General features: G+C 29.0%; 4 protein-coding genes across 4 annotated transcripts; 3 read left to right on the top strand and 1 right to left on the bottom strand.

The window, feature by feature from the left end:
- Nucleotides 1–3,276: 3,276 nt before the first annotated feature.
- LOC136086164 (uncharacterized) lies at nucleotides 3,277–4,002 on the top strand. The gene has a single exon (XM_065808441.1). It carries the CDS (start codon nucleotides 3,277–3,279, stop codon nucleotides 4,000–4,002), a length of 726 nt encoding a protein of 241 aa, XP_065664513.1.
- A 33,139-nt stretch (nucleotides 4,003–37,141) lies between these two features.
- On the top strand, nucleotides 37,142–68,595 carry LOC136085812 (aconitate isomerase-like). Its single transcript, XM_065807348.1, has 2 exons — nucleotides 37,142–37,487; nucleotides 67,666–68,595. Exon 2 carries the CDS (start codon nucleotides 67,712–67,714, stop codon nucleotides 68,435–68,437), a length of 726 nt encoding a protein of 241 aa, XP_065663420.1. The 5' UTR covers nucleotides 37,142–37,487; nucleotides 67,666–67,711; the 3' UTR covers nucleotides 68,438–68,595.
- On the bottom strand, nucleotides 39,957–40,850 carry LOC136086163 (uncharacterized). The gene has a single exon (XM_065808440.1). It carries the CDS (start codon nucleotides 40,848–40,850, stop codon nucleotides 39,957–39,959), a length of 894 nt encoding a protein of 297 aa, XP_065664512.1.
- Nucleotides 45,804–46,505, top strand: LOC136086162 (uncharacterized). Its single transcript, XM_065808439.1, has one exon. It carries the CDS (start codon nucleotides 45,804–45,806, stop codon nucleotides 46,503–46,505), a length of 702 nt encoding a protein of 233 aa, XP_065664511.1.
- Nucleotides 68,596–72,089: the final 3,494 nt, after the last annotated feature.

Raw genomic sequence — 72,089 nt, 5'->3', positions numbered from 1 at the left:
TGCGCATTCGTGCAACTTTTTAGCTGAAATAAATGTTTTTTTTTCTTTTTTTTACAACTTCAATAAATTTACATATCGTTACGTTACAACTACATGACATAACATAATGCAACGTAAAAAATAAAGATAAAATAAATATATCATAATATTACCACGTATAACATATCATAATAAAAAGTTGTTTAACAAGTATAACTAAGTATTGCGTAAACTAATAGTGTTTCTTATCATAAAAACTATCAGTATTTAAAAAAAAAAAAGAATAAAATAAATCAAATACCTTTGTTTACTTCATTACACGAAATTAGACCTTATAACGGTGTCGAAACAAATTCATGAGCGTTCTATCTTGTTAATGCAAAACAGCTTGACCCTATATTGTCTCCTAGGTTATATGATTTTGTTCCCGGAGAAATATTAACCAACGCGCAAAGCTGTGGTATTGATTTAAACTTTATCGGAGTTGTCAATCCTTGTAAGCTTGTAGAAACGAATAGTCAGGCTATGGTCTACAATATTTATCTCAACAAAAAGTATTCCGATAAAGCAAGAAAAGATATTACTAACATAACTAATAGTTTTTGTAAAACGGGTTGAAACAGTAAACTATTCGCTATCTGCTCTTGATGAGAATCTAGCCAGAGCAACATAATAAAACTAGGACATATCACCAGGATATATCATTGTTAAACAGGGTGGGAAAGATTTAACTGAGGGTTAGATGTCCGTTGCTTGATTTGTGCTCGAAAGAATGAAATGACAGCTTCAAATGACCGTTATGGCTCTTGAGGGAGATGACATAGAGGTCAAAACTGACGCTGTCTACATTTGCGCTGAACATGAAGGTCGAGCGGCTAAAGCTATTAAATCTTTTGGTTTCAAATTGCTAAAGGACCTTAAGACTGGGATGTAGTAGACAGTTTTAAAAAGTACTGAAAAACTTTAAGAAAATTAAAACCATTAAATATTGAAAACACTCCGTTTGTATTATAACCCATTCCAATTCCAGAACACAAAAGACTATTACTTTTAAACAAAGAGGTTACCAAGGACACCAAAAAAAGCAATTGGGGCAAAGTAGATGCCCTATTGCTAACGCTATGTGGTGAATTTAGCAACGATATAACCAAAATAATATATGAATTTAATTCACACCACATTTTTCAAAGATCCTTGGCTAATAAAGCAGCTGTAACTGGAGCTGATAAAACTTATCTTGTTAAAAAATGGCTTGAACACACTGAACAAAAAATTCAGCTAATATTGTTTGCCCTTGAAACGCTCTTGTTGGTCAACTTTTTTAAGAAGGTTTTTGAGCTACCTCTCTTAATGAGCTTTGCGAACAACTCTCAATTGAGACTTAAGAAGAAAGAAGTTTTAAAAAAGCTTATAATCTTGAAAACGTGTTACTCGTTAGCTTTGAAGCGGGTTATCTATACCCTGTCCACCAATTTTAGATGGATCTATGAGTTTATGAACAAAATTTTCATAAAATTGCCCGCCTTAGCCTGGAGGGCGATCCTGTATTACTGTCATCTGTCTCGCAAAATTTATTTATTGAAAGAGAGTACGAGCAAGCCTTTGCAATTCTCTTTCCGTGACGCATCTGTCTTCGCGTAAGTAAACGTGTTAACGATCCAGCAAACCAAAAAAGAATGCTGCAACTTTGCAATGAGTTGCACTCAGAAAACAAACCAGGGGCATTTATACAACAAGGAGCTGGATTAAAAAATTGTCAATTTTGAAACTCTTGGTAAAATAGACCCACAGTATCCGCATATTGCTGCAATGATATCAACTATGGCTTGTGTTAACTACTGGGCCCATTCATATATTAATTGAAACCGCTATCGATAAGTATGCAATTGGACAGGATCTTATTGGAATTGCAAGTAACCAAGCTTAAATTGTTTCATTGGTTGACGAAAATATTCTTAGTTCAACCGCTCCAGACGAATGTTTAAGAAAAGTTACTTTTGCAGCTGCAAAACGATACCTCAAACAGCTATATTGAGAACTGCCGCAAGGACAAAGACTTGGCGAGAAAGTATTTATAAACGATTGGGAAAGCCATATAGCTGACCAATGGATGCAAAACATCTTATGTTGATGTACTGCACTCAATATATCAACAGAAGTCCACCGTATTCCATGCACTTGTGAAACTTGTATCAACGCCCATCAAGCAGCAGAGTGGGTTGCGTCAACCCTGCGTCGGTATTTCAAAACAATAAAAATTTTCTCAAACTATGCTTTTTTTTCACTGTACATGGTGCCTGAGTCAAGAGTTTAGTACATAGCAGGTAGATAAAACTGTGCAGTGATTAGTACGGCATACTGTTAGGCATGTGCTACCGTTCAGGGCCGTCCCAAAGAGATTTTAAAGGTGGGGGGTTACGTATGCTAAGGCCAAGTAAAACTTTTTTGCCGACTAAGATCTGAAAAAAAAAGGTTGTTGTTAGTTGACATTTGTCGATTGCTAACTATAGAGCCAATTTTGCCGACTTTAGTATCCAATATGCCGACTAGTAAATTTATTAGGAGGGCTAGACACCCACTACGCCTCCTCCCTCCATTGGAATGCCTCTTCTACAAAGAAGTAATATCTACCTGTCACACCGGATTGGTAAACTTCTTTTTCATATAACTTTTAAACATAGTTTCACACTAAGTTTATGCAATAAATCTAAAAAAGTTTGAATATTGTTTTGAAAAAGATGTTTTACTTTTTGAAAAACCAACTTTTTTCTTTCTATTTTTTAATATAAATTTGAACTCTAGACAAGTCATTCATGAACAATGCTTATATTTTAAACTAACGGGTGATGCGGAAGTTATCGGACAAATCCTAATTTCATTATTTGAGCATAATAATTAGTTTTTGGGGTTTATCTTTGATTTTATCACAAAAACTGATTATTATTTGAGCATAATAATCAGTTTTTGTGGTAAAATGAGGTATAAGCAGCTGAACGAGAATCTTTTCGAAAGAGACTAAAAATGTTTTTTGTAAATAAACCTAATATAAAAAAAAATAATCGTAAATCATTTTAAAAAGGAAGGATTTGCTCGAAGTACAATATATGATAACCTAGAAAGACTTGAAACTGTTCAATCGTTTTCTGATAGAAAGCACCCTGGTAGCCCGACATCCTGGACTAGAGAAAAGAAAGCCGCATTAACGAGACTTGTCAACAATCGAAAAGGGCTCAGTCAGAGAAAAATAGGTATTAAATTCGGTGTAAATCAATCGACAATTGGTCATCAGTTAAAAAAATGAATATTAAATTTAGAAAACGTGAAAAGACTCCAAAATACACTATAGAACAACAAATAAAGGCAAAGAAAAGAAGCAGGAAACTAGTTAACCAACTCTATAACACAAAATTGCTTCTAGTCATTGATGACGAAAAATACTTTTGTTTTGCAGGGGACAACATGCCAGGAAATTCTGGATACTTCACAAACAACAAAAAGACATGCCCAAAAAGTGTTCGTTTTATAGGAAAAGAGAAATTTCCAAAAAAATTATTAATGTGGATAGCCATATCTGACCGTGGTATGTCCGAGCCATTATTTCGCACTTCCAAGGCTGTAGCGATCAATTCATCAATCTATATTAATGAATGTTTAGAAAAACGACTTCTTCCATTTATTCACAAATATCATGGAGACTTTAACTATTTATTTAGGCCGGATTTTGCATGTTCTCATTATTCTAAAGATTCTCAAAATTGGATGGACCAATATGTCTATTACGTTGATAAAGAATTCAATCCCCCAAATGTGCCTCAAGCACGACCAATTGAAAATTTTTGGGGACATTTGGCACAGAAGGTTTACGAGGGAGATTGGCAAGCTTCAACAGAGCAAGTTTTGATTGATCGCATTAGACTAAAACTACAAGAAATTGATTTAAACTTTTTACAGTCGCATATGAAAGGCGTCAGAGCAAAATTGAGATCAATTACAGATGGTGGTGTTTTTTCATATAAAAAATAATGTATTTTTATTAAAAGATAAATGCTTTATTTAAAAAAAATATAATAGTAGTTTGCTTTTTTATTTATAAATAAGTTATTGACGTTTTGTCCGATAACTTCCGCATCACCCGTTAAACTTCTGATTTATATGGAGTAAATCAAAGTATACTCAATGTCTTCCAACTAAACATTTATCATCTTTTAATTTTTATGTTTAAAGTTAATAAAAAATAACCCTTACCATTTTAAATTCGTTGTTCATAATAAATAAGCGTAGATACTTAACCAGATACTCAAAGAGCACTTATATTCAGTTTAAAAGATTTTTTTGCCTCAAATGTGTCTTTTGATATCTATTTTATTTCAATATCAAAATTGTCTTCATGCTGTGAAAATTGTCTAAAAGCGACAAAAATAAAGATATTTCTCACTTTTTATAACAGAAACACTAAGTGAGGAGACTGAGGGTGGAAGACTTCACAATAATGATATTGAAGAGATATCGGGTATGTTAAGTGATGCCAAAGGAAGATGTTTTTTTGCGACAATTTAGTGCAAATCTTGCAAACTAAGATGTGAAAAAAATAAGACTATAGATTATTTAGGCAGTCTAGACAAACTGTCTACAGAAAAAGTTGTTAAATGGTTTATTCATGTTGCACGAAATAAAAGAAAGAGAAAGCGACTGCAACATGATAAAATTTGAGCTCAGATTTCTAGATGAGAGATTTTAAAATGCCAAAAAATGATAAAAGTAATTGATATTTAGAGAGAGAAATGTCCAAACTAAATTTTATTAAAATGAATAATCCATTTAAACACTTGTCAATTAGGCAACTTTATAGCTTTGAAGATGGTATGTTTGATAGAATTATTGGAAGGAAGATTTGCCATGAATATGGCTATGTTGACACATCAAAATCTCTGTATGAAGGCAGTGTATGATGGCAGAGTAAGAAAATTAAGTAAAAGACAAAAAGATATAACTTATAATATTTCCTACTGGTTAGTTGATGAAACTAAAACTGAAGCTGTTGATCATCCTTTGAAAAGGTTCCAGCTTGTTGCAGATGTAACTTCAAGAGTTGATATTTTCTTGATTAAATGTTTATGATAGTTACTTGATTTTGTTTTAAAAAACTTTATTTAGATAATGAAAATTTAAATACACCATGTTATTTGCTTACAATTTTTATGCGTCATTTGGTAGTGTTTATGTCTTGGTAAATTAGGCATGGGGGTTTGTACGTAAATTATAGGCATGTACGTTTGGTTCAGACTGCCCTAATTGTTTTGTTTGTGTCATGAAATTTGGACATGTCTTTTTCAACATTTTAAATTTTATAGAATGTTGACAAAACTTGCTAATATCTTGGTTATAATGGCATAACAAATAGCCATTAGTGAGTATGGTATAAGCCTTTAGGGCTATCTTACACATCTTTACTAGATTTATTAGATATAGCTTAAATTAGGTTAAATATTTATATTATATCAGTGAATGATCAATATACATAATTGCTTGCAAGATTAATGGCGTTGCTAACGATATAAATCACTCTAGTGCACTTTTTTTTTTTAGTTTGTAAGCATGGCTTGACTTCCATTAGTGGTAAGTAAGTTAGCAGCGTCGTCTCGTTCGGGACGGCCCTGTAAGTTAGTTAGCAAATGCAAGTGTTGACACTTTGTTTGATAGATGGCTCAAGCTTACTTTCACGTGATGTCTAATATTAAATATTATTGTTGCATAGTTTCATTATTAATGAAATTTATTATTTTATTCATTTACTAAAAGCCGAGACAAAACTATTTAATCCTCCAGCGGTCATGGTTGTTTAAGTTTATACAAGTCGTTCAACATTCTTTTTTACTTTAATTCTACCTCTAAAAGCACAATTAAATCCCTCTTTTTGAATGACTTTTTTAATCATTCTGTTTAAATTGAAAGAAGTAACATGCAAAAGCACAGTGTATTGGCCTATATATATATATATATATATATATATATATATATATATATATATATATATATATATATATATATATATATATATATATATATATATATATATATATATATAAATATATGGCCTATATATATATATATATATATATATATATATATATATATATATATATATATATATATATATATATATATATATATAATATATAAATTTCTAGCCCACTTTGATATTCTTTGTATTATTTATCTTCTTAGAGGTAAAACTTATGTTTTTATAAGAATACAGATAAAAACTTTACATACATAATTTAACAAAAAGAATATGTTTATTAACATGAATTTTTTGATACTTTGTTGATCCTCCCATATTTTTTAAAACTGCACGAAGACGATTCCGCATGTTTTCAATGCAATTTAAAGCCATTTTTTTTCAAATGTTCTTTAAGGTTCCAATGCCAAATAACTTTTTCAATATATTGAGCAAAATTTCTCTCTTTAATAGTTCCCATAGTTTTAATGATGAGGTTTAAATCTGGGAAGTTCGTTGGCCAATCCAAAAATGAAATTTTTAGAGATGGCAATATTTTTTTAAAGGATTTTGCCGTCTGGCATGGTGCTCCATCTTGCATAAATATTTTCTTCTGCTTATTTGGAAACCACTTCTTCAATTGAGGTAAAAAGCGGGTTTTAATAACTTTTTTGAATAGTTCCTGTTTCTATCTTTGGGATGGTATTTAATTGTCTGGATTTTACAATCTTTATGAAATTTTTCATTGGAAGCCCTTTTTATATATAGAGTCATAATTTAACAGTAGACTCATCGCTGAAGCATAAGTGGAGAAAGCAAAATAAAAATAATTACTAAATACCAACACTGGAATATTAGGAGGAACAAAATTTTTTTTTTTTTTTAATGACCTGCCGATTTCCAGTCATAAACAGTGAAATTACTATACTTCTTTGCCCAATCCAAGCGCTATTTTCTCTGAGAATTGGTTAACTTTGGTTTTTGTGCTAAGCTTCTACTTTTAATGCCTAATCCATGCAAACTTCGTCAAACAATAATGTTGCTACATTTAGTCCCACCTCATTCAACTTGCTAATAATTGCTGAGTATGTAGCAAATATATTTTCTTTCGCTATTTTCACTAGCTTTCTCTCATTCCTTGGTGTTATTTCCTTATTTCGACCACATTTGCCTTGCCTCTGAATACTTAATGGGAGGCCATTTTTCAATTTGTCTTCGATTCTGCCTACAGTGTGTCTTGATATTTCAACAAACTACTCAAAAATACAAACTCCAAAAGAAATCTTCACATTTTTGAATGTTAAGTTTACTTCTTTTGAACTTTTTCTGGTAGAACTAGTCCCTCTCAAAATGTTTTCCATTTTCTCGCTAGATCGACTTTGTATCTTAAGCAACCAAAAGTAATAATAAAGGTTCTTTTTTGAAAAATTATAATGTTCTTGAGTTGATAAAATACAGTTTGGCTCAAAATATCACTTTCTTTGTGCAAGTTAATATATCAAACTAATTCAATCGGAACTTCTTTCTCTTTTTCGTCAACAACATCATACAATATGAATATAAAGTCATCAGACTGTGTGGGAGCAACTGTTTCTGCAAATTTTTTTCTGACAGCGTTTAAATATTTTTGATATTTTTGCTTTAGGCAGCTCTTAGTATTTTCGTCAAGCGTACCTACTGGCGTTTTATTTATTTAAAATCGCACTGGGCTTACATCCAAATATTGAGATAACATTATACTGGATTCATTATTTAAGTTTAAAACACTTTCACGAACAACAATCTCTTCTGATATATAGTACTGATCAAAATCATCAAAATCTTGCTTTTGTTCTGGTAGATTTAGAGTGCATTTGTCGAAATTTCACATTTCATTTAAATGGGAGTGACACATAACAATGCCAATGGGAAGATTTATGCTGTTCACGGTAAATGTTGATCTTAACATTGTCATGGAAACTGATTGTGTAGTTGGTGCTTTTGCTTGTTTTAATTGATCATGATTAGGATGCCTACACCTTTAAGACGCTTTCCATCCGAGATCATTGGTGAACTATGGTGCGTAGATAATTTTTCACCTTTATTTAATTTTCTTATAAGCCTATTCGCAATTAGTTTTCACTCATTCTGTTCATGATTTGTCACATTTAAATTGTTAGTACTTAAAACGTTAGCATTTTTTAATTGTTAAAGTACTTTGACACATCTCTATCCTAGTACTTTGACACATCTCATCTCATCATCAGTGACACATCACTTTGACACATCTCATCAGTGACACATCAGTGACACATCACTTTGACACATCACATCAGTGACACATCACTTTGACACATCTCATCTCAACATCATAAAGTACTTTGACACATCTCATCTCTATTGCTCAACGGTGAATGACCTATCAATAAAATCACAGTACCACCTGTATGAATTGCAACCACCTTGCTCATTCAAAGTGCATCCTTATAATTCATTAAATTAAGTTCTAAAATAGAAAATAAATAAAGCAATCGTTAAAATGAAATTATTTCTAAATACTAACTATTATAATTAAAAATTAAAAAAATTTAAAAAAAAGATAGCATAAAAAGATAAAATATCAAAAAACAATTCTAAATTCTTTTTTATCAAAAATAATCAGGAAAAGAAAATGTAATAGCAAACTAAATTTACTTATTTGCGATTTATTTATTTTCTTTGTTATTCTTCTAGCTAACTCATTGTGTTTTGATGAACATGAGTTTCTTATAGAGTTACTCACAACACAACGTAGGTTCAAAGGACTGTTTTCAGCAATTTATTTTTTAATTAATTTCCTCTATAACAATACACAGAGAACAACGATTATCAAGTAAATTTAGGGTTCAATTTTATGATAATGCCAAGGATGTTGAATTGAAGGGTAATTAATTTATATAATAATTTCCTCAACATAATATAGAATAAAAATAGAAAATGATGTCATTTTTTTTACCTAAAATGTATGACATCAAAAATGATGTCATACATTTTAAGTATCTTTACAAAATTTTATGATTTTTTAATATTTTATTCATTTGATATTTTATTCAAATTGATTTTTCCAGAGGCTAAGTAAAAATCGCACGTATATGTTTTTGTACATGGCAGTTTACACTTTTATAAACATATTTTCAGTTAAGAGTTTTGTAAAATCATTTGGCTTAATTTTTTAAATCTAAAGTCTAAAGTTGGAATAGATTTTTCCAAAACGTGTTTTACGCGGCTGATTTTTTCAGATGACAATGCTACCACGCGCGATTTTATTTTTTTAAATGAAGATTAGTCCCACAGATATGTTCTGATGTAAAAAAATCCATGTTAATATGTTGGCTTTAATAGTAACCGTTTCCTAAAGTTCTTAATTTTAGAAAATTTTTGTACTTTTAGACTATGATTTCTAGACAACGAAAAATTTTTTTCCTTTAACTTTTTTTTTAATTTTTTTAGTAAAACTTGAGGCTGGCTGTTATAAATAAGTTGAAAATATTTATTAAAATAAATAATATTTCAATTATGGGTTCATAAATTTATATTATAATTATAAATAATATTCCAATTATAGCCTCATAAATTATGGCATAATGCAAAACTGACAGAAATTCCTCCAATTTTGAAAGTACCGCCATGGCCGAACGACAAATATATACACCAAAATATTATGGATTTGTCATTGCATCTATTATACCTAGTAGTACCAATTGAAGTGCGAAATTTTAATTCAGTAAAAAAATTTAAGAGAACATGTTTTTAATGCAAGAACAAATGTAATATATACATATTATATGCATGTTATGTTTTAGTTAAAATGCTAAAGTACACATTAATAAAGAGAGTCCTCGAAATAACCCCCTTTTGCCCGTATGCACGCTTCCAGTCTTGGACGCCATTCCTCGATTGATTTACGCACGGTATCCATGGATAAAGCATCCCATTCTCTGAGAAGTGATCGCTTGAGGGCATCAACGGAAGTGTGAGGTTTGCAGCACACCTTCGCCTCCAGTTTAGACCAGATTGCATAATCCAATGGATTAAAATCTGGTGATGCTGACGGCCAGGCATCCGTAGAGATAAAATCGGGCACATTGGCTGTCAACCACCTCTGTGTTGTCTTCGCTTTGTGCGAAGGGGCACTGTCTTGTTGGAATGACCATTGTTCCCCATTGAACAACGAGTCATTTAAAGGTTTTACCACCTGCTCTAAAATGTCCTCCTGATAATTTTTTGCTTTTGTTTTTACTTCCAACTCACAAAAATGCAATGGGGTTTTGCCCATGGCACTAAGCCCCGCCCAAACCATAACTTGTTCAGGATGGTGGCGTCTGGTGACATATCCAACATGGTGAGGTAATTCTTCACGACTTTTCGCGTAGACGCGATCATTTTGTCGATTAAATTTGGCCTCTATGGTGAAATATTTTTCGTCTGTGAATAAAATTCTGTTAAAAGCAGCGGGGCCATATCGAGCAAGAAGTTGAGCACATTTCTCACGTCTTCCTTTGATGTTGGCGGCTGTAAGATAGTGACATGTTTTAATTTTTAATGCCCGTACCTTAAGTCTTCTTTCAAGGCTCTGTTAATGGTCATACGACTCACATTCATTTGAAGGGCAAGTTTTTTTTGATTCCGTCTTGGATTGCGACGAATTTGAGCTTTAAGCGCTGCAAACATTTTGGGTGTACGTGCAGTGCGTTGCCTGCCACCACCATAACGTTTTTTGACAGAACCACTATCATTATATCGCTTAATAGTACGATAGACAAAATCCTTTGATATTCCTTTATGCTGCAGCATTTTGAAAATCTGATACGGTTTTCTCTTCCCGTCTAATAATGCTATAACTGCACACCCTTTTCCTTCCATACTATCCATTATGAAAAAATCTACAAATAAACACACAAATAAATTAATAAATTCCAGGAATCTATTCAAACAATACAAATAAATGCGGGAACTATATAAAAAGCACATGCCTGTTAACATGACAAGTTTAAACAAACTTCGCACTTCAATTGGTACTATAGGGTACAAAGCAAACGTGTGAAGAAGAACTAAATCGGTGGCATTCAGTAATCACAACTGTCTGATTTTTACAGGCAATGGCTCATAAATAATGTACGTAATCTTAATATATTATAATCTAATATTTATATTATAACATAATTTTTTTAATATATTATAATATAATTGATATGCACTTAATTATATTATAATATAATTTAAAATATTATGTTAAACATGATATACATTTATTTAAAAATTAGATACAGTACAATCTGTCTAATTCGAATCTCCTTAATTCGAAAACCTCTATAATTCGACTAAATGTAAAGTCAGCGCGAAATGCGCTTAAGAAACCTTTTTGTTTAGCTTTCTATAATTCAAATCTCTATAATTCGAAAACCTCTACAATTCGAATGGATTTTTCAGACCTGTCAGTAAGATTCTCTCTGTAAATCGAACTTTTTAAATTTTTGTCGTATAAAAAGCCCGTTAACCAACGAACTCTTTTTTCAAATTTCAAATGTTTTGATTTTTTGTTAAACAATTAGCGCGAATTATTTCCTTCTGTGTAAAAAAAATCATGGCATCAAAAAGGCTGCATAAAGAAAACAATTTAAAGCTGAAATACAAAGCTCTGCTGGAATTGGAGAAAGGAAAAACATATAAAGAGGTTTCGAAAATCTTTGATATTCCACCACACACTCTTTTAAGCCTAGAAAAAGAATAAAGATAAAATCTTTGACTCTTTTCGTCAAGGAATTTTGGCTAAATGAATGAAAGTTAATACGTATTATCAAGTCAACAAAGCTGTACTTAAATGGTTCAAACGAATGAGAGCTGATAATGTCCAAATCAGTGGTTTGATGGTAAAAGAAAAAGCTTTAACTTTTGCAAAAGAGTTAAGCTTCGAAAATTTTCAAGCTTTGGATGGATGGCTAGACAAATTTAAGAAAAAGTAAATTAATTTCTTATTTTATTCTCTCCAATTTTTATAATTAATGACTTAACAATATATGATTATTCTACAGCTTTTTCTTTAATGGCTTTAAAAAAATAAAGTAAATATTTTCCAGAATTAGATATTCTGGAAACTTGCAAAGACCTTAAAGTTAAATTCAAACGTACGAATCGCACCTTTAAGTTACGTCAAAGAAATTATAATTTTTTTTTTTTGTAGATATGGTAAATCTTTCAAACCCATTTATGGAGAGGCAAAGTCTGTTAACGATCAGATGATCGCTCCATGGCTGAAAACAAACTGCCTACAATTCTCTCTTTAAACCCACTTGAAAATATTTTTATTGCCGATGAGTTCGGTCTTTTCTACCAATGTTTGCCTAACAAAAGTTTACATTTAAAAAACAAAAAGCGCATAGTAGGCATGCGTAGTAAAGTTTGCCTGACTGGGATGGCTGCAGGTAATGTTAAAGGAGAAAGACTTTCAATGTTTGTAATTGAAAAATCGAAGTCTCCTAGATGTTTTCAAGGTGTGAAAATATTCCTTGTCGCTATTGGGAGTAGTAGAAAAAAGAGGGTCCTCGCTCATTTTTTACCATATTCTCATATCATATTTAGCTATAAACATATCTAATTTCTCATAAGTCATTTAAACCAGTCGTAGTATGAAATGTTGTTTCTAGCTCATAAAAAATCAAAAGATTTTTCTGTGGATCCAAAGGACCTTAAAAAAAGTTCATTTTCAAAAAAAGTGTCTGAACCAAAATATAAAGATAATGGTAGTATAACAACCATAATATATTAATATATTATGGTTACAAACTATAAACTCTGAACCAAAATTTTTTTTTTGTAATTTTGTAATTTTAAATCAATTTTTCAAGCTATAATTTCATAACTGAAATCTCATTGAGGTCCTACGCATAATAGTAAATTACTCCTTTTAAATCAAAACTTCCAGATTTCTCAACTTGCTCATCACCAGAGTTTATTGTTACTACTAATCTTCTACCATTAGTAACGCTAGGCATGGAGTCATTTTTACTAAAATTTCTGTAAAAAGAGACAGTAGTTATCGAATCAATTTTTGGTTTTGGTTGATACAATAGTCAAGATGATCTATTAGCAAATGAGGTAATAGGAGAGCTATTCTGCAAATAAAGATAAAAATTGACCAAACCAGATGAGCTGTAAATACATCTGCTATTATTTTCATATCTAGGAAATATTGTATAGTTACTATAGTTATAGGGTGTCTAAGGTTGAATAACTGAGTCATTGTTTTTAGGAGAATTGATTGCGTCATACATGCGTACTCTTGATTCCCACCAATTTCCAGATTTAACGATAACATGCATTCTAATATATTTTAAATAAACACCATTTCTATTACCTGCAGTGTTCAATAATATATATTCATTACCATAAGTTGTATTCAAATATCTAAATGTGGATGAGTATAGTTTAAGATCTGAAATAAATGGAGGTATTAATGAAATAATATTTGCTTGTTGTGTTGAACTTATTGTAATAAAAGGTTGCAACGATTATGTGAGTGGATTTTTAGTTTTATTGTTTAATTCAAATTTTAACTTAGTTTTAAATGGTAAATCAAGTGTAAAGTATCCTCCTAATTTAACATTAGAATGCATACTACAACCTTGTAAAGAGTTAGTATAAAATGGTCCACCAAGTGGAGCAAATAATAAATCAGAGCTAAACCTGTAGTATTTATTCCTTTACTTCCTATGCAAAGCGTATTATCTGCATATATCCTAATAAATACGTTACTTGATACACTTCCATTAGCATTTGTTCCTTTAAATTAAAACCATATTTTTCTGAGAATACCAGGACCACTATTTTGAATAAAAACTGCTGTTCCATCAGTACTTGTATTTGGTTCATCAGTACCTGTATTTGGTTCATCAGTACCTGTATTTGGCTCATCAGTACCTGTATTTGCTTCAAGAGTCTGAAATTTTACTCCCATGCATGTTAAGCTTTAATTTGGTACTATTTCTTAACGGCTAGGATTAGGTATTATTGTGTCAACATAGTACTTTGTAGTAGCATCATTTGGATTTGTAGGTTCAGCTACATTAATTAATTTGTTTGTATTCATGTCAATATCACTAGTTGCATTATTTTGCCCATCTCTTCTAATAAACATACTATCAGCTTGAGATGCTGTTAATCAATTTGAAACTACTCGACTTGTAGCTGAATAAATTGTTGTTCGTCCGAATTTATCAACAGGCATTTTATATATAAAGAAAAAAAAATTACCATAGATTATTAATAATATTCTGAAAATCATATCCTTCATCTAGTTTTTTTAAAACATAGAGACACAAATGTCCTCAGAATGAAGTATTTCCAAACTGAACTCTATTACTCTTATAATAAACAGAGTCTTTTAAATAATTAACAACTTCGGCAGGTGGGGGTTGTGCATAAGAGTCACCGTCTTTGTACCAGCAAATCCAATGAAAACCCTTTGTACTTGAATCTCCTGTATTTAATATTCCACATTCTTTTTTTTTGTGTATTTTTAGGTAATTGATCTCTTACAAATACACCTTTAAAATTTTTTATTTTTAGTTTTTTTGCGTTTTTAATTGTTATTTCTCATTTTTACTTATAAATTTTTTTTTTTTTCTCAAAAAAATAGTTTTACTTTTTTAGCTCCCCTACCCCCACCCCTTGGGCTCCCCTACTCCCTACCCTATGGGGTCTTTGAGCTAGTTGTCTTATTGTCTTATTTATCCTAAAAATTATTTACTTTTAGTTTGTAGTGTCCACATGCTAATGTGTGAATTCCGTCTTCTAAAATGACTCTTTTATCATCGTCTGCACTTAATGCTATTTTATTGACCTCTTCTCTGTAAATTTCATGTGAATGGGATCTTATAATATTCATTTTCATAATTTGATCTACTTTATTTAATAAACATTGTTTATAATCTTCATGTGTTATATGATTTTTTACAATTTTTTTTTTATTCCTTTACATTTTTTATTTTCTTTACCGTGTACTTTGTAGGAATACAATTTAGATCTTAATCCTACAAGTTCTTCAATTTGTGCTCCTCCAGACTCATCTTTAAACATTCCAATTACTTTTTTATTTCTTTCAACTTTGAATCCTACAAGTTCTATTGCTGGATGCTTTGGATCAAATTCACTTGTATCAAACTTGCTTTCAACATCTTCAAAAATATCAGCATAAAAATCTTTTGTTTTTGTTTTGTATGCTAAAGAATCAGTATCTGTAAATAATAGCTTTGCTCGATCAGAATATTTATTCTGATCTATTCGTCACTAATCTAACATCAACTCTATTCTCAATGTTCTCCATTGTTTTTCCAAATACTGAGTTGTTCATCAGTTTGAAAAAGTCTTTTTCAAAATCATATGTTGCCTTGGTTCATAGATTAGTATTTAGCTCAATGTATTTGCTTAACCAAGAGCTTTGTTCAAAACTTAGACCTCTATGAATTTTTGTAACCTTTAGACCTAATCTTTCATACAATTTAAAATTTTCATAATGGGTAACATAGTTTTTCTTATTTTCCAAGTTAGGGACTAGTTTTTCAACTTTATCAATATTTAATCTTTTTGGAGCAAGTGGGTAGTCATTATGATCATCATGCAGATGTTCAGGATAATTTAAATCAACTTCTAGTATACATGGAATTGATTTCCAGTTTTTCAAATCATCTTCATCTATCCATTTAAACCCATGTGTTGGAAGTGGCTTACTCATCGCCCATCCATAAAGATTATTAGCGTCTAGATATTGGATAAATGTTGATTCTTTGTGTTTGTCATATGCGTCATCCATTTACTTATTATTAGATGTTCCTAATCTATTCGATATCATACTGATTCCACCTTTTATTCCTTTCTTTATCATTAGTATCATATCGTAATCGTTCAACAGTTCTAATATTACTTTTTTTTTCTTCAATGCTGCATCCCAAGCTAATCCTGGTGATGTGTAATACGAAGCCGGATCTAATTTATAACAATTCATACAAACATCTCTCAAATTTTCAAAGACGTCAGCTAGTAAAAGCACATCTGAAACATTGTACAAGTCATGATAATCTCTAAATGTTTTACAATTAAACTCATTCCATACATTTTGTGCATGTGAGTAATCATCATCACTAATATCTTCATCGTTTAATTTAGAAAAGAACAACTCTTTTGTGGGTAATTGAGTTTCATTAAATTTATCAACAGAGTCTACCCAATCATAGGAACATACGCCTTTTTTTAGTAATAAATCTAATTGTTTCCCTGAATACAATTTTCTGATATTTTTACATTGCTCTTTTGATAAACTTTTTGATAAAGACTCATAACTAAAAAGCATAAATCTATAACTGTCTGAACGAATCTGACGCTTTATTTCAGCACTCTTTCTATCTTTAACAAACTCTCCAACTTTAATCTCTCTAGAAAAGCTAATATACTTTTCTTCGTTGTTTGGGATACAGCTCAATTTACCTCCTGATAATTTTTTGATAAATAAGTGAGAATCATAACAAGATAAATTATGAAATAGTACTGGGAAGAAATCTGGAACTTTATATTTTAAGTTACAACTATTATGAGCAGCACCTCTATATTTTCCAGTAATGTGACAGTGATCACGTACTGTCACTGTATACATTACTTTTTAATTGGTTCTCGAACATATGATACAATCCAATCTGCAAGAGAATTAATTATTTTATTTATTTCTTTTCTAATTTGTGTAATAGGCTGAAAAGGTATTGGAGCTAAAACTGTTGATGATATATCTGATATAGGCTCATCAAGTAGATACTCCGTATCCATCTGTTCGACTGATTGCATCTGTGTGTGCGATAACGCTCTTATGAGATCATCTTTTCTCATTCTATAATAATTTTTAATTTTTCGCTTTTTAGCGATTTGTTTTAATTCTTTTACCGTTTTATTTTCCATTTTTATATAGCAAGATATTTTTTTTTTATTTTCATTTTCTTTAAATGATTTTTCAAAATATTATTTCTATTCAATATTTCATATGTAAAGTTTCATATGAAATTTAAATGCAACCCCATCCTCGAATTCTACATTTCTATATTATTCTACAATTCTATATTATTTTGCAATCTCCTGCTCTTTTGTAATTGTCAATGTTCTATATATAAAAGGTGACGGAACTAATATTTCTGAAGATGTTATAACTGGAACTCTTTGAATTTTTAGATACTCCATATCCATTTTTTATATATCAAGATTTTTTTTAATTTTTCAGAATTTAATATTTCAATCTTATATCCCTTATCAATCTTCCCATCACGTATTTCAAGATATCTATATCCATGACCAGTTCCACGCATTGCACTATATAAAGATTTATATACTGTTTCTTCTCCTGTTTCTATGTTTGTTAATTCAATAGTGACTGGTTTTTTCTTAATTGTTCTTAATCTTTCATACTTTGGATCTATTTCTTTTTTCTCTTCTTTTACTGGATGTATTCTAGGTCTTCCAACTGGTCTTTTTTCATAAGTTGCTTCTGTTGCTTTTGACATGATTGATTCTTTATCAATCAACCCATTATCTACTGCAATCATTAGCAATGTAACATAACTTTTAGATGTTTGTGAAATGTTATTTTCTTTTAACAACTTCTGCAAGTTTTCCCTTGTAAAATACATTTTTATTTTATAAAGATAAAATTTTTTTTAAATCAATTCAAAAAAAAGTTAATTAACAACGTTCAACTTATTTCCATCTGATTGAAAGTGTAAAAACTTATCCGATATTACAACAGCAAACGCTTCAGTATCTGCTGGAACAGCTGCATTAAATGTTGCTTTAATTTTTACATCTACTACTAAGGATTTTAATTTTTCTGATTGTCTAAGTGGATATAAATCTTTATAGTCTGAAGGAGTTATGTTGCTTTGTGTTATCAAATCGTTCATTCCATAAAATGTTTCAATAAATACAGATCTCTATAAGCTCTTTAAAACTGATGATTTGGAAATGATAAGTTATAGTCAACAGCTGGATATCTTTCTTGATTAAGCATATTACACATATTTTTCAAGTCACAATGATCAAATATCGAAGAATTAACTTCTTGATTTCTATCCTTATTTGTTTGGAATCCAACAATAATATATTTTGGCTCTTCTGGAGATGTCTTTACGCTAAATCTCCAAGAAAACACTGTAGATTGTGGAACAGTTATTGTATCACACTGCCTTGCGCAAAAAGTTACTGGAAAGTGTCACTTTTGATTCAGTACTTTTATAAAGTTAACTCTCTCTGAATCTGATGGAATCACATATAGCATGAACAATGATATTTTTTCAAGATTAATTTTTCCTGCAGCTGCAAGAGCGTTTTTAAAAATTGCTTCGGTATCACCTTTTCTTACAAGAGTTAGTGTATGTTTAAATCCGTAAATAACTTTGTTGTAATCATCGCAGAATCCAAAAATGTGTCTTAAAGGTATACAAAATGAAAATGTTCCCTTTGTGTTTAGTTTCTGATTCATGTATGATTGTCGTACTGCAAACCCTGAGTTATCAGCAAGTACTGCTGTTGTTGAAGAATCTTTGTACCACAATTAATTTAATCCTTGTGCTAATTGAAAGCCATTTGGGTATTTAAGCATTCCTAACATTGTTGTTGCTTGACCTGGATAATAAACTGACTCTATTTCTTGGTTTGATAATTGATATGATATTTGACTAAATAAGTGCATAATACCATTATTTGTGAGTGACACTGCATCTGCATTAACATAAGCTGTCCCATCAAGTTGAAAAAGTCGTCCTTCAAACAAAAGATAAGCCTCAGATGGAAGTGTGAACAAATCTTGTTGCTCAATGTTAATTCTTATTTCTCCAGCGCTATTGAGATTTGTGCGAGCTACTGGTTCAAATTCATGGAATTCAAATCTTTCAATTCCATCATTCACAATTGGGATTTCTGTAAAATTTAATACATCAGAAGTTGCCATTTTTTTATATATAATTTTTTTTTTTTTTTAAATGGAAAATAAATATAAAAAAATTAAGCCAATCGAAGACCGCGGCCTTTTTTTACTAGATCTTCTATCCTTATAGCTGTTGATTTTATTGCAGACCCCATCATTATATTATTTATATTTGGTGTAACTTCATTAGCTTTTTTATTTAAATTTGAGATTATGTCATTAATTTTATTATTAATGACTGTATTTGGTTGTGAAACTTTAGTAGATGCTTTTCTAATTAATTGTTTTCCTTTTTTAACTTCAACATCTTTAGCAGCTTCTATTGCTGATGTTGAAAGTTCTTTCCCTGCTGATTTAGCAGCAGTTATTGCAGTTTTTCCTAAATCGCTAGCAGCTAACCTCTTCAACATAGCTGATGACACTTTTGTTACATTTGATGATGCTACTCGTTTAAATAAATTTATTAAACAGTCAAATATACCACTTCCTCCAACAACTTGCTTCTTAACATATCTCTTTTTTTTAACAAATAGCATTTTTATGCACGCATTTTTTTTTTAATTTTTTTTGCTAATCTGAATATGAATATGATAATATGAATATGATAATTATATTCATATTATCATATTCATATTATCATATTCATATTATCATATTCATATTATCATATTCATATTATCATATTCATACTATCATATTCATATTATCATATTCATATTATCATATTCATACTATCATATTCATATTATCTTATTCATTTTATCATATTCATATTATCATATTCATACTATCATATTCATATTATCATATTCATATTATCATATTCATACTATCATATTCATATTATCATATTCATATTATCATATTCATATTATCATATTCATACTATCATATTCATATTATCATATTCATATTATCATATTCATATTATCATATTCATATTATCATATTCATATTATCATATTCATATTATCATATTCATATTATCATATTCATATTATCATATTCATATTATCATATTCATACTATCATATTCATATTATCATATTCATATTATCATATTCATACTATCATATTCATATTATCATATTCATATTGTCATATTCATATTATCATATTCATATTATCATATTCATATTATCATATTCATATTATCATATTCATATTATCATATTCATATTATCATATTGCTAGATTATTTTGTATTGCTTTAAACTGATCACTATTCATTTTACCTTGTCTTAACAATTCATCACAAATTGCAAAAGCTTCATTTCTTGATCCAGTATTACCTGCTCTCCATGCAGTTATACATAATTCAAGCCTATCAAGGAGTGCAATAGGATCGCTTGGGAGAATTATTGGTCCTATTCCTGTTCCTATTCTTCTTCCTATTCCTGTTCTCTTTGATTCAAGCTTTCTAGTTCTCTTTAACTCTCTCCAAATGGGAGCTATTATTTCTTTGTATTTTTCACTGCGAGATGACTTTAGTTTTCCTGAATCAGTAGTAATTGCATCTGTTTGTATTATTATCTCGATAATTTTGAAGATCATCTATATTATATATTTCCTTATTAGGATTAAACTTTGTTAGGAATTCTTAAAGACCAGGAGTAATAATGTATTTTATTCCATTTATATCTATATCATCATTATTGATTAATATTGAAACTTTTCCTATAACAAATTTACCCTCTTTAGAATGTATTCCAAATGTAGTGTCTGTAGACTTTTTACTATAAGTATACATCCTAAGATAGTCTGTTGCAATTTTTCCCAACTTTAAAAATTCATCAGAAGGCATTATTTCTTTAGATCTTTAGATTAAGTTTTAATCTTTAGATCTTTAGATTAAGATTTCTTTAGATTAAGTAAGTATTTCAGGATATACATTTGAAAAAGTAAGAGCGAATTGATTAGCTTGATCTTGCAATTTAGATATATCCTCCTTTATTCCAGATTGACTATCAATTAATGGCTTGTACAATTTTGACAAGTCTATCTGCAAATTAGAATCTCCAATCTTTTCACTAAGATCATTCTGCTGTATTCTTTTTTTACTCTCTGATAATTCTTTTACAATTTGATCTCTTTTTTCAGTGTCTGTAATTTTTAAAAATGACATTTTGTTTTTATATAAAAAAGATTAAAAACGCAACATAAAAGTTTATGTTTTACGTTTTACGTTTCGGTTTACGTTTTACGTTACGTTTTATGTTTTACGTTACGTTTTACGTTTTACGTTTTAGGTTTTAGCAAACTCTTTAAATAATCAATATTAAACGTTCCACAATTCTTTTTAATCTCAAAGTCTTTATAAATGATATCATTTGTTTCTAAAAATCTTAATATTAGTGCCATTGATAAAATACTTTTTATTAGTTTTTTTTCTTTGAAATCACACTCTAATTGAAGTACATATTTATCTATAATTCTTAATTTCTCCTGTTTTTAACATTATTCCATTGTTAAAGTGATTCTTTAATGTCTCTTTCTACACAATAAAAATCACTATCTTCATTCCATAAGTTTATAAACTTTAATTCTCTAATCATCACTATAAGTCGATGGTATCTGAAAGTTTCCATAATCAGTGATAAATATAGAGTGACATCCTGAACCAACAATAAAACCTCCTTTTCCAAATCCAAGAAGTTCCAAATATTTTTTTTTATTCAAATCTCTTTCATGTTTACTACATTCTAAAAAGAACGGATATAAATGTCGCATATCTTATTATTTGTCAATAAAATGTTAAGTGACTATTTTTTTATTAAACCTACTTTGAATTACTTTAATAGCTTCTTCTCTCCCTTGGTCGATTAGTGACAACTTTGTTTGTTCAACAGTTTCATTTTTAACTTTTATTCTAATTTGCTATATCATTGTCTGAAATTTTTCAAGTTCACCAAGTATTAACTCAAATTCCTTGTCATCTATATGCCCATCTACTAAAGCTTTAGAAATATAATAGCTTATTGTATTTAGTTTTGAACCAGCAAGCACTTTAATCTTTTCATGCTTTTCTGCTTTTAAATTCATTTTTTTATTAATTTGTCCGCCTATTATTGATAACACACCTGCTCCTAATGCTGTACCTTCAGATGCAACAACTACTGGTGCGGCAATTATTGTTGATAAAAAACCAATTCCAATAGTTCCGAGTGCCATAGTGCTTGCTAGTAATGCATTATCAATTGCAGAAATTATTTTTTCAGCTCTATGATATTTTTTACTTAGCGTAATTCTCTTTTCTCTCTCACGCTCTATTTCTTTTTGAATCTCGTCAATTTTTTGTAGTCGATATGATTGATCTTGGTTTTTAATAGATTTTTCTTCAGGTGCATTAGGAAGAACAGGGTAAATATTGTTATTCTCAGTAGGTATAGCTGAATAAATGTTATTGCACATTTTATTATTGTATTCCATTTTTAATAAAAAAATAAAAAAGTTAACACAATAGATTAGCAGAACAAAAACAATCTCCTTTTTTATTAACACATCAGAATAAGATGTGTTTACAATTGTTACTATAATATCATCAACAGACTCTGCTATTATAAAATCTTGTAAACTTAACATTTTTAATCTAAGTTCATGTTTTAATGAAACTAACGCAACACCTTTATTAACTACTACACTAAACTTTAAAAGAATATATTGATGTGGTAGAGATTTTATCGTAATGTCGTGTTGTGCAAATACATCATATCTTCCATTTATTAATATTGCAGGATGCTGTAAATTTTTATGTGGTTTAAAAACTACAGGAAATGGTTCCGGTTTTTTACATTTGTTTATAAATTTATGCACTGGCATGCTATTTGACATTTTATTATATACAAATTTTATTATATATAATTTGAAAATCAAAGAATCATATTTAAAAATGGAATATTAGCAAATGGATAACTTGGTCCTAATAATAAACTTGATCCTGTTGATGTATAACCATTTCCACTTCAATCCTTCACCTACAGAACTTCCTTTACTCCATGGTCTCAAATATAAACCAGATCTTGCACATGTTAATTTAACTCCTTGTCCATTCTTTTTCATGTACACAATACCATTTCCAGAAATTTTATTAATCATAGTTGATCCAGCTGCTGAGCCTACTCCTGAAAGCAGTCCTGTTGCAAGTGGTGGTATAACTCTTGATGCTAAAGAACCAAGAAACGGTAAAAGTGCCTTAATAAATCCACCCTCTATTTTAAAATTGTGTACTAGTTGTGTTTTACTTAAAACAATTGATACACCAGTACCTTTTTCATATGCTTTTCTAATTCTATTCAATTGTGTTGTTGTTACAGCTAATACATTAAAATCTGAATGCTTACCATTTAAATCTGAATGCGATAATTAATTACTAGCTCCAATACCACATTCAATTGCATTTTTAATTTTTTCTGTTTGGTTTTGTGAAAAAATTACTTTAATATTAGTATATTTATTCATATTGTTTTTATAATGCATTATAAAAAAAAAAAATTTTCTTATATGAAATCTAATAGCTAATTTTTCTCCTCGTAAATTTATCAGATTTCCATCTTGATCAACTAATTTAGTCTCCATCTTTGAAATTGTTTTAAGTGTTATTGGTAAGTAAATTAAGTTTAATGGCTCTTGAATAATTTTATATCCAGAACCAACACTTGGGAAAAATGAATATATAACGTTTTCTGTTGTTCCATTTACATAGGATGATGCTATTATATCATTTGTTACACTTATGCTATTAATATTTAAAATGTTTACTATATTATCTGATTCATGAGATCCTGTTGAATATACTTGACTGTTAAAACCAAGAATAGATCTAATTGAATTTATAGGTCTAAAATCAACTTTATAACCAGCTTCAATATTTAAAGCTGTTTTCAATGTGTTATTATCTGCTAAAAATATAATACTAATTTCAACTCAATTAATAGTTTTACTATTTTCAGTAATTTTTCCCACAATATACTTATTTATATCATCAATCTCATAACTACCTTCAAGAATGTTTATATTTATCCAAGTTGCTCCATTATCTGAACTATATCTAAAATTGTTATTTGAAGAATCAACATTCGGAAAACTGTGGAATGTATCAAGACCAACTAATGCCATTTCATAATCTTTATCTTCACTTAGTTGTATAATAGGAGCAAACTTCTCTTTTATATGACTACTTATATCATTCAATATTATATACATTTTTTTATATACAAAAAAATTATTTTAAACTTTAGATGGAAAATAAAAATTATCCAATCCACTTCTATATTTTCCATTATCTATTTAAGAAGATAAATCTATGACAACAAATCCATGAGGTTTCGACCAAGCATGCTTACAAAATCTTTTAAACTCATCTTCGTTCATATCAGTAGAAACATTATCTCTAAAAATATGACTTAAATTCTTTAAATCTTGAGGAAATAAGCAAATAAAATTGGCATTTTCTCTAATAGTTTGTCTAGGTAACATAAAATAATTTTGTGCAAGATAGAAGCAATCTACATTACTATGTCTTCCTCTTATATAAAATTTTTACATATATTTTGTTTTGTTAATTGCAAATCATCAAATATCATCAAATTATTCTTGTTAATATTAAGATTCTCAGGACTTGGTATATCTTTATCTGTTTCAAAAAACTTACACTCCATATCTGCTTTATCTTTCAAATTTTTTGAAACTTCTTCAATTACAAAATCTGGATTTGCATTTAATTTTTCTATTTGGTCTTGTAGCTTAAATAGTTCATTAATAATTTCTTTTGGCAATTTTTTTTCAAAAGAGCTTTTTAATATTTTGTATTCTGGTTGAAAAAGAGACTTTCCAAAAACTTATTATAATATAACCAACCAGGTCTTAAAAGTAGATTTAATAATAAAGTAGTTTTTCCACAACCCGACTTTTCAATAATAATTCCTCTTATACTTTTTGGTAACATGATACTATTACTTCGCTTATTTTTATTTACTTTCCATGAATAATCTATAATATCCATTTTTATATATAAGATTTTTTTTATATATAAAAATTTCTATATATATAAAAATGTACTTTGTCAAATGTAGAAACAAAACAAATACAATAAACTTGCAAAATGTTGTGAGTAAAAACAATAGAAATATGCAACGTGGAAAGTGCGCTATTTGCGTAAAATTAAAAACTCAATTTGTATCATCAAAAAAAGGAGGAGATTTAGTGAGTTCGATTAATTCAGCAACAAGTAAAATAAAACTACCATGATCGAAGTTTCCAGGTGAAATGCGTTTACCTGGAATAAACTTTGCCGGTCCTGGCACTAATTTAGATGAACGATTAACTTCTACTAACGCATATAAAGAATGGAGTAAACCTATAGATAGAGTTGATAATGCAGTTTACCATCGCGACTTGCTAATAAATACTTCAATATTACCGCAAATAGAAATTTAGCTGATAAAATTATGATCGAAGAAATGGATTCTATAAAAAATCCAACAATACGTGAAAGAATTGAACGAGGTATTATAAAACCTATTATATCATCTAAAGCAAAGTTTGGGTTAGGTCTTTCAGACCCATATGAATCAGTTGTTAAAACTACTCAAAAAAACTACAAACGATCAGTAAAAAAGAAGAGGATAAAGACCTGAAATGGACTGACAAACTTGCAAACGAACTTCATAAACCAGTTGTAAAACATTTCAGAAAAAGAAAAGTGATTGTAAATGGAATCGATGAAATATGGGCTGCTGATTTAGTTGACATGCAATCTTTTTCCAAATTCAATGACGGTATAAAATACTTATTAATGGTGATAGATGTTTTTTCAAAGTATGGATGGATTGTTCCATTGAAGAGTAAAACTGGAGTTGATGTTGCTAATGCTTTAAATAAAATCTTTAGAAATTCTTCGAATTTCCAAGAAAGAATGTGTCAAAAAATATGGGTAGATAAAGGCTTAGAATTTTATAATAAGCATGTTAAAGCGCTAGGAGTTAAGTTATACTCAACTGAAAATGAAGAAAAAAGTTGTGTAGTTGAACGTTGGAATAGAACAATGAAAGATAAAATGTTAAAGTACTTTTCAGCGAATTCTACTAGAAAATATATTATTCAATTAAAATTACACCAGTTGAAGCTAGCGATAAAAAGAATGAAAATATTGTTTGGTTCAATCTAAATAGAAATGTACGATCAGAGTCTGTTAGACCAAAGTTTTCAATTGGTGATAGAGTTAGGATAACTAAAAAGAAAACAACGTTTGAAAAAGGATACACACCGAGATGGACTGAAGAAGTTTTTACTGTTTCAAAAATTCAGTTTACAGAACCACCAACTTATAAATTAACTGACAATAATAATGAAGAAATAAATGGTACTTTTTATGAACAAGAACTGCAAAAAACGGATCAAAATATATTTAGGATTGAAAAAGTTATTCGTAAACTTAAAAACAAATCATTAGTAAAGTGGTATGGATATCCAGAGTCGTTTAACTCATGGGTTGATAATAAAGAATTGATAAGTCTGATTTAATAAGAGTAATTTACTATTACGCTTGAGCTAAATTTCAGTTATGAAATTGTAGCTTGAAAAATTGATTTAAAATTACAAAATTACAAAAAAATGTTTTAGCTCAGAGTTTATAGTTTGTAACCATAATATATTAATATATTATGGTTGTCATACTACCATTATCTTTATATTTCAGACACTTTTTTTGAAAATGCACTTTTTTTAATGTCCTTTGGATCCACAGAAAAATCTTTTGATTTTTTATGAGGTAGAAACAGCATTTCATACTACGACTGGTTTAAATGACTTATGAGAATATAGATATGTTTATAGCAAAATATGATATGAGATTATTGTTAAAGATATGGTTGGAAAAAAAAATGAGCCAGGACCCGCCTTTTTCTACTACTATTGGGCCCAACGAAAAAGACGGATGCTATTGGGCCCAACGAAAAAGTTGGATGTCAGCAGAATTATTTGAGGAGTGGGTTAATGAAATTGACCTAAAGTTTAGTTTTCAGAAAAGGAAATGCTTTAATTGTAGATAATTGTTCTACCCATCCTAACGCGCAGAAACTTGATTAGATGGAGCTTATCTTTCTTCCACCAAATACAACATCGATCACCCAACTTATGGATTAAGGAGTTATCCGATCTCTTAAAGCCAAATATCGCCCACTTGCAGTGAAAAAGCAAATTGATGCCTTAGAAAAAAAGAACAAGATGCTTAAGTTTTATATCTTAACTGCTATGTTTATGCTAACAAAAGCAGGAATTCCATTCCAGATCAAACCTTAATAAATTGTTTTAAAAAATCAGGAATATCATTAGAAGTAGTAGAAAAGCATGTAAATGATGATAATGACCCTTTCTGTGGCTTAGATGCAGACGAGACTGTAATGGAAAACTTAAGAGATGATCTCGAACTGTTAAAAACAAAATTCAATGCAGATTTTAACCTCACGGCTGACAAGTTAGTAGACATAGATTTCGATATTTGCATTGCCAACAAATCATCAGGTGAGGACATCATTGCAAAAGTTTCTGAGCATGATGCTATTGAAACTGAAGAGGAATCCGATGATGAGTACTTTTGTGTTTCTGACAATGCTACAAAACCAAGTCTGAACGAAGCGATGCATGCTGTCACTGTACTCGAGAATTACAGTCTTTATTCTAACTTTGGAGATGATTTGACAAAGGCTCTTAAAGGCATAAATTGTGTCATTGAAATGGATTTAAAAGCCTCAAAAAGACAATCTACAATTACTGACCTTTTTTTTAAAATGTAAAAGTTTAAATCACAAATTAAATATTACATTTAGGCCTAAGAATCACTATTTTTTTGTTTGTTTCATTTCTATTAGTTACTTTGACCAGAATATTTGAAAAAAATTCAACTTTCTATGATTCGAAAATCTCTCTAATTCGAACTTTTTTTTCCTAAGTTTATTCAAATTAGAGAGATTGTACTGTATATCGAAAAAAAAAAATATATATAAATACAGTGAACGCAGAAACAGTCAACGCATTTAAGAATCAGCTGGACCACCTCCGGCATAGTTGCTATAGTGGCTTATCCTCGGATGGGTTACTTCGTGTGAGCCGATAAGCTCGCATTGCAATTTATTATAATTAACAAACAAACTATATAACAAATGTATATATATATATATATGTATATATACATATATATATATATATATATATATATATATATATATATATATATATATATATATATATATACATTATATATATATATATATATACATTATATATATATATATATACATTATATATATATATATATATATATATATACATATATATATATATATATATATATATATATATATATATATACATATATATATATATATATATATATATATATACATATATATATATATATATACATTTGTTATATAGTTTGTTTGTTAATTATAATAAATTGCAATGAGAGCTTATCGGCTCACACGAAGTAACCCATCCGAGGATAAGCCACTATAGCAACTATGCCGGAGGTGGTCCAGCTGATTCTTAAATGCGTTGACTGTTTCTGCGTTCACTGTATCGTCGGATAGCGAGTTCCAACAGCTCACGATTCTGTTAGTGAAGAAATTGATTCGCAGTGCACTGTTACGAACTAATTCTTTGCTCAATTGTCCTCTACAACCAGCTCTTGGCTATCTTGTGATTGTTGGTACACACCATTTCACTTTGTCGATTTCTTTTCAATATTTTAAATTTGTGTATGAGGTTGCTCCTTTGTCGACGCAAAGTTAGACTAGTAAGGTTAAATTTGATTAGCCTTTCTTCATAGCTATGTTGCTTAATTGCGTGACTAATCTTGGTGTTTGTCGCTGAACATTTTCAAGTGTTTTTTAGTCCTTTTTTGTCGATGGTGACCAAGTGCATACTGCATATTCCATACGTGGTTTGAAAAATTTCGAATAGAGTTTTTTCTTTAGTGCTGGATCTCGCAATATAAATGTATTTTTTAACAGTCCAAAAAATTTATTTGCGATCGATGCAGCTTTATTGACTTGTTTTTCTGGCTTAAGATCTTGACTTATTATGACTCCAAGGTCTATTTCTATAATCGTCTTTGTTAAATTTCTTTTTGCCCCTGATAGTATTTCTAGCATAGTGTATATCGCTAGTTTGTTTGCTCGTCCAATGTGCATCACTTTTGATTTACAAAGCAGTGCAAATGCAATCATTTTACCTGTTATTCCATATTTGCTCAGTTTTTCAATAAGGCTAGTATGCTGTACTAATTAAATGCACGTTAAAAGTCAAGAAATACGACTATATTTCTATATCTATATATATACGATATATATTATATATATTAAACCAAACAGAAAAATTCATAGTACCACTACATTTGTAGTGTAAAAATACTGAATGTGGTAATTATTGAAGTAATCCGATAAAGTTATTACTTTAGTCCTTATATTTATACTTATAAAGGTTAATAAAATATGTGGTTCTTTAGCACTTTAGGTCTCCACAGCAACCCAAAATTAAAACTAACGTCACCATTTGAAACCGCTACACCTTTTTGCGTCTAAGTTATCCAATTTTTGCTTTAATTTGGTATTTTCTCATTTTAAATTAGCAATTTCTACTTCAATTTAACTTTTTTTTTTAAATTGGCACTTTTCACTATAATTTGGCATTTTTTTATTTTAATTTGGCACATAAAAAACTTACACGTCGCAAAACAAATCAAAATCAATTTATGGGGAAGTAATTGTAAATAAAATAAAAATATGCAACAAATTTTATTCAAATTAAGAATCAAATTTAGAATATAATGTATATGTAAAATGCACTTTTTTTAAAAACTTATTCCCTTGAAATTAAGCCCCAAGCGAAAAATTAATTAGATTGAGAGCACATTCATAATGTCTTTCAATATGTTGGGTAAAGACAAGTTGGATAAATGCAAGGCCTTGAATCGACAAGGCGGAGAACTCTCTCAGCCACATTTTCCAAGTATTGTATTCTGAACTTTTGACGCGTTACATTTTCAGGTCGAGGTCCCAGAAATGCAGCCAAGCCGTCATGCAATGACCTTTTCACATTTGACTTTAAAATTGAGCAGACGTTTTCAATAGGGTTGAACATTGGAGAATATGGTGCAAGCCTTAACACTTTTACGTTTTCATACTCAGACTCCAAAAATATTTCCTCAACTCGAGAATGACATGGTACATTATTAAAAATGACAACAATTTGATCCAAACTTCCAAAATATTTATTTCAAAAAATTAAGCAGCCGAGACGCAGTGGTAGCACACTTGCCTTAAACACTAAGGATTTGTGGTTCAAACCCCACCTCTGGGAAAAATTTGCGATATCAGTTAGGAAGGAGGTGTGAACTTCCTTTTTAATGCTCATCCATGGTGCTCTGTCATAAGACTGTAAGGACTTTTTGGAGCACCTAAACAAAAAAAAAATAACATTCAGCTGCTGAGCGCAACATTTGACGAAGCCTATTTTTTGCAGTTTAATTCTTATATGCACCACGTAGATGTTCGTTGTAAAATAAGCCATGCGCACTCATCACTCATTCTACCAATAATATGAATATTTTTTTCGTTTTGGGGTACATTGTGAGGTGCCACTGCACGGATTTTGCGCTTGCACCAACCTTTGAATCGTGCAGTTTTATAAGTGCAAGATTATTGTTTGTTTCATCTATCCAAATTGAAACTTTACCAAACAGTTCACGCATGTTTTGAACGTATTGGTTTTAAGCCTTATTTGCAATCTCTGTGTTCATTTGCAATGGTTCTTAAAACGTCTTAACAAATAAAAGTTACTAAAGATTTTTGAGGAAAGAATATAAACATAGTCCAAAATATGGATAGAAAGTTTCTTTGCTAGACTCCAATAGCAGTTTCAATAGTTGCCGTGGTTTTACTCAAAACGTGTTTATTTTAAACATGTGAGATGATTAAAAGGTTTGAAGTTTACCCAGCTTTTTACAAGAACAATTTAATTATTTGCTATATTTAAAAATGGATCAATTAAATAAAAGTGTTTATAATTTTCGATATTTTCATAGAATAAAAGTACCAAAATTTTTTAAAGTTAAGTTTTTCTCTTTATTTATTTATTTTTTATTTATTTTCTTGCAACTTTTTGTTTTACCTTTTTAAAGTCTTTAATAAGGGATTATTAATTAAAAGATAAGTCAAGTTATGTCTTCTTCTTGCCCAGACCATCTGTATTTATACTGAAATGTTAATCGTATTTATATATTCATAGGGCAAAACGTGAGAGCAATAAAAAAATTTCGAAGACAATCAAGAGTTCATTGTTGTCAATTGATCGACCGATAAACTCAGCTTGTTAGAAGTTTGATTTTCTATGTAACCATCATTTAAAAGCTGAACCGTGGTTTGTCTGCGTAGTTAATGATCTTGTTTTTGTTAACAATGATAAAGAGTTTAAAATAAAATCTTACAGTTGAGGTTCAAAAGACACACAAAGATTTTTTGTTTGCGTATTAATTCGCATTGCATTTTCTTTTCTTTTTCGATTACTTTTATTTATTATATCCTTTTTTCCCATTATCGAGCTTTTTTGTATACAACAATAAACATTTTTATACTTATCTAAAAAATAGCAAGATAAAATTTTTTGCGCTTTTCACGACCTACATTGAAGCAATTTAATAAATTAAAAGTCAAGTAAAAACTTAAATAAAATTATTTAACTTTGTATGAAAGAAAAATTATTTTATATATAAAAAAATTAAATAAGATATTTGTTACTTAGGACGTTACAAAGAATAATGTTCTAGACCAGGAACGGTCAAATAGCGGCTCGTGAGCTCTTAAAACGTCATCGCAGCTCGCAAGCCGCATGCGGCTCGTTTCAAAACTTTTTTTCACTTAAGTAGAGCTTAAAGACACTTGCTGGAGGTTGTAAATTATGTTCGATATAGTGCAAAAAAGTTACAGACAGTTTAAAAATTTCATTAGTGAATTGGATCTTGCTGACAAACCAAGTGACTTGTTGTTTTACTGTGCTGTAAGGTGGCTTTTAAATAGTGACGTTCTTTATAGGTTTGCAGAACTATTGGAACCAAATAAATGTTTTTTGCTTGAAAAGCAGAAGACATTTGAAATCTTTGACAATGTGAATTGTGTTTTCGCAAGATCTTTTATTGAATTACAAATTCAGATTTTGAAACAGAATTACTAAATCTCCAAGAAGATCAAAATCTTCAAATGCTGCATAAAACACTAGCTTTATTAGATTTTTGGAAAATGGTTCCTGAAGTTAATATGAAGTATCCTCAACTAAAAAGGATGAGTATAAAACTTATTTCAATTTTTGGTTCAACAAATACATGTGAATCTTTATTTCCGACTATGAAATTTGTTAAATCAAAGTATCGTGCCAATCTAACTAGTGAACATGTGTTACAGTTGCTTAGAATATCAACTACAAGTTTGAAACCAGATTTTTTAAAACTTACTAGTAGTGTTGAAAATCTTAGTGCCTAATAAATTTATAGTAAATTATGCAAGTTATTTTACAAGAAGAGTTTTTTAATGGTCTTTTACAAAAAATTATTGATTTTATAAAAAGAATTCTCTCTGTTGTTTCTAATTTTTTGCTGAATGATCAAAAGATATTTTTCAATTGTAAAAAGAAAAGTAATTTCAACTTTATTGAAGTTCATTGAAATTTTTTTTTTATTGTGTAGTCGTTTATTTATTTGATATTTTGTCGTTTTTAGTAACTTATGCTATTAAGTGGTTATAAGCAAGTTCAATTCGAATAAAAGCAAGTTTAATTCAAATACATTAAAATAATTTTTTTTCTCAAAGAATCCTTTTTATCTTTAGATTTTTATATCTTAAAATAAAAAGCTTACATGCTTACAATAAATTTCCTTATAAAAATAATTGTACATATGCTTGCAATTATTTTTATAAGGAAATTTATGGTTGTTGTAATTGTGTTAATTCAAAAAAAAAATTTTCAACAAATGGTTTTCTAGTGTGAATAAAAAGAAATAAGATTTTATGCAGCCAAACTTACATTTAAAGAATAGCTTTTACTTTCTTTATTGTAAAAAAAACACTAAACACTAAATATAAATTGTGTACATACTAAGTTTATTTATAAAAGTAAAATTTACAATTAAAAAATCAAAATATTGATGTATAGAAAATCCGAATTTACATTCGCCAATTATTTTTTTAAAGATGAAGTTGGCATAGCAACATATTATTTGCGGCTCTTCGGCCGCGTCATTATTTATATGCGGCTCTCGCGTCTAAAATTCTGGCCAGCGTTGTTCTAGACTTAGTTCATATAAACATCAAATACACACATTTCTATTTTTTTTTTTATAACTTAAAATCAGAATCAGATTCCACATTAATTTAAACACTAAAAACATAAAAAACCCAAATATTTATAAGCTATTTTGAATGGTAAAAACCCCCTTTAGCTCATTCAGTGTCTAAATGATATTTATGACACTTCTAATTCTTTGACACCATCATAAACTTACTTTTGCGTGGGTAATTCGGGGCAGTACAAGACATTTAAGGATTAAAAATCAACTACAAAGATCAACTACAATTTTCACAAACATGAGAGTAAATTATTTAAATCATTTTAAGGAAGATTATAAAAATAGTAACAACTTGTTTCCTACCTGGCAGGGAAAAACAAGACAGCATATAAAAGAGAAAGTTCATGCTGGTTTCTGAAAATTAAATCACTGGGTTGACTTACCTTTCCCATAAACACCGTGTGCTAAAAACATAAAGCCCTCTTCTTAAATATCAAATACAATGATTTCACTAGAAAATTCACAATGATTTTACAATAAAAAAAAGCTTATTTGTTTTCTTTTAACTTTATTCTGTTAAAAAAGTAAATAATAATTTAAATCAATTTGTAAGGAAAATTATTATATTTGTCTCCAGAGAGGATTGAAGAAATTTTCTCATCTTCTTCTTTGTCGTATACTCCCCTACTTTTTTACGTAAGTTTACGTCGTAAGTTTACGTCGTAAGTTTACGTCGTAAGTTTACGTCGTAAGTTTACGTCGTAAGTTTACGTCGTAAGTTTACGTCGTAAGTTTACGTCGTAAGTTTACGTCGTAAGTTTACGTCGTAAGTTTACGTCGTAAGTTTACGTCGTAAGTTTACGTCGTAAGTTTACGTCGTAAGTTTACGTCGTAAGTTTACGTCGTAAGTTTACGTCGTAAGTTTACGTCGTAAGTTTACGTCGTAAGTTTACGTCGTAAGTTTACGTCGTAAGTTTACGTCGTAAGTTTACGTCGTAAGTTTACGTCGTAAGTTTACGTCGTAAGTTTACGTCGTAAGTTTACGTCGTAAGTTTACGTCACAAGGTACCCATTAATTAAAAAATTCTTTTGACGTCGTAAGTTTACGTCGTAAGTTTACGTCGTAAGTTTACGTCGTAAGTTTACGTCGTAAGTTTACGTCGTAAGTTTACGTCGTAAGTTTACGTCGTAAGTTTACGTCGTAAGTTTACGTCGTAAGTTTACGTCGTAAGTTTACGTCGTAAGTTTACGTCGTAAGTTTACGTCGTAAGTTTACGTCGTAAGTTTACGTCGTAAGTTTACGTCGTAAGTTTACGTCGTAAGTTTACGTCACAAGGTACCCATTAATTAAAAAATTCTTTTGACATAATATTTGCTGGATAAAATGCTCAATGAAAGTTTTACTGACTTCCTCAATACATGATATATCCTTTCTTAGTATTTGCGATCACAAATATATATTGATTTTATCATTTAAGAAGTAAAGCTTGAGATATATATATATATTTTTTCAAAATATTTCATACAATTAAAAAATAAAAATACAAAGAAACGATTTCAAATACAAAGAAATGTTTTCATAAAATAAAATTAAAAAAAATTGATTTTTACAAACAGACAGGGACTTAAAGAAGATATGGATGACCAAAGTCATAACAATCTTTTCATAGAACTCCTATTTTGGCTTTTAACAAGTTTAAACTAAAATAAAATTGTTAAAAAAAAGTTATATAAAACTCCGTTAAAATATGAAAAAATAAGCATCTCCGTTAAATTAATTTAAATAAAAAGTAAAACATAATATAAAAAATTAAGTGTAACAAAAAGATTTATCAAAGTGGTTTGCATATCAAATTTCAAAGCTTTCATTTGATTTTATTCAAAGTTCCTTTTTTTATATAAAACTTAAATGAAGGTACTAATTACACCATGTTGAAATGGATATTCTTAAAGCTGTTTCATATCTGGGCCCTAGTTATGTTATACTGAACTCTTTTTTTTTAGTTAATTTACGAGGCAGTGTAAATGTGAGCCTCTTATTAGATCTTAGAGAATAGTTATTGTTTGGATTTATTTTAAACTTTGTTTCAAAGTTATTTGGTGTAAGATTGGGTGAAGATTATTTTTTAAAGTCTGTTCATCTCAAATACATTCATCATTTTCATTTCTTTCAGTAATAGATTTGCATGCTCAAATCTATTTTTTCGGTATATAATTCTGCTGGCATGATTTTGCACACTAAATATCTTTTTAAGCTTAGCAGGTGGTGTGGTAGCCCACACATTGTTGCCTTAATAAATGTAGCTATTAATCAGGCTAAAGTATATTAATTTAAGACTTTAAGTATTTATGAATCGGCTAATTCTGCACATTATGCCAATTGTTTTGGTTATTTTTGGTTCAATGTATTTTATGAAAGGAATCCAAGATAAGCTTTTATTTAAAAAAAACTCATAGGTATTTTAAAAAATCCTGCTTTTTAATTTGTTTATCATTTATACAGAGAGCTGGTAATTTACGTGGCAGATTTTCTTTTTGTATTTTTTTTATAAAACAATGAATATTGAGATTAATTTGTGTTTATTGAGAGTTTGTTAGCTCTAAACCATTTATTTACTTTCATCAATTCAATATTCGTAACTCCATATAGCTGATTAATATCATTATTGGACATAAATAAATTACTATCATCAGCATACATCATTGAATTTAATTTTGCAGATACATTGCAAAAGTCGTTCATATAAATTAGAAATAGGAGTGGGCTGAGGATTGAACCTTGTGGAACTCCACACATAATGTTTAATCTATCATAATCTGGACTGACTATATTCTGTTTTTGGTAAGTAAGGTAACATTTCAACCGACTAAATGTTTTGTTTGTTACACAATAGTAATTTAACTTTTCTAAAAGTACGAAAGGTTTTCTAAAAAAGGTTAGTTTGCCAACTAACTCAAAAATTGCATGCTCAGTTGAAGACTTTTTTATTTTTTGCAAAATGACTATTAATTCTATTATACATAACGCGTTCAAATATTTTTGAGAAAACGGATAATATGAATCTAGGTCTATAATTTGAGAAATCAAAACTATGATTGCCTTAAGAAATCGGGTAAACTTTAGCTACTTTTAATACATAAGGAAATATGCCTTCATTTATTGAAAGTTTAAGAATATAGAACAATCTTTTGTTGATGTTTATTTTTGTTTAAAACTGCTATATTAGCTGATATTTCATAAAAACCCGGAGATTTATTTATTTTTAAAGATTTGAAAGCATCCTTAATTTCTTTTACCATTATTTCGCTGTCAAATAATAAATTATTATTAGATGAACTTAAGTAGGTGTTAAATGAATCAATTGGAGGTTCGGTTTTAGTTGCTAAATTTAGACCAACGTTAGTAAAGTAATTATTAACCTCTTTTGAGATTTGCGTGGGCAGTGAATATTAATATCATTAATAGTGAAAGGAAGTGATGAACTACTTTTATAACAATCCATTACATTGTTAAATACATTCCATAGTTTTTATATATCAAATTTACATTCAGTTATTTTTTTACTATTAAATTGTTTTTTATGCATTTTTGAGTAAGCATTGATAAAAGCATTTATAGTTTTTGTATTTTTTTTCGTTTTCAATACTCCTATTTTAATGAAATTTGCTATAGAGTTTTTGTTTTCTTTTCGAACATTTTACGAGAGGTTTATTCATCCAAGGGTTAGCAATTGTTTTCGTTATTATTTCGCTTTTATTTTATTTTTATTTCGTTTTTTATTATTCTATAAACCAATTTCAAGTGACGTATAAGCAAAATGTAAACAATGAGCGCGCAGATACTGGCAGGCAAAACAAAATTAAAATAGCGGTTTAACATTTACTTTTACTTGATAAACATAACTATTTAAAATATTAAAATCAATTATCAATAAGTAAAAAACGAATATTTCAAATCCAATGGAAGTAAATCCACAAAATTTCAATGAAAGTGTTTGGAAGAAAGACATTACAAAGTTGCCTGACATACTTGGAGAGACGCTTTAATTTTTCTCATAGACACTCCTAGTGAGTTTACAAAAGAAAATACCAAAGCATATAAATCATTGAAGGCATATAAAACATATTTTTTGTGTGGCCATGTGCAGGATTGTTGGTATGCTCCCAGCATCAACGAAGATTATTATTTTATAAAAACTAAGGTTATGTTTTATTTTTTCATTTATTACTTTGTTTGAGACAACAATTACAAGTTCCATAGTTGAAATAAACATAATCAGTTATTAATTCTGTCTGCATAGACATGTCTGCAAAAAATTTACTGCATACACAGCTGCATTTTTATATACATATATGTATATGTGGGTATATATATTATATATTGGTTTTAAACTAATTTGTTTGCTCTTAATTTTAGTATATTAGTAGCAAAGCGATTTTGTTCACTATCACTGTCAAATAACTTAGTTACGCTATATAGAGTAGGAGAAATTAAATAAACATTTCATTACATCCAACTTTTTTATAATTCAAAAAATAAATCTTAAACTTTGAGAACTCCATTTTAGAGTATAGCAAAGTTGACAAAAATTTGATTATATAGAAATAACTTTTCATATTTTACTGCAAATAGGTGTTATCTTTATTTAAGTTCTTCCAAGCCAGCGAGTCAGCATAAAAAGTTCCATGTATGATGTATGGGTTTGTCTTCACAAAGATGGGTGGGTTAAAAAAAGCAGCTGCACTTGTCCAGTGGGACTAGGTTCAGCTTGCTCACATATTGCAGCTCTACTTTTTAAACTTGAGGCTGCTGTACACCACCGTTTAAATAGAGAAGATGCGTCAACAAGTCAGCTTTGTTAATGGAAATCCTCTAAGTGCAGTGTTAATGCAGCACCACTAAGTGTTATGAATTTTAGAAAAAATAAAAAAAGAGGATAGTTACCCTCAATTAATGAGCTTGTATTAAAAAAAAAAAAAAAAAAGTATAAGAGCATCAACTATGTTTAAATTAAATGGGAATTATTTATATATTTACCCATCATTTTGCATATCAGTGAGCGACTTTAACACCTTACGCCAATCCAATCCTAAATCTGTTATATTTACCAGCATAGATAGTAATAGCCATCATAAATCAAGTGATACTGAGTCAGGTTCTAAAGATGAGATGAATTGTTTACCAGAACCTATAACTAGCTTGTTTGATCCTACTTGCAAAGATCTATCTCAGTTTGAGCTTTTAAAACACTCTAAACAACTTTATGAAGACTTTAGTCAAACTTATTTTGAAAAATAATACGATCAACTTGCCAAAGTAACATATCAAGAAAATCTATCATCAGCTTGGCAGGTTCATCGGGCAGGAAGAATTACAGCTTCAATATGTTTTAATGTATTTCACACAAATAAATTTGTTCTCAGTGAATCTCTTATCCAAGAAATCATGCAATATAAAAAAGATTTTTATAGCAAATTTATACAATACGGTAAAAAAATGGAAAATTGTGCCAAAAATACATTTTATGAGGTCCAGTTTTATGTTATGGCTGATATGCCTTTTTTGGGAGCTTCTCCTGATAGAATATTTACCTGTTCTTGTCATGGAAAGGGTGTTTTAGAGATTAAATGCCCATATAACTATAAAAATGATTTTATTACCAGGCAAAGTTAGGAAAAATTTCCCCTTAATAGTAATGGTATAAAATCAAATCACCCTTACTTTTTCCAGATGCAATTACAAATGTTCGTTTGCATAGTTACCTTCGGTGAGTTTTTTATGTGGTCTCCAGTTGAGCAAAACAATTATTTACAGTGTACTGTACAGCGTGATAATGATTTTCTTAAAGTAGTTGTTGATGTTTTGGCTAAATATTTCTTCAATGTTATTTTACCAGATATTGTCAGCAGAAAAAGAGACGAAGACTTTCAACATAGAAAACAGTGTTGTTTTTGCATGAAATCTGAATTTGGTCTCATGATTTCATGCAGTAATGCAAGTTGTTCCAAAAAATGGTTTCATTACTCATGTGTATATGTTATAAGGAAACCAAGGGGTTCCTGGTTTTGTCCTCAATGCAGGAGTTAATTACTATATTACTTTATTAAAAGTACCATTTAGTGATAACTAATATTTATGTTATGGTTATGTATTCATATTATATTTTTATTAGATATAGTAATATAACACAATAGAAGAATAAAATAAAATTAAATAAAATAAGCTATTTATTACAAACAGTATGCGCCTTTTGATTCTTAATTACCCACTGTAAAATGCCTAAGGCTTGTAACATATTTGCAAAGTAAAGAGCTCTACAACATTATTTGCTGTATGAATCATTAGTTGGGCTCTGTGATGTTAACACAACCCAATGGTTCCTTAGGCTCTTTTATAGATAAAATGAAACTACCCTTAGTTATACATAAATATAGTTTATGTAAAAATTCTTAAGCAAAATGTAAGGAGATTTATCAATAAATTGATAAAGACAGAAAGGTGTGGTTCATTAGGTTGTTTTTTTATCTAACTTAGATTTCATACAATTCTGCAAAACATTGTATCACTTTATAATGCCTTTGTTTAAATTTACAAGGGCCGATATTACAACCGTTATATCATCTAACAGATAAATTTGTCTGATCGGCACGGTGGTTTGTAAAATTCTAAATTATTTGACTCTGCCAATAATGCGTTCAACATGTATTCTGACATTTGGCAGTTGCCTTAAAGTTCCAACTTCTTGTGGACTAAATTGTTGTTTTCCTTCTAAAAATTCTGGAATGTAAAGGTTTGCTCCTTTCTCTGCAAGCTCATCTTTAATAAGGAATCCCCTATCTGCTAAAATGCAATCTCCAAAGTTTATATATTTGAAAAAGCCAGATTGATTTGTTAGCTCCTTGTCCGAAACTCGGCCTCCCCAACCACCAGACAAAAAAGTAATTGCACCTGTTGGACTGATCCCGATTAAGTATTTTACTGTATTGTTTTTATAATTTTTGTGTTTATAATTTGACCATGATTGAGCACGAGTTGCTAGATTTGATGGTCTTTCAATAAAAATCTCATAGCAATCAATTATGCATACACAGTTTCTAAACTTCTTCATAAAACACTCTGGCAGGTTACTTCTTATTACACATTTACTAGGCCATTTTATTAAGGGTTGTAAGCAAATGGCTAGTGCTGGTAACCAATTTCTCAAAACTCTGGATATTACACTTTCACAGACACTAAAACGAAATGCAATATCTTTATTTAACAACACAAGTCGCAAATTTATAAGTATAACTAACAAATGGTTTTCTTTTGATAAACGAGATGAACAAAGCTTTACATCACTTGTCCTTGTTGATAAAGAAAGAATCCATACAAATGTTGCCATATTTGGTAGCCCCGTAAAAAAATTTAAATGAGCATTGTTTTCTTTTATTTTTTCAATGCTGAAAATCAAATCCCTTTTTTTAAGTTCTTCATTTTCTTGTCTTAAAAGATAAACTTCCATGTTCCTATCGCGTAATTCCATGACTAATTTTTGATTTTCCTCTTTTAATAACTCTTCCATGCTCAAATCACATTGGATACCAACACTTTTAAACGACACAGATTCTTCTGTACTATTTCCAGAAAACTTAGATTCTTCAATAGCAATATTTTGTGTGTAGCATTTTTCACTTTCAACATATGCTGATTGTTCATTAAAAATATTATCTCCTGAAAATGTTTTTTGTTTCTTTTCTCGTGATTGGTATCTTTGATATTGCTGCAATCGTTTATGACCTGAACTATTGGGTTTGTACATAAAAACTGAAGGTACATAATCTGGATGATTAGGTTCATTAGATCGTTTACCTATAAATAATATAGAATGAACATTATTATGTTACAATGAAATACCTTTGAGAGAACACATGAATACAAAAAGCTGTATAATGCAAACTAAAGTTGAACTAGTAATCACTTTAAACACTGTTGACTGTATACCTCAAACATTTTTAATAATACTATTTGTGTTAAATTTACCACTGCACTCACACTTAGATATAAATATAAAAGATTATGTTGAATAAAAATGAACAAACCGGAGCTAAAATTGACCTGAAACAAAGTGTTTGCAGCATACACGAGCATTTTTTATCATTTTATCAGGCCAGTTTTCTCTATGAAGAGCATTCAGCCAAAGTTGTCGTCTGTTAAGTTTTTTCATTTGGAATGCGGTAAAAACTTCAAAACTTTGTAAAACTTCTTCTATTTGCACATTCTACTACACAGCAACTATCAGGCATTTTTTTAAATAACTTACAAACGTATCTAGAGCTGTAATTTCAGGTGAAAAAATAATAAAATGCAAGTTTCCTAAATGTTTATTGCAGAATGTTTATATTTTTTGCCTGCCAGTTTAGTGCGCATGTCCACTGGATTGAATATTTTGTAAACATTTTAAATTAGTCTATATATATATATATATATATATATATATATATATATATATATATATATATATATATATATATATATATATATATATATATATATATATATATATATATATATATATATATATATATATATATGTATATATATATATATATATATATACATATATATTTAAAAGGCTTCACAGTTGCATTTAAAACAAAACAGCCAATAATTACAGTCCTGTTCCCAAAGATACAGAAACTTCTAAAAGGTTTGCTCTTAAAGTTTTTTATTAATGATTTTATTCTGCAACCATCCAAACAGTTAAAGTTAAAATCAAAGTTAAAAACCCTTGATAGCAGGCTGTAAGATAGTTAATATATGTTCTAAAGCCCCAACAGTAGGCTATTTGAGCGTGACTTTGAGAGCTTATTTAAACACACACTCATAGTTTTAAACATGGAAAACATAGCACTCTTTTTCATGTGTTCTTGGTTTTTTCTGTCATCAATAAAAAAAAACTAGTTTGCACAATTTTTAGGCCATAAAGTATTTTTAAATGTAATTAAAAGGTAATGTGCTTTTTATCTGGCTTTTTAGATCTAATACGAACATTATTAAGTATAGCCTAAAATACTAATAAGCTTCAAAAGTAAATTATGATGCTCAATTTATATTTTTGTGAATAATGTACAGCAAATAATTATGTCAAACAAAAAAACTATTAAAAAGGAATGTAAAGCTTCTAGAGCGGGGCTCGAGTTAAGCGTATCGCGATTGCGAATCGCGATTGCTTTTCACACCTTCGCGATTAGTTTTTTCTTAAAAAAATATTTCCGCGATTTTGCTTGTTTTTTTGTTGTTGTTTTTTGTTAATTTTTTTTCTAAGTTATCTTTTTTTTGTGGTCATTCTTAAAACGTAAAATTTTGTCTTTTTATTCGTAAAGGTCATAAAGTACGTCGCGCTAAATTTATTTTTTGAATAGAAGTATTTATTTTGCGCGGAAATTTTATTCAACATAAAGTGCTTTTGAATTTAAATTACTTTAAATCTCTGCGTGGAATATTGTTTTAAAGTTATATTCAGTTTGATTTACCGAATGATTAAAGTACACCACAGTAAATTTACCTTTACTTTTAAACTAAATCAAAACAACCAGTTAAGTTACTAAAGTAACTTATAGTTACTCAACTATTAAATTTACTTAATATACTCGCAAAATTCAGCTATATAAATGTATCCATTTACCAGGTCTATAAGTATGAAATGAGCGTTTTGTTTTCAAAATAAAACACTATTTCCTAATGGAAAAGTAAAAAATATTTTATACAAAGTATTTGCCATTGCTTTCTACACATTTTGACCATCTTTCTGGCAATTTGTGGATACCATGCCAATAAAACTGACTGTTTTTTGAGGCAAACCATTCGGAGACCCATTTTTCGACTTCTTCGTAGAAATTGAAGTGTTGGTCATTCAATGCGTGTCCTATCGATGAAAACAAATGGTAGTTGAAAGGAGCCAAGTCTGGTGAATACGGCGGGTGAGGTAACTCTTTCTAGCAAAGTGATGTTATCGTTTCCTTGACCGCTTTTGCTGTATGACTCGGAGCATTATCATGCAACAAAATTACCTTTCCGTGTCTTCTGGCCCATTCTAATCGTTTTTCGACCAATGTATCGTTCAAATTGATCATTTGTTGTCGGTAGCGTTGCGTATCAACAGTTTCGTCAGGAGTTTAAGAAGTTCATGGTACACCACTCTCTTCTGGTCCGACCAAACACAGAGTATTGTCTTTTTTCCAAACCGATCAGGCTTTGCAGTTGATGTTGATGCTTCTTCTGGATTTACCCATGATCTTTTGCGTTTGGGATTAAAATAAATTCATTTTTCATCACGAGTCACAATCCGACGCAATACTGACTTTCTTTCGTGTCGTAACAGCAACATTTCACATGTGGTTTTTCGCTTTTCCATCTGCCTGTCATTCAATTCAAGTGGCACCCATTTCCCACACTTTTGGATCTTTCCCATAGCTTTTAAACGGTCAGAAATTGCTGGTTGTGAAACATTTGGCATTTCTGCTATTTATTTTTGACTTAAAGTGTCATCTTCATCCAATATTGCTTGCAATTCTGTGTCTTCAAACTTTTTTAGTGGTCTTTCACGTTCTTCATTTCGCACATCAAAATCATTATCTCTGAACCGTTGAAACCATCTTTTGCATGTTGTTTTCGATAGAACATGATGACCATAAGCTTCGACAAGCAATCGCACACCATATCATTCCGCACACTGATCGAAATCATCAAATAAAAACTTTTTTCGCAAGTGACTTAGCTCCTTTCTTTATCTAATTAACTTAGTACTAATTCCGGTTTAATTGAAAATGAACTATAATGTTAATTGTTAATATAATCATCTCTTACTCATTAAAAACCAATTATTATATTATTTCTCAATATAATTATCGCTCACTCAATTCAATTTAGCTCACTCACTTTAACATGTCAACTAAAAAAACAAAAGCATTCCAGAAACACGATATACTAGCCACATTAACTGATATGAAAGAAAGTAAAACATCTCTGAGAAAAGCTACACTCAAACATTGCGTTCCAATCTCAATGCTCAAAGATCGCAAAAATAACAACAACAAAGGCTAAAATGGCTCAGGTACAACAACGGTACTCTCAAATGAAACAGAAAGATTTATGGTGCATGCGTTCCAATTACTTGGTTATTGGGGTTATGGTTTAACCCGAAATAAAATCCTAGAATTTGTATGCGGCTACCTTAACACGAAGATCAATTGCGCTTATTCAAAAATGGCAGACCTGATAAAGTCTGGGTTTATGCCTTTATGAAAAGATGGTCAAAAGAAACTTCAACAAGAAAAGCGGATAACTTAGCATCTAAAAGAATTGCTTCTTATACTCCAGAAATTATTGATTGTTATTTTGAATTCGTCGTCAAGCAATATGAACAGACTGGCATAACTTCTGGGTCGCATATTTGGAATTGTGATTAAACAGATTTTTTGGGTGATTAAGGCAAAGCAACCTTTGGGTGATTAAGGCAAAACAACAAGACGTGCATTTAACTTACTGGCAACAATGAAAAAGTTCGTTATACTGTAAACATTTGCTGCATGCTGATGGGCATTTTGCATCACCATTTGTGATATACAAAGCCTAAAAAAACTTTCGTCCTGACTGGGCAAGAGGTGGTCCAGTTGACACCAAATATTCAATTTCAAAATCAGGTTAAATGGAACACAATACGTTTATTGAATGGCTGGAAAAAGTATTTATAGCTGAAACTGAGCAAATTGGTAGTATTCATATTTTAGTATTAGATGGGCATACAAATCACATAACTTTGGAAGCGGTATTGCTGTGCAAAAAACACAATATAATCTTGATTTGTCTTCAAGAACATTCTTCACATATTCTACAACCATTGGATAGAGGTGTCTATTGTCATGTCAAACAAGCATGGAAAGAAATTCTTACAAAGTAGTACAAAGACTCGAAATGTAAAAACTTAAATAAACAAAATTTTCCACCGTTGCTCAAACTGTACAAGAGTGATAAATGTTTTTCACGCTTGCATGCAATCGCTGGTTTCGAGTAACGGGTGATGCGGAAGTTATCGGACAAATCCTAATTTCATTATTTGAGCATAATAATTAGTTTTTGTGGTTTCATGCGTAGGCATAAACGTTCTATAAAATATAAACTTTATTATTTGAAACACAATTATTTAAAATGAGGTTAAATGCAGCTGAACGAGAATCTTTTTGAAAGCGACTAAAAATGTTTTTTGTAAATAAACCTAATATAAAAAAAAAAAAAATTGTAAATCATTTTGAAAAGGAAGGATTTGCTCGAAGTACAATATATGATAACCTAAAAAGACTTGAAACTGTTCAATCGTTTTCTGATAGAAAGCACCCTGGTAGTTCGACATCCTGGACTAGAGAAAAAAATGCCAAACTAACAAGACTTGTCAACAATCGAAAAGGGGTCAGTCAGAGAAAAATAGGTATTAAATTCGGTGTAAATCAATCGACAATTGGTCGTCAGTTAAAATTAAATGAATAATAAATATAGAAAACGTGAAAAGACTCTAAAATACACAATAGAACAACAAATAAAGGCAAAGAAAAGAAACAGGAAACTAGTTAACCAACTCGACGATGACGAAAAATACTTTTGCTTTGCATGGGACAACATGCCTGGAAATTCTGGATACTACACATACAACAAAAAGACATGCCCAGAAAATGTTCGTTTTATAGGAAAAGAGAAATTTCCAAAAAAATTATTAATGTGGATAGCCATATCTGACCGTGGTATGTCCGAGCCATTGTTTCGCACTTCCAAGGCTGTAGCGATCAATTCATCAATCTATATTAATGAATGTTTAGAAAAACGACTTCTTCCATTTATTCACAAGTATCATGGATACTTTAACTATTTATTTTGGCCAGATTTAGCAAGTTCTCATTATTCTAAAGATTCTCTAAATTGGATGGACCAATATGTCTATTACGTTGATAAAGAATCCAATCCCCCAAATGTGCCTCAAGCACGACCAATTGAAAATTTTTGGGGACATTTGGCACAGAAGGTTTACGAGGGAGATTGGCAAGCTTCAACAGAGCAAGTTTTGATTGATCGCATTAAACTAAAACTACAAGAAATTGATTTAAACTTTTTACAGTCGCATATGAAAGGCGTCAGAGCAAAATTGAGATCAATTGCAGATGGTGGTGTTTTTTCATATAAAAAATAATGTATTTTTATTAAAAGATAAATGCTTTATTTAAAAAAAGTATAATAGTAGTTTGTTTTTTTATTTATAAATAAGTTATTGACGTTTTTATTTTGTCCGATAACTTCCGCATCACCCGTTACACTGTCTTATTTCCACTTAATAAAAACAACATAAAGCATAAGGCATTAGCAATCACACAAACGTTTAATCCGCCTTCATCAACTTTAACAGTCTCGGCAGCACCTACACCATCTTGCTCAGACACAGTTCCGTCATCTTCAACAGCCACCGCAGCACCTACCCCAACTACACACTAATTACCATCTTTCTTAACTACACCAGCTTCAAGTTTTGATAGGTATCAAGTATGTGTTGAGCGTTGCAAAAACAGTATCGAGATAGAGTTGAAGCAGTTTTTTCAAGCCAGAAATAAATTGCATGTTAAGAAATCGAAGTAGTGCAACATGTCAAAACTTGGCGGAAAATGTATTACCGGAGAAAATGTGATCGAGTTCCTCAAACAAAAAGATAAAGAAAAAGCAATAAAGGAAGCCATAAAAGTTGCTAAACTTAACCTAAAGCGTAGACTCTCTATGCCAAGTACTCAAATGCCTGAGCATAACAATGCTGAGCAACCTCAGCATAACAATAATGAAGAACAAGTACCAGCAGCCAAACGATTAAAAGTTGCAAAATGTAAAAAGTGTAGAGTATAGTTACACACAGAAATGTTGCAATGCGAGAATTCGATGTGTCAGGAACGGTTGTGCAAAGCAACATGTTTACCAAAGAAATATGTAAATGGAATTAAATTTTTTTGTTGCAAAAAATGTAAAAACTTTAATATAGTTTTTTAAATATAAGTTGTATTAAAAAAAAAGATAAAAAAAAGGTAAAATTTAAAAAATTCAATATTTTCTCAAGTGTGCGGTTTTGTCAGAATGTCGCTTAAAACCGCACAATTTTTTTTTCTTTATATTTAATATTTTCGATATTTTTATTATTATTTTTTTAACATATATTTATATTATCTTATCTAGTTTTTTATTACCTATCTAATTAAAAAAAAATGAAAAATAAAAAAAGTTATTTAATTTTTATTGATAAGTGTGCGGTTTGACCCGGTTTTACTCTATATATTAGGTATGTCTAAAATTTATTCAAAATGTTTTTTTTCTTTATGTGAAATACGTTAGAAGTATTATTAACATAATCATAAATAATTTCAACAATTTTTATTAAAACGCAACATTGTTTAGGGGTCGCGCAATCGAAGCTACTCTCGAGTCCTTAATACAAGGGAAGGGGAGGACGTTTATTAATTTTTGGAAAAAAGTATAACTATATCAGCATATTAATGTCAGCATATTAATGTCAGCATATTAATGTTAGCATATTAAATTCTATTGAAATTATGAAAAAATAGCTGTTTAAAAATGCGCATTTGATCGCAAGCCAAACAAGAATTAAATAGTTTTATGTGTGTTAAGTAAAAAATATTAGTTTTAATTTATAAACTGAAATTTTTTATAAAAAATACTTATATTGTAACGTTAAAAATTAACCTCCACCCCCCCCCGTCCTTTTTATAACTAAAATTTGAATTAAACTTAAGTCATTTGTTTTATAGGGATGTGGAGTCCCAAAAAAGACTTCGGGTTTGAAAATCACAAAAAGATTACTTCATCCTAGTTTCTATTCAAGAGCAATGCAAAAAAAAGTTATGGACAACTAACGAGAATAAAATTAAAGCTTTTAGTTTAGAAGAACGATTAATTTTGGAATCCGAAGTATTTTTTAGGTATAATGGAGAAGAAATCCGGGCTTAAAAGCATCAAGTTCTCAATTAATAAATCTCATGAATTTTTGTTTACAGCACATCATACATCAACCAACATGTTTAGAGCTTGTGTACCAATTTCAATGTTAATCGAAATAATCCAAAAACAGCTTTAATTGGTGCAATAGAAGATCCAAAATAGAGTAACTTATGCAGTTGAAACCATTTCTTCTGCTATATGGTGGCGACTAGATAGATAAAGTACTTAAAAGTACTTTATCTATCTAGTTGCCAACTTTGTAAACTTACATTCAGACATCTTTTAATAGTGACAATTTCATCTTTCAAATTGTCACAGTTTACATTTTTTTATCATAACATATTCCCAATATTTTCCAAATAACATTTCCAAGTATGTAGTTTTTTTTTTTACAGATTGAGCTATACACTGAGCATTTTCACGTTGCAGTTTTCAAAAGTCAAAAGCTTTGAATATTCTCCATTTGTCTATTCGTTCCTTATTTTGATTAGTATAACAAATAGGTTTAAATATTTTGTCATTAAAATGTTCAATAAAATAAAAAATCTTTATTCCTTATAATTTGTTTATACACTGCGACCATTTTCTATAAAAGCATGTAGAATTTAGCGGATTTACAGTGCTACAGTGGTAATAAAATTGTTCTAACGGTACTTTTGAATAAGTATATGTAAGAAAATAATGATTCATTATGCATCTGATTAGTAATTGTCTTGATTGTATTAAAATAATTAAATTTTAAATATTCAACTGGCAATTTTCTATAGACGCACTAAAGTTTTGACGAGTTTTGTTGAAAATTTCTGATATTCTGTAGTATTTTTTATTTTGTGAGTCGAAATTAAGTTGAACTTAACCAAACGCCGAAAGGAAAGGTCCTTACCGATATTGAAAAAGGTCAAATATTGGCTTATCATCGAAAAGAAGTTCCAAATCGAGAAATTGATAGAATATTGACGAGATCAGATCACGTTATCCGTATTTTCTTGAAAAATCTAACAGATTATGCAACAATAAGAGGAAACCAAAGAAATCTAAGGTTTCAGGCCGTGAAAAACGCAGAATTGTTCGACTCGCATCAAATTCATCAAAAAGTTTGGAAACAATTAAGTCAGATTTGGGTGAAAATTTTTGCAAGGAGACAATTAGGAAAGTTTTTAAAGACAGCCCACACATTGTACGATCAAAAATGAATAAAGCACCAAATTTGAAGCCCGTTTACAAACAGAAACGGATGGAATTCGCCCGCAAAAACATGGCACGCAATTGGGAACAAGTAAGAAATTTTCGATTAAATTCTCATGAATATGTAAGATGTCTAAATAGCTGAATATTTTTGTTTTCAATACCAGGTGATTTTTTCGGAAAAGAAAAAGTTTAATCTTGATGGGCCTGATGGTTTTAGTGGCTACCGGCGTGATTTGAGGAAAAAACCCAAATATTTTTTGACAAGGAATTTCCGTGGTGGATCTTTGATGGTTTGGCTTGGATTTTGTGCAACAAGAAAATTAAATTTAGCATTTACATCTTGCAAAATGAAAAGTTCTGAATAAATTGATGTGCTAAAATTATGTTTGATTCCCAACAAGACAACGCCAGCATTCACACTAGTAACGATTCTAAAGCTTGGTTTGAAGCTAAAAAAATCGAGCAAATTTTTGAAACGTGTTTCTATTTGGTATGCTTCAGTAACTGTTTATCTATCTTTACCTTTTTTCAAATAAATTTGTTCATTTTCCACTTCCATTTTCATAAAATCTATGACATCAGCTAATAATTTTTAAAGTGAACATTTTTTTAAGTTTTTGCTATTGAAATGCAATAGTAGGTAAAATATAAATGCATCTTTAATTAACTGAGTTGACAACTACTACATGGACATTAAAACATTTATAAGAAGGACCACTTGTTGTATTCGTTGGTAAAAAATGATTGATCTACAGAAAAATCAACTTCAAAACTAAATTCGGTTTAGCTTATCTAGTTTATAAAATACCTCTATGACATTATTCAAAACCATATTTTTTACTGATTTTTTATTCATTGTAAATTAATACATACATTTATTACTATTATTAGGTGTCTTCCATGAAGCTCATACACAGGTATGGGGGTTGTGGAGCTTACCCAAAAAATATACGAAATACAAAAATATTCGTTTTGGGAAAGTAAAGGGGTTAATTTTTGTGATGCGTACGTACGCAAAGGAGGGGGGGGATTAAAGCCATATAGGTGTGTACAAGGGAAAAAGGGTTCTAAATCAGTTGTTATACGGAGTACGCACTCTATGAATGCCCCTTTATTTAAAAAAAAATTTTACTCGCAAAAACAGTTTTTGTGCTGTGTAATGTAATGGTTATCATTGGAAGTCTCAAAGTTAAACATGCACCTCTGTATCCAACCAGAGGCAATTCTACAAATGAAATAAGAGGAAGAAGATGAATCCCTAAAAGTACCGACTGGCAAAACATCACTCAACTGAAATGTGTCAAAAACCTGACAACCTGACACTAACTTTAAAATTACCTTCTTTTAGGAGTGTCGCACCCCCTACACTCACCTTCTTACCCCGTAAAATCGCCTCTGTATCCAACTACATTTTGTGTTTACTACACATAATATTATACTATTTATAATAATACTATAATAATACTATAATATGTTTTGTACTATTGTCTATAAAAGTTTAAAAGCATTTCATTGAATAATGAGAATGTTATGAAAACATTTTTGTTTGAAAAAGCAACTATGGTCATTTATTCAACTTTTTACTCTTAATGATTTTTTTTTACATTATTATAGAAAAGCTTTGTTTGTAGCATTATGGATTTTTAACTGCCTCGTTAGGTCAATGCATTCTGCATCTATTTTATCTTGTAACGTCTTTGTTAGTAATTCAGTTCAACCTGAGTTTTTAGGTTTAGCAAATGGTCTTGGATTGTCTTTTGCATCAATAGGAAGGTGCTAATACTTTTATAAAATTTTTGAAATCTTTTATAATTCTAATTTTGTCGCTGATTTAAATTGTTTTAAAGATCCGAAAAAATAGCTTTTGAAATATAAACTTGTGTTTTACTTTTAACAATCAGTAATTTTTGGTCAAGCGTACTCGTGGTCAATGAGGAATTTGAAAAATTAACTTACTTTACACAAAGCTGTTTATTTTCCAGTTAACGAATATTTTGCTTTTACTTTGATATCTGTTTCTACGTTATTTGTTTTATCCCTCGGTACCAATCTTCCAAAAAGCATTCATAAAAAGTTTTGCTCCCCTTCTCTCTCTTAAGAACATGAAATGGAAAAGAAAGTAAAAGTTTGAAGTGTGCTAACAGAGATTTTAATTCTAAATTGTAAAAATAATCGAATAAATTATTTAATATTTTTGCTAAATAAATTTCTTATTCTGTTTTCATGTTTTTGCTTCTGTATGCATATCTTACTGATATAACCGTATGAACATCAAAAAAACTCGATCATTTGTTCCTTTCAACTCGACTCTCCAGCCCTAAACTTGAACTACTCCTCTTCTATACCTGATTTATATTCATTAATAAATTTCAAATTTCACGTCATAATATTTTAATGTTTAAAAGTTATAAACATGCAAAGTGTATAACCCCCTAATTTTGAGGGGTTTGAACTTTACCGCGATCATAATTTTTAAACACTAAAATATTATTGGATAAAATTTGAAATTTATCGATGAATATAAATTTAGTTTAGAATAGTGAAGATACCCTAATAATTTAGACCAGTTTGTAAAGAAAATTAACATTGTATTCCTTAAAGGCTAGAAATATATTTCGATTTTATCTCTTTAATTATTAAATTATTTCTTTGACTAACGACGCATAACAATATTTTTACAAATAAAATTTTTTTTCAAATTTTTCGTTGCATATTTTTAAATTAAAAAGTTAGGAAGAATTAAACAAGAAGACGGCAACTGCAATTTTGCAATATCGCGACGTTAGAACCATCTTGTTTTATCTCTAAAAAAATTAAGATTTTAAAATTTTGGAATAGTTTTGCGCTATGTTGTTCTGTTCTATTTTATATAAAAACATTTGTAACTTTTAATACAGAGTTGCATGCCATATTACATTGTTCTATGTCCTAAATAAACAAATTTGAAAATATTATCTTATTGTATCTTTGATCAGCCAATCATGTATTTACAATTACATAGTTGTACGGAACAAAACAAAAAAAAGGCCTCGATATTTGCTATTTGCCAACTATACTCATAAATTGCTATCTGAAATACAACATGTACAAATATGCCAACTAAAATGCATATATAACAGGGAGGTGTGGGGGAGAACACCCACTACACTCCCCGTTTGGGACGGTCCTGGTAGAAATAATTTTGTTGTTTTTGTTATTTTCAAAATAACAACTAAAAATCAATCACTTATATCACTTTATAAAGCGAATACAAAGTTAGGATCAGGAGCAAACAGTTATTTAACTGACAAAAACGTGACGACCTACAAATATTCACTACAAATTTGATAAAATGTGTAACATATTACTCGTACATGAATAATAATAATATCAGTAATATTAGAATAATGATAAAAAAAGCAAAATAAAAATAAACAAAGAAAAAAACAATAACACTGAAAATAATTAAAAAAAGGCACTTAAAAAAAATAATAATAATAAACAGTCTCTTAAATAGAACGATAACAATTCAATAACAAGAACATTAGCAACAGCATGTTATTTAAGAAAAAAGGCAAAAACAACTCGAGTTTTACAGGTATAAAGGATAAGGTCAAAACTATATGAAAAATAATTACTGAGATAAATAACACAGCAAAAGCTTTACTTATTATTTTTATCTTGGATAAAAATAAAAGTCAAAGTCAAGGATTGATTTATTTTATATATTTTTAAGTGTCTCCTAGCTAATGAAATGCCTGATCTTAGCCAACAATCCATTTGAACAGATGAATTAAAGCGCAGAATGCTTCAGTTGGTGTATGAAGGTTTTCATCTAACATTACTGCTAAATACTTTATTTGACTAAAAAAATTAACTTTTGGCCACTGATTCTGAAATGTAGTTTTTTATGATGTTGTACAGAGTGTAGTTTAAATAGAATTATTTCGGTTTTTTTTACCATTTAGGGATATTTATTTTTCAGTTATTAAGACATTAGTGTCATTAGCAAAATGTTTTTGAGAACTTAGTGCATGTGTTTAGGTCATTAATGTAGATAACAAAATGGAAAGGGCCAAGACTGGAACCTTGGGGAACACCTACAGATGAGAACAAATTGAGAACGATTCAAGACGTATGACTTTGACAATGAGTGAGCAACTTTTCTGATAATGATGCAACTTTGATTACGTAATTCCATGATCCACAGCATCAAATGCCTTCTATAAGTCAATAGAAGATTGCGTTTTTTTAGTGGCTAAAGTTACGCTTAGATGATATGGCTTTTAATGATAGATTGTCTATGATTGAGGAGAAGTAATCATTAAATAAGTTAGCGATTTGCTTTTTGTCAGTGATAGTCTAGTTACAAACAAGTAAACTTTCTACAGTATTATTATTATTTAGTTTTATATTTATTGTGTTTTTTATTCCAATCCAAGTTTTTTGAGGTCATTAACGTTTTTATTAAGGTATTTAGGGTAATATATTTTTTTTGAGACACAAGTTAGTTTGCTAATTTTGTTTCTGTAGTCTTAGAATTGGTTGAAGAGTTCCAGTTTTACGAGATCCTGTTTACATTCGATGTACTTTATATGAAGTTTATTCTTTATATTTATGAGTTTAATAATGCCAGCAGTTATCCATGATTTTGACGATGTTTTTTTTTTTAATGGTAGCCAGCACAAAAAGTGCATGATAGTCAAGTGTCTTGTTAATCAGTTCCAAAAGTTTTGAGAGAGTATTATTGATGTTTTTCTTGGCTTCTTTGTTTACAGGTTCCCAATCTATTGTTTTGAGATTATTAAGAAATACCCTTTGGGGTGACAGGAATAGTGTCGAAAAATGAACTTCTGAATAGTGTCGAATATATTAAAAAGGCCTACTATTGCAAAAAAAAAAGAATAGTGTCGCAAATAGTAAATTTCAGCAATTGCTTACTTATTTTGCTTATCTTTATAGCATGCGGCTTTCACAGAAAAACAAAAAATAAAGAAATAAAAGATTGCTACCAAACCCTCAGTCGATGTAATGGCACTCCTTTGCGGCAGCAGGCTATAAGATAGTTGGTGTATGTATTGAAGCCCCCGGCAACAGGCTGTTTCAGTATGACATCAGACTTATCTAAACACACATTTATAGTTATTATTTTTCTACTCTTGTTACTATTCATTAAACTCCTTTTGGATAATATTCCTTTTTTTATTTTCGACACTATTGATTAAATTCATTTGCGACATTATTAATTATTCTGTTATTTGACGATCAACAATGCGACAACTTGCAACACTATTCCTTTTTTACATTTTTGACAATCAAAATTTGCGACAATCAAAATTTTGCGACACTATTCCGCTACACCACACTTTGATTAAAGTTTTAAATTGAGCCACAATATGTTTTGTTGTGAATAGATTTATTGGTTTTACTAGGCAAAGGCAAAAATTTAAAAAACATGATCAGCAAGAGATACTGTTAGATTGCCTGATTTACAATTTGAAGGGTAGAAGTTTACAAAAATATTATCAAGGAGTGTTTTAGATTATATAGTGGTTCTTGTTGGTATGGTGAAAAGTGGATAGAACATATAGAGAGTTAAGAAAGGCTGATACCTCATTAGATAGGTAATAGCTTAAGGAGTTGTTTTTAAAGTCGCCAAAAAGAACAATATTTTTATTTTCCAATGATAATTTGTCTAGTAGGGTTTGTAAGTAAATGTCGATAAATTCACATGCAGGGGTGACGATAGATGCATCCAACGATTATATTTTTTCAGATTACAGAATAAAGGTTGACTCTTTTGGTTTGTTTATTTGGAGATCAGTTTTTATCTTGTAGTTTAAACCAAACTTTATATATAAAAAAGTTTCTTTTCTATTAGAGTGTCAGTAGTTTGTTCAAGTAGATAGCCATCTGAGGATAAATCAGTTATTGGTATCTTGTTTTTTTGCAGGCGTGTTTCAGTTATGGAAATAATAATTGGTTTGCTTTTCATGAGAGAAATAAAACATTTAAGGTCATCAATGTAGTACGTTAATGATGATATAGTTCCATCTAAGTATATTTCAGAATCTTTAATAATATTGTTGAATACTGTTGTATCATACAATATTTACAAATCATATTATTACTTTAAAGATCATTAAGGTTTTTGCAGAGGTTTTTAAGGTTTGATGGTGCCATGTATACAGATTTGCATGATAGTTCATTAGCTCTATTTAAAGATAGATTAAATTCATTATCTGTTAGGGATGAGAATGGTTTCTTGACAGTGTTTACCACATAAATTGAACAATAGAAAAAAACGCGCCAATTTTAGGACATTTGAACAGTAGAAGCATGAAACTCAAATTATTTGTGGTGAACTAAAGTAGGAACTTAGGCATAAAAACTAATGAGGGTTAAGTTAAAAAAAAAACATTACACAAAAACTAGCAAATCAGGTTTAAGTCCGTCTAAGTCTATAGATTTACACATTTACTTAACAAGTTAAAAAAAAAGAAGAAAAAAGTTGGGTAAACTTTTGTAGGTTATTGCATGTTTGAGGTGAACGTTCAAGAGCTATCAAGAGAACGATTGCAGTGAACGTTAAGTAAATGTCGCTGTTTGTTGTTTAAACGTTTAAGAACTGAAAATCGTTCACAAAATTTGGATCACGTAACGTTTGCAACTAACGTTACTTGCAAAGTTAATTGGGAAAATTGCTTTACAAATAATGGACGTTATTGGAAATGTCGGAAAAACCATTTATGAGATAATTTTAAAAAAAAGGTATCTGAAAAAAAAAAGATATTTTACCAGCTCAAAATACAAACAATATGACAATAGAAGAAAGACAATAATATTTAAACAAACTACTACCTTTAAAAGTATAATATAATTATAAAAAAGTTTAGTCTATCGATAAGCGGCACCTACAAATAGATAAAAATATATAATTTAGATATTGTTAAAATAAGAAATTTAGATGTGTATATTTTGAAAAGATAATTGATATTTATTTTTAAACAAATCGTTAAGGACTTTATCAACTGTGAGCTGTCAGCAATCTAGAAAAAGATATTTTTTTGCAAATATGTATCCGTTATTTAAGTACAAGCAAACAACAAATAAAATAACATTATCATCGTATGCATAAAACTTCTGTATTGTTTGGCATAAATTTTTGCTTCTTTAAAATGCAAACATTTATTTGGCATAAATGTTGGCATCGCTTTGTCGTTTAATTAAACTTCAAAGAAGTTTAGGCCATAAAAAGTAAATACAAAAAAGGCGAAGCAAAAAATAAGTTTTATACATTGTCTCTGCAATACCATAAAGCTTTTGTATTACTCTGGATACTAACTTGCATTGCCTCTTTTTATAATTGGAACTTAAAGGAAAGGTAGACTATAAAAGTAAATATACATACTAAAAATAAATTACATAGATTATCTCTGCAATCCCGCGAAATATTAGTAAATTCAGTAATCATAGTGGTTTGCATCACCTCAAATTGAATTAAAAAAAAAAAAAAAAGAATGGGTTTGAATATAAACCAAAGAAATAATATACTCACAATATCTGCGTTATATCCCCAACCGTTTTAAATAATATTTTCAAAATAGGACCCCACCTATGGAATAATATTGTTCTGCGGAATTTCAATCAACCAACTTCTCTTTATCTTTTCAAGCTCAATCTAAAAAAAAAGTATTTTTTCACTTGATAATATACACAGATACTTCTAATATTTTGAAAATTGTTATTTAACTTGGATTTTATTACTTTTTTATTTTAATTTTTAGTATAAAAGTTATTTTATGTTTTATAAGGTTCTGACGACAAGATCTTGTGATCTTCTTTCAGATCCTAGCTTATGTTTAATTGTTAGCAGTTTATGTATGTGAGCATCTATAAATTTGTGTATATATGCTTATATTTATATATGTGCTTATATTTATATATGTGAGTGTTTTTATTATTTTAATTATGCTGATATTGGAGTTTTTTTAGTTGTAACACCATATATACGGCATGTAATTAACTGTGACATTTTAATGTAAGCAAAATTAAAAAACAAAACAAAAAATTAAAAAAAGCTTCTTTGTAAATCATTTTCAAATGAAAAACATACCAAAATTTACTATGTATAATATGCTAAAAAGAATGAAGAATAATATAGGACCCAAAAATAAAGTTAGAATTGGTTGCAAATCAAAAAAGATGTCTAAAAATCAGATGTGTCTTAAAAACTGATTGATTAAAAAGGTGGCATCTCCCAGCGTGGTCTCATAAAAAGTTTTTTAGAAAAAATCAAAAAAATCACAAACGTGAAAAATTATTAACAAAAACACGAATATTTGTTATCATAAAAAAAGCTAAAACATCTTAAAGAACACTGGCGCAAAAAGCGGCGGTTTGTTTGAAGTACTGTATATTAGTTTCGATTTTTTTTTTTTTTTTAAAACTGCTATTGACAATAAATCGTACTTTTATTTATTTAGTTTATATATTTCTGATAATGTTAGGCCTTACTTTTCTGACATAAATGTAGCAATAAATGATGTAACGTTAAAAAGAAAAGTCAAACTCGATCCGAAATTTCTCGTTTTGATGGAATTCTTGACGAGAGGAATATACCAACATTACATAGCTCCATTGGGCCACACAGTCAATGAAAATATGAATATTTCAAAATGTCTTGTCAGATTAGAGAAGTTCATTGAAAAATGTTATAAAAACGGCAGTATTATCATCTGGCCTGAGCTTGCTTTCTCATGTTAATTACGTAAAGTATTAGATAAACATCAAAAAATATTGAACATATCCCTAAAATGCATAATTCTTCTTATGCGCCAGAATTATGACAGAATTGCGAAGGTTTAGGTCTGAACTTAGAAAATGTATGTGAAATAAAAACTGAAATATATAGATAAAAAACGGATGAAGTTTTCAATAAAAAAATTGAGTTTAAATATGTGCATCGGCTACCGTCCGCAGCATTTACAAGAATGGACACACTCAGGGCCGTCTCGAAGAGGTCTTCCGAGGGGGGAGGGGTGTTGTGTGTATTTTTTGCCAACTAGAGACACCAAAAGCTAAAAAAAATGGTTCTCAATATTGGCAATTTGCCAACTATGGGTCAAAACTTGCTCAATGTGCCCATTTAAATGATTATATGACAGCTTTGGGGAGTGGAACACCCCTACACCCCCGTTTGGGACAGTCCTGGACACTTTGTCGTCATGGCATGAAAAACTTATCATTTTTTTTCTAATTTTATTATATCGACATTTTTGTTACTATACTTTTTAAATTAATAGCAATTGATCTTTTCATTAAAAAGTTATTAGGCTTTTAATTTTCTCATGATTTTTAGTTAGCACATATTAAAGTCAGAGTTGTTAGCCCTTGGCCTTGCCTTAAGGCCAAAAATTGAGGCCTAGGCCTTGAAACTGTTGGCCTTGGCATTGTTCTTGGCCTTGAAAATCTTGGCCTTGGCCTTGATTGTTTTGGCCTTCGCTTTAAAAATAAATAATATTATTTTATTGACTACGTTGAATTCCGCGAATAACCTTGGTCTATTTTTACAAAATGTAGTTTTCTTGTCACAGCACTTGCTACTTACAGTTTTGTTAAACTTAATTTAAAAAAAAAAAGAAGCATTAAGCAAATAAAGTTGCAAAATCTTATGAAAAAAGAATTACAAAAAATAGAAGTGTCATGTGAGAAAACGAATGTGAAGGTGGAGGAGCTGAATATGACTAGAAAACATCCTGGCGTGTTTATAGAACATTTATAAACGCTGATTAGACAAATGAAAAATGCTATCACGATGTAGAGTTTAATGATGTAATGATTTTATATTTGCTTTCATTATTTGTGTAATTTTGTTTATTTAATGATTCATTCTTTACATATGAATGTTTTTTAGATACATCAATGAGACGAATCTGATGAAAATAAATCTGAAAATGAAAACGATTGTTTACCCAACTATTTTTGCTAATTTTGCTTAACATTATGGTAAAGAACGTCACACAATGACGGCTTCACAATGATAAAATAAAATTAAAAACATATTTATTTTTTATATATATTTTTTTAATAGAAATTTTCTAAACAGTCTTTTTAAAACTAAAGTTTATAGTTGTCAATCAGTTTTTGAATTTCTTTAGTTTCATTTCTTAATTCTATTATTTAATTTCTAAAACAATATTTTGCTAAAATAGCTTCTCGATAAGTTCAGGTTTTCAAAATAGACTGACATTTTGTCTGGTCATGCATTGAATGTATCTTTGATTATCGTCCAACCATGGAATTTATTTGTAACGAATGTGTATAAAATAATATTTATTCTTTTTTTATTAAATGATTTTATTTTTTTATTGGATTAATATAATTATTTTAATGTTAGTATTATTTGTGTATGTGTTTTTCTGTATTTTATACATCCGGAATTAGGGACATGAACACCTAATTCCGGATGATTTTTTTTTTTGAAAGTTTGTTCGCGTAATAATCGCTAGGATTAGTTATTTTTTTAATATAATGATTTATTATTATTATCATTATTATTATTATTATTATTATTATTATTAAATATAATTATTTAAGACAATTTACAACATAATTTTTGTATTTTATCGCGAAATGTAACATTTTCGGTGAGAGCTTTATTTTGCAACAAGGTAAGTCATGCATAAAAAGTTTTTGACGGTGTAGTCGCAATAAGAAAATAATTTTTGTTTGACAAGGATAAAAAAAAATTAGAAACAACAAAAATTAGAGAAAATATCCATAATATATCAAAGTTACGTGGTAAAGGTTACAATAGGGGTGCAATTATGAAAGGTAACTCAGGGTTACAAGCAAGAAATAGACAACGAAACCTCGCTGCTAGATTTTTGCCATATTTGCTATTCTCATAATCTGAGTTTGGCAATCAACAACAGTGTAACCAATCTGGTGAAACAGGAAATTAGGCAATTATCTGAACAGTAGCAAAAAAATTGCATTTTTTTGCTCAGGCATTGAGCAATGCTAATGGAGACGAGTCAAACAAACTTAGCAAAAACATTGAATAGAATTCCCGACGTAACGGTTGTCTTGTACCAGGGCACTTAATGCCTGAGTACGGAACATTATTATGTTCTCTTTATTTTAATGTAAATAAGTGACAGATTCATTTTTAAATGAAAACAATTATGATAACCAAAGTAAAACTATAACTTTGATTAATTATTTTGAGCAGTTTTCAACAGTTATTTGATAATACTACAAATTGAATTACTAGACTATAAATACAGTCTCAAAAATAATGCAAGACCCTTAAGAAGGTATAGAGAAATACGTTAAGAAGCTTTCATCACTTCTAACCCAAATTACGAATCTAAAGAAAATTGGAAGTTTAGTTTAAACAATGCCATTGTCTTATCAGCTTTGTGGAATATTAAACCATCTTTTCCTCCAAAAAGACTCCGTCGTTCAAGAAAGTTCTTTGATGAAATCTAAATAGGTGAGCACATTGAAATAAACAACGTTTCAAAGTTGAGGTGCATTATAAAGTAACGGACAAAAGTGAATAATCATTTACTTATTAGATTTAAATCCATTCAACAATTATTAAAGTGCCTATAACCTACCTATCTCGTAGGGTCATCTGATAAAGATATTCTGAAAGAATCAGAAGTGTTACAATCGAAGTAATTCTCCAACATTCCACCTAGTTTTGGACTTGAATGGCTTTTTCCAATGAAAGACGTGCAACTAAAGATGGTATTTTGAATCAGAATTGCTAAACTAACCCTTTATTTTATTTTTCTACTGGATTATTAGCATCAGAATTGCCAACTAACCATTTCGGTATCTTCAAATTAGACATAAGGAACAAATGAGGATTTTCTGTTTCATATTATATATAACCACTATGATTTAAACATCATTTGATTTTTTTTTTTACTTTTCTTAATTAACTTTAAGAAAAGAGGGGCACACTATTTTTGATTCAAGCGCTAAATATGTTGCTACAGCACTGAACTCTTGTGTTATATTAAAAGCAAGAACTACCTACTAATATCTCTTGCTTTGTAGTGGTTTCTACTTGTTTATTTTCAAGTGAAGCACTTTTTGTTTCCAGATGTTACTTGTTGGTAAAAATGTCGATTTTTTATATACGCGTACTTATTAAAGATAATCCATTTTCATTCTTGACTTTTAATTTCTAAATAATCAAAATCAGATTAACCGTTTATACCAATGGAAACAAACACATATTGACATTCGTGTTTGTCTATAGCTGTTCATAAACGGGTTCCCGGTGGAAGAAAGATGATATCACAAGACGTGTGTAAAACGTCTTAAGCACGTATTATTACGTATTTTATACGTCTTAAACGTGCCTTTTACACAAAGGTAGCAACTAGCTAACTATTTGCTAGCTAGTTAACATCTCATTTCCCACCGGGTTACAGCTTACGTCCGCAAAACAGCGTCAAATTTCCAAATGGTGTATTTGTTTTGTTGGTTAGCAAAGTAGCTGCAGGATTATTTGCTTTATTCCGCAAAGGAAGTTTGTGTCTAAAAAAATTATTTGATTGTGTTAAGCTTTTAAGGCAACCACCAAGTGATATTTGTTGACCCATTTATTCCAAGTTGCATTTTTCAATTAAATAGAATGGAAGCTACTGATGTTCTCCATGCAACAGTAAGAACCACTTGGTTTTTAAACATTTGTCATAAATGTCATCAAATACAATTATAGTTTATAGGAGACGTTTGTCTGTTTTACTTAGATTGTTGACTTATGTAAAACAACGAACAATGTTCTGTATTGTATCTTCAAAATGACTCTGCAAAACGTCGAAATAAATGTTCTCGATAAGGTTGTAGTTGCTTTTGGTCATTGCCAATAGTGCACATCATGAAACACTCTTTGTATAACATGTAATCGAACAGCTTTTAAATGTTTTCCATACTGCAAAATGCGGCAAGAGAGTTGACTTTTACCACTTTTTACGGGGCAACATTTTCTGACTCGGATAAATGTCTTTTACTCGGTTCGAAAAGATCATATTAAATTTCTTGACATTGCTTTTTTTTTAAAGGCATTTTTTTGTATAAGAGCAAGTCATAGCTTTGTTGACAAAATAAACGTTGATATTCATGCATAGAAAAGAAAGTATTAAAAATAAAAGTAAAAAAATTTTTTTTAAATTGTTTTTATCGCACTTTTTTTCAGGTAATCCAATGTCAGCAAAAGAAATTGGTTATTGTACTTGTGGAGATGAGATAAAACTTTACAACAAGCAATCATTTTTCTTTTTCTAGTTTTAATAACTTGAAAATTGTTTGTCTCTACAAAACGCAAGCAAAACGGAATGACTCAAACTAATAATGTCTGTCAAGCAAGTGTCATCTCGAATGAGCTGAAAAAAGCAACTGTCTAATGGAAACGCTTTTGCATTCAAGTTTTTTATCAATTCTAAATCAACTCGTATCATAAATGTCCCGTAATGTGTCATACAAATTCTATTCTGCTGCAGGGTTGTAGATTTCTGTTCAAAATAGTGAGGTTCATTTGTAAAATAATGAATGGTTTTGTTCACGTCAAAACCATCTAGATAGTTGACTGAACAAAGTTTATTCTTAGTAAAATCATTGGCTCGTAATTTTTTATCCTAAGTTATCGATCACTATATTCTTGGTTTATGGAGCCAGTAGAAATGGTTAGATTAAATTGGATTAGTCATCAAGTGGTGAAACGTTTCATTTTTACTTTTCAAAGTCGTTTCTATATTGCGTGAAAAATTGTAAATATTGCGAATAATTGTAAATATAACGAATCTGTGTTGACCATTTCGAGCTGAAATCAACATTTTTCATTGTAATTGTTAACGTGCTCTCAGAAGTCCTTACGATCTTATCACAGAACACTGCGGAAGAGCATTTAGCTAGGAAATACACAGCTCTTTCTTTACCAATGTATTTTATTGGAATAGAGTCGGAGTCAAACCTTGGACCAGTGGATTGACCCGGCGTCGAACCTCGTATTTCTCACCACTGGCTTCAGCATACATCGTTTAAAGTCAAGCGTAATGCTTTAGCAAAACAGGCATTTAGCTTCAGCTAATCTATGCGATACCATCAAGCGTAAATTTTAATTACATTGACAATGACAAAATAACTACACTAAGTATTGCCGAACAATTAGTGCTTCAGTCAAGCGCCTAGCCGAATGTTTGGTATTCAGCATTAGGTAAAATCGCTATTCGTGAAATCTCTGTTTATTACATTTTTAATTATAACAACATTAAAACAACAATAATAATTATAACAATAATAATAGTAACAACAATAATAATAATAATAATAATAATAAATGTTTAAAAGATATTTGTAAAAAAAAGGATGATTCTCAACCTTTAACAAAATTGGTAATATATAGATAAAAGTTAAACGCGACTTTTAATTTCAAATGATAACGATAATATGTTAAAAGCATAAATTCTAAAATCCAAAATGTACTCACGTAAAATTATTTCTAACCACAAATTGGTAATTAAGAAACAAAATCATTAAATGATAAAACTAGTCATAGTCCGTTTAAAATATATCGTAGTGATTATAAACTGTCAATAATATAATACACGTAGACAAGTTATAACTAAAAATCTTTAAGTGAAAACTGGAATTGGGTGAGTTTATATAATTAAATTTTTATACAAATTAAAATCAGTATATATATATATATATATATACTGATTATATATATATATATATACTGATTATATATATATATGTATATATATATATATATATATATATATATATATATATATATATATATATATATATATATATATATATATATATATGTCTATATATATACTGATTATATATATATATATATATATATATATATATATATATATATATATATATATATATATATATATATATATATGTCTATATATATACTGATTGTATATATATATATATATATATATATATATATATATATATATATATATATATATATATATATATATATATATATATATATGTATATATATATATATATATGTATATATATATATATATATATATATATATATATATATATTTATATATATATGTATATATATATGTATATATATATATATATATATATATATATATATATATATATATTTATATATATATGTATATATATATGTATATATATATATATATATATATATATATATATATATATATATATATATATATATATATATATATATAGTATATATATATGTATATATATATGTATATATATATATATATATATATATATATATATATATATATATATATATATATATATATATATATATATATATATATATATATGTAGAGAGAGAGAGGTAGGTTAAAAAAAATTTTAACTGTCAATGAAGTAAAAATTTTGGATTTACAAATATTTAATCAGGTAATCGTTTAAAACTTTATTCTAGTTAACATCTTTGTCCACTTAACCCTTCATTTACGCACGTAAAACTGCGTCATATGACGTAAACTAATGTTATGTGCATACTGGTTGTAATATTTTATTTTATACCTAGTCTTGAAGTTTCCTAATAGACTTTTATAAGCTTTTTTTCATAACGTCACTTAGAACCAACTTGGTTTTCTTATGAAGCAACTTTGGCTAATAACACGAGACTTTTAGTTAAATAAATTTAAACTCTTATTTAAAAAGTTAAGTTTTAAGTTATATAGAATGAAACTCAGTGCTGTAAAAATCAAGTAGTTTTATTTTCATCACACTCTTTCACCATATGCTCCAAATATATAAATATATATATATATATATATATATATATATATATATATATATATATATATATATATATATATATATATATATATATATAACTTTTTAAACTTTATAAATGCGTTAGTCTTAATTTATTATTTAAATGATCAAAAGAAGATAAGTTTTCAAGTTTAAAAACACACGTTCATTTTTTAAGAAAGCAAATGTATTCCATTTGAACTAGAAAATTTCTTATTTATCTAATAATAAAAGTTTTCAAGTTTCAAATTACAAAATTAAAGAAAAAGTGAAAATACTTTGAAAACATAGTAATAAGTTAAAATGTTTTACAGTTGGTGAAATAAAAATATTTGAAATCCATAAAAACTAGTCAATATAATTTAATCCTTAAACAGAACACAATATTCCTTTTCAATACAAATCTATTAGGTGCAAATAGTCCTTAAACAGAACACAATATTCTTTTTTAATACAAATCCATTAGGTGCAAATTACGAGTGCGAATTGAATTCTCATTTAAAACTTTTGTTCTCCATTGTAGGTGATACTTTTCAACTTCGAGGTATGTTTTGTGATAAAACTAGGAAATATTTCTTAACAACTCTTAATAAAAAAAGTTTCTTATTGAAAAGTAAAATGGTACGAAGAATTTCTTATGATTTTGGGGCCTCTAGGGCCTCTAAACCTTGGGGTTTCTAGTTTTAGTTTCTTATAAACAAGTTTCTTATTAAAAAAAAAAGTGTAATGTAAACGTGTAAAGCGTATAAACTGATCACTAGATTATATTTGTTAAACAAAAATGGTTTTTTTTACCTTTTATCGTTTTAATTAAAGTTTCAAAAATATTCAAAAAATTTCAACGCAGAAAATATTATTCAATACTTTATATTGACTAAAAGTTTTTTTTTTAATATATTCTTACTAAGTATAATTAACCAAGATTGCGTGGTGCGCTAATAATTCCTAAATACAAAAGTTCCGTAACAATGAAAAACAACCAATCAGATTAACATCCAAGGTAGCGTTTTGCGCACTTTTAAAGCAATTTAATTCTTAAGTATAATAATTATAGCAGACATTATTTATTAATGTCTGCTATGTATAATTTGTGTTTAAAATTTATATACATCATAAAATACGACACACCTTTAATCTATTTTCAAAGGAAATCACAAATGTAATATGTATCTTATATAATATTTTAGGGTGGTTTCAAAAAATGTTATAGAGCAGTTGTACGTCATTTAGACTTTAATAAGGTTGTATAAATAAAATCTATTCAATTTTATAATCAAGGTCTTGGTTATAAAAAGAATTATTTTCTAAGGTAATTTGAATTGCTTGACCTATGTTTTGAAACAAATTGTTGAAGTTGTAAAATTTTCCAAGGTTATTTTTAATTAATATTGATAAATGTTTTGAATAATTTTTACAGATGTTCGATTTAGTGAACGATTTATAGATCGATGTTATAGATCGAAAGTAAGTCCAGTGAAGTATATAAAAAGCAACTGTTAGTTTCCAGCCGAGTAGACATACATCAGAAAATTTTCAGTTTGAACAAACGGTTTTTAAATGAAAAAAAAAGTTTTATGGTTCTTGCTAGGACAAAGGCTAAAGGTTTTGCTTTGGGCAGGCAGTCTATTTATTCAAGTAAATTAAGTAAAAAGTTTTGTTCACTGCCAAAATAATTTTTTATGACTGCCAACCGTCTTTAATAAGTTAGAAACAGTTTGAAACAGCTAAGATGTTATTTATCGGACCTCACGGATCTTAGACATACCATTGCTCTACCTTAAAAACTACCAACCATTTAATCTATCTGATGTGAAATAAAGGCTTGCACATTTAAAGAGGGATTAGAGGCTGCTCATAAATGAGATGCACGAACATTTGTTTTGGATTTAACAAAATATATAATTTTTCAGTATTTTCTCTTAAACTAGGTTCATTACTTTTATTATTAAATCTCTCTCGTTAAGTTTTTTCAAATTATCATTAGGTATATCCTGTGTGTGTATATATGTATATATATATATATATATATATATATATATATATATATATATATATATATATATATATATATATATATATATATATATATATATATATATATGTATATATATATATATATATATATACATACATATATATATATATATATATACACACACATATATATATATATATATATATATATATATATATATATATATATATATATATATATATATATATATATATATATTTATATATATGTATATATATATATTTATATATACATATATATTTATATGTATATATGTGTGTATGTGCGCGTGTGTGTGTGTGTGTGCGTGTGTGTATTGCTTGTTAATGCTATTATTTTATCTTTATTTTTTGCTAGGTTGTGAAATCTTTTTATATTGGCTTGTCAATAATAGTCAATAGAAATGACCATCGAAGATATAAACGTTATCACATCAGGTGGATTTGCTGAAGCATTAAAACTGTTAGCCCCAGAATTTGAAAAACAATTTCCTTTTAAAGTTAACATTTCATACGGTTCATCCATGGGTGGAGCTCCCGACTCAATTCCAGCTAGACTTAACAGAAATGAAATGTTTGATATTATCATTCTTGCTTCGTCAGCATTAGAGGATTTTATTCAGAATGGTTTGGTTAAAGCAGGAACACGTGCTGACTTGGTAAATTCAGTAATTGGAGCCGTAGTTAAAACTGGCTCTCCAAAGCCTGATATAAAAACAGTGGAAAGTTTTAAACACACTCTACTAAATGCAAATTCAATAGCATGTTCTGCTAGTGCTAGTGGTACATATATACTAACTTATCTTTTTCCTAAACTTGGTATTGCTAATGAAATGAGGGCAAAAACAAAAAAAATATTTAGCGAGAGAGTCGGACATGTTGTTGCTAGAAGTGATGCAGAGATTGGTTTTCAACAAGTCAGCGAATTAATTGCAATTCCTGGTGTTGAGTTCATTGGAGAAATCCCAAGTGAAGTTCAACACTGTACTGTTTTTTCAGCCGGAATTATGAGCAATGCTTCAAACTTTAATGCATCTAAAGATTTTATACGTTTTTTAGCATCTCCTATCGTTGCACATTCAATTAAAAATACTGGTTTAAATCCAATTATACCAACATTGCCTTGGTGAAGACTTTTTTGAATGCAAATTTACTTTGACTTTTTGACTCGCTAAAAAGCGTTGAATATTACTTAATCAATTTTGAATATTTTAAAATTTAAACAGAATTTTTGTTTTAATATAACCACAACGAATATAAAAATCACTTTAAGTGGAAAATTAATAAACTAATTATTTTTTATAAGGTTCCGATCACCTTCATTTCTTACATTAGTATAATTATTCAAAGGGTTGTTATTCATTACTGGAATTTGTTTAGCTCAACAACAAAAATGAGGAGATTTAAATCCATAGTTAATCATTACACTTGCTTACTGTTTATCATAAATAAATTGCAAATAATGTTTAAAAGAATTGAGTTTTACTAAATATTTAGATTGGTAAGATTGCTTAATAGACGCATGTATTTCAGGTATGAACTGCATGACAATAGACATTTCAATTAAAGTCAAGCAGTGTATATTATCTAAGAATACAAAACAATATTTTTTTTTTCTTATTTAAAGAAAAACAGATAAAAGAGGGTTTTTTTACAGGATTTTCAGAAAAGCAAACGAATATTAAAAACAGATAACAACAAAAACGTTATTTACTAGACAGAATGCTGATGTATTTAACAAAATGATGATATATTTAACAATTTCTAATTTTGGTTCTCAATTTTAAATTTTTATTTTGAATCATTTTCTTCAATTACTGAACTTGTATAAAATGCGTATAATACAATAAAAACTAGCTGACACAATGGTTATTTATGCCATACCGTGCAAATCGCAAATTATTATAACTTTGCTGAGCAAATTATGAATCAATAAGATCAATAGGGTTTCTTAACAATTTAATTAATTAAAAGGAGAATTTAGAATACATTAATGAATATTTATAAAGGATTGCATTCTTAACAAAAAATTTTCAAAATTTACGTTTCGTTGACGTCAGCAAAATAGCAAGGTGGCGCGCTGTTTTTATTAATTACTTACTTTGTGTGCTAAAAAATACTTACCTTGTGTTTCCAAAAAAACAACACAGATAACGTTTATATTAATTGAGATATTCCAGTATTCTAAATTACCTGCGGTATTCCAAATATTTCTTTCGAAGCCTTTCCTCTAATCATATTTGATAAAATGATTAAAGTTTGCAAAACTCTTACTTTAGTGTATCGGGCATTGGTAAAATGCGGAATGCAACAATGTGGATATTTTCATCAAGTAAAATTCGGAAATAGTGTTTATTATAATTCACTTTATTCAAGCAATTTAAACATGTCCTAGTATTTCTAAAATATACTTCATTAGTATTTTTTATACATACTAAAGAAAAACTTTGAAATTTTTTTGTTTGTTTGTTCTTTATTAGGGGAGAATTAAAATAACTCGAATACTACGCATCGCGTGACAAAATATATAATGAATGAAAGTTAGCAAACTAGAAAGTTAAAAAACAACCGTAATAAAAGGTTGTTGGACAGCAGTCAAGTAACATGCACAGGCAATTTTTCTACTTGGGATCAAACAAGTTAAAAATTAAATTGCTACTTTCCTATTAAATGCCTTTCAATTCTCAACTTTTTCATTCACCTGCCATCACTTAAGTGTTGATATAATACCAATTTATTGGACTTTTGATTACAATTAACTGTTTTTTGCTTAATCTTACTGTTTTCTTTTAAACCTTTAACTTGTCTTGTAGGAGTAAGTTGAGCGGCTTTGAAAAAAAAAAAAAACTAAACAATCGAGCACAAAAAAATAATTTTGAGAAGAAAGAATTCGGCAGTACATTATATATATAATGTACTGCCAAATTCAAAAAACTGGGTGAAAATTTATTGTGGTATTCACATATAAATAGTATTGAAATAACACTCTCAAAAAATATTGCAATGATGTTCAAGGCTAAATCTTTTATAAATGTAGCATCCCTGAAAAAATTGTATTTTGCTTTTATTCACAGTTATTTGTCTTACTGTAATATTATTTGGGCTAGTACTGGCTATACAAAACTTGAGAAAATCTACAACAAATAAAAACATCCTTGCAGAATAGTGTTTGGAGCCTACAGAAATACTCCTTGCGAATCGCTTTTTACACCAAGCGTTATTGTTATAAAACTTTAGGGGACAATACAATTTTTGTTATAAAACAAAAATTGTATTGTCCCCTAAAATTTTTCAAACTTATTTTAATAAAATTAATGATAAATATTCAACTAAGTTTTCAGATTACTACTTTGTTCTTCTCAAGTATAATTTAAAATTAACCTCCTATTCAATTAAATACCGCGGACCTTATCTGCGGAAAAAATTTCCAGAGATTGTCAACAAAAACAAGACTGCATTAGAGCAATTTAAAAATGAATCAAAACGATTATTACTGTTCAAGGAATTTACAACAAATTTAATTATATATATTTGAAATTTAAGTGATAATTTTAAAATTCATCTTCTGATTATGTTAGTTATAAAACTTTATATTACTATTTTTTTATTCAAAGGTTTTTGTTTAAATGATTCTTAAACATTTTAGCGGTTGTTAGCATATCAACACTTCTTAATCATTTGCAATTTTAAATTTCTTATTTTTCTTAGTTATTTTCTGTTTTAATTCTGATTTATGCTTTTATATTTGTTTGTATGTTACGGTTATGTAGAATTTTTTTTTTTTATATATGGGCCTTCTTCTTGCTCCAGTCATTAATTTTGATATTTGTAAACATTCTTTAACGGCGAAATAAATTACACAAATATATATATATATATATATATATATATATATATATATATATATATATATATATATATATATATATATATATATATGTATATATATATATATATATATATATATTAAAACTTGTGACTTTTAAATTGGGCTTTGAAGTTCAAGATAATTATATTAAGTAATATTTTTACAATTTATCACAGTTTCTTACTATTAAATTTTTTTCTCTACTCTTACTTACGTCAGTAAAATAAAATAAATTGTAGACACGCTTACAGTGAGCAACAGTTTTATTGATGATTTATCCAAGTTGCATATCAAGCATATTCATTTATTTGTTGATTGCTCAGGTTTCCCCACACAGTTGCTCAACTTACCCCGGTGGAGCAGATTGAACGATTCGGTAAACTTAAATCGGAATCTTTTCAAAAAAATCAATGGATATACTTTTTTCTTACCAGGTTTTTAGCCAGTTAGATTATCTTACCGATAGTGAAAACGTTATGTAAATCTTAAGCACCGTTTATGAGATCTCTTACATTTAGTAAAACTTTTATAACTAGCTTGGCTCAAACCAACATTATAAAAACAGCATTTGTTGTAAAATTCTCCATACTATTGAAAATTCTCCATACTTTTAAATTAGATAAATATCTGTTTTCGGTATGTTTTTCAACCGAAATTTCGGTTTTTATTGAATTTATAAAAAGTACCGAAACCGATATTTCAGTATCGGTTCAAATTAAAATTTCTGCCAAAACCCATACCGAAACAGGTTTCGGTCGATCACTAATTTATAATAAATATCAACTCTATCTAATTATCTACAGTATTTGCAAGAAATATCTGTTTTATTTAATTATCTACAGTATTTGCAAGAAATATGTGGTTTATCCAATTATCTACAGTAGGGATTGCACTTTTACTTATTTTGATGTAAA

This window comes from Hydra vulgaris, chromosome 10, assembly GCF_038396675.1.
Source record: "Hydra vulgaris chromosome 10, alternate assembly HydraT2T_AEP".
NCBI lineage: Eukaryota > Metazoa > Cnidaria > Hydrozoa > Anthoathecata > Hydridae > Hydra > Hydra vulgaris.
Note: the sequence above shows the minus strand (reverse complement) of the source record. Positions and strands in the feature narration are given on the sequence as shown.

What these genes read in the sequence shown, in the direction of transcription:
- LOC136086164 (XM_065808441.1), top strand. Translation starts at nt 3,277, where the DNA reads ATGAATATTAAATTTAGAAAACGTGAAAAGACTCCAAAATACACTATA.
- LOC136086163 (XM_065808440.1), bottom strand. Translation starts at nt 40,850, where the DNA reads ATGGAAGAGTTATTAAAAGAGGAAAATCAAAAATTAGTCATGGAATTA.
- LOC136086162 (XM_065808439.1), top strand. Translation starts at nt 45,804, where the DNA reads ATGAATAATAAATATAGAAAACGTGAAAAGACTCTAAAATACACAATA.
- LOC136085812 (XM_065807348.1), top strand. Translation starts at nt 67,712, where the DNA reads ATGACCATCGAAGATATAAACGTTATCACATCAGGTGGATTTGCTGAA.